General features: G+C 41.3%; 2 protein-coding genes across 4 annotated transcripts in view; both read right to left on the reverse strand.

Annotated features, from left to right (window-relative positions):
* Positions 1 to 10,439: 10,439 nt before the first annotated feature.
* Positions 10,440 to 38,263, reverse strand: TBKBP1 (TBK1 binding protein 1). 3 transcript variants are annotated; one of them, XM_031966129.1, is made up of 10 exons: positions 38,175 to 38,263; positions 34,883 to 35,145; positions 34,207 to 34,329; positions 33,589 to 33,693; positions 33,111 to 33,291; positions 32,395 to 32,582; positions 31,712 to 31,773; positions 15,362 to 15,480; positions 14,448 to 15,160; positions 10,440 to 12,425 (listed from the first exon to the last, which is right to left on the reverse strand). In XM_031966129.1, exons 2-10 carry the CDS (start codon positions 35,105 to 35,107, stop codon positions 12,297 to 12,299), a joined length of 1,845 nt encoding a protein of 614 aa, XP_031821989.1. In that variant the 5' UTR covers positions 35,108 to 35,145; positions 38,175 to 38,263; the 3' UTR covers positions 10,440 to 12,296. The 3 variants fall into 3 exon arrangements, with proteins under 3 accessions (XP_031821989.1, XP_031821988.1, XP_031821987.1); XM_031966128.1 differs by lacking the exon at positions 38,175 to 38,263 and adding an exon at positions 35,775 to 36,690; XM_031966127.1 differs by lacking the exon at positions 38,175 to 38,263 and having other exon boundaries at positions 34,883 to 36,690.
* Positions 38,264 to 47,329: 9,066 nt separating this feature from the next.
* The window catches only part of KPNB1 (karyopherin subunit beta 1), a 27,093-nt gene continuing 2,980 nt past the window's right edge, over positions 47,330 to 71,442 (reverse strand). Inside the window, exons 3-22 of the mRNA XM_031966130.1 lie at positions 71,106 to 71,288; positions 67,638 to 67,838; positions 65,005 to 65,157; positions 63,920 to 63,979; positions 63,442 to 63,531; positions 62,207 to 62,317; positions 60,779 to 60,880; positions 59,133 to 59,357; positions 57,865 to 58,056; positions 57,004 to 57,134; positions 55,716 to 55,863; positions 55,385 to 55,456; positions 54,210 to 54,354; positions 52,901 to 52,983; positions 52,325 to 52,432; positions 51,048 to 51,191; positions 50,832 to 50,937; positions 49,958 to 50,072; positions 49,430 to 49,591; positions 47,330 to 48,524 (exon numbers count right to left, since the gene is read on the reverse strand). Of these exons, the coding sequence (XP_031821990.1) occupies position 48,524; positions 49,430 to 49,591; positions 49,958 to 50,072; positions 50,832 to 50,937; positions 51,048 to 51,191; positions 52,325 to 52,432; positions 52,901 to 52,983; positions 54,210 to 54,354; positions 55,385 to 55,456; positions 55,716 to 55,863; positions 57,004 to 57,134; positions 57,865 to 58,056; positions 59,133 to 59,357; positions 60,779 to 60,880; positions 62,207 to 62,317; positions 63,442 to 63,531; positions 63,920 to 63,979; positions 65,005 to 65,157; positions 67,638 to 67,838; positions 71,106 to 71,288 (2,532 nt within the window). The 3' untranslated portion in view covers positions 47,330 to 48,523. The remainder of the gene's footprint in view (positions 48,525 to 49,429; positions 49,592 to 49,957; positions 50,073 to 50,831; positions 50,938 to 51,047; positions 51,192 to 52,324; positions 52,433 to 52,900; positions 52,984 to 54,209; positions 54,355 to 55,384; positions 55,457 to 55,715; positions 55,864 to 57,003; positions 57,135 to 57,864; positions 58,057 to 59,132; positions 59,358 to 60,778; positions 60,881 to 62,206; positions 62,318 to 63,441; positions 63,532 to 63,919; positions 63,980 to 65,004; positions 65,158 to 67,637; positions 67,839 to 71,105; positions 71,289 to 71,442) is intronic.

A 71,442-nucleotide genomic window follows, 5' to 3' on the forward strand; every position in this document is an offset into this window, starting at 1 on the left:
AAAACGAATTTCTGGAAACAGTGGTGAAATGTTGATAAACAGCCATCTCATGGGAAATTCTAAACTATTCTTCCTGACTCCATGTCTAAAAGATTATCCATTGTTCTTCATGGTTTGTTAATTTCTTTATCTGTAAAATGGGGATAATGATATTGGCACTGGCACCTGCATCAAAGGGTTTTCATGAGGATCCCCTGAAAACATGAATGTAAAGTTTTGCATACCTTAAAGTGCCACATAAATGTCACATAAAACACCACATAAAACTGGACCTATAGTGGGAAAGTATTTCTATAATTTCAGATGAGTGGTTCTAGGCTCTAGGGAATACTGAAAAGGGTTAGTATGGAACACTGTTATGTGTGTGTATGTATGCATGCACAGATGCATGTGTACATGTACATGTTCACATATGTATTTGTGTTTGTTTTATTTTCACAAAGTTCTATCTTTTCTTTCTCCTACCTTCTCCCTCTCTCCCCACCTCCCTGAAAAGCAAGAGAAAACAAAACTTCTGTTATACAGATAGATAGTCAAGCAAAATAAATTCTCATGATGGTCAGGAGATTATACTATATAATAGGTATAATTATTTTAACCTTTCATTTCTTCATCTTTCAAAAGAAGGCACTGGATGAATTAGGCACTTTATCCAGGTTTAATGAATTTATTTCTGAAAAAAATTGGGGGATAGCTAGTTGGTGCAGTAGATACAACACTGGTCCTGGAGTCAGGAGGACTTGAATTCAAATCCATCCTTGGACACTTACTAGCTGTGTGACCTTGGGCAAATCACTTAACCCCAATTTTCCCCCTTCAAAAAAAATTTTAAAATCATTTTGACAACGTATTTTAATATATATTTGGTTTCTTTTGTAATTGGTATTTTGTGCCCTTAAAAACACTATTCATCATATTATCTAAGGATCCATGACATACAAAAAGCACTAAAAGACTCTAGACAAGATCATCTTTAAGGGCCCTTCCAGCTACTGGATTCTATAATAAGAGTTTACATTTCCATAGGGGTTCATGATTTAAAAAGTGTTTTCCTCACAACCTCCTAATAAGATTAATCCTGTGAACATCATCCCCATTAAGACTCTGATAAAGTGAAGTAATTTTTGCCCATAATTCACACAGATGATAAATATCAGAGCTGGGATTTGACCACAAGTAGTATGATGCCAAGTTCAAGACTCTTTTCATCCAGCACAACTGCCTCATTCTATGATTCCATATTTGTCCCCAGAACAGTTCCCATAGTTCATGTTAAAAATAGCTTAATTCAAAGGTAAAAAGGAGCATAGGAACAAGAGTCAAAATATCTAGATCCTGGCTCTGGCACTATCTAGCTATGTGACCATAGCTAAATCACTTTACTTTTTATACTTCAGTTTCCCCACTTATAAAATGGGGATAATATGTAACTACCTCATAAGGTTGTTGTGGGGAAGGTATAAATTGTGACTACAATAACATGAGTTAGCATTTAAAAGTACCCTTTGGCATAACAGCATCTGCCCAAACATATTATGGAAATGAGTATACCCAGAGGCCTCATAAAGTGAATAGTACAGACACTTTTCATAATCAGTGATTAGTTGTTGGGGAGAATTCAGGGCTTGGAACCAGGAGCCTAGTTTTCTAGTTCTAGCACAGCTGACATTATGCTAAAATAAGCATAGCTCAAACTTATATAGGGTTTAAAGGCTTGCAAAGCACTTAACATATCCTATTTTGTTTATCATTATCTGAACCTTAGTTCAGCTCAAGCTCCAAATTCTGCTTGTGGTCTTTTCTGGTTCTCCTAATTGCTAGTGCCCTCTTCTCCCCAGTTTCCCCCACAAAAAAATTACATTGTACTTATGTTATCTTTCCTATAATAGATTATAATCTCTAAAGACAGAACTAATTAATTTTTATCTTTATATCCCCAGCACCTAGCACAATGGTTCACAATTTAATAAATACTTAATTAATGCTTATTCAATTGATTGGTCTTCACAATAGCTCTATGAAGTAAGTGCCTATTATTATTCCCATTTTACAGATGGGAAATTTTAGGCTGAAATAGATCAAGGCCACACAACTAGTTAGTTTCTGAGGTTGGGTTTGAAGTCTAGTCCTCAATCAACCAATCCAGAAGTTACCCATCATGTTGGGAAAACAAAGATAAAGTAGAACAATCCCTATTCTCCAGGGATTTATATTCTACAGAGAGATAGTATGTAAGTCTGTAGTTAGATAGAAAGTAGATACAAAGTAATGACAAAAGGAAGATTACTAGCAACTATGTGGGGAGATCAAGAAAGGCATCTTATGAAAAAGTAGTTGAGTCTTGAAGACTAACAATCCTTAGAAGTCAGAAATAAGAAACTAGTAGCTAGTATTTTTCAAATATGGGGGAAAGCCAAAAAAAGGAAACAAAAAGGCTGGTTTTATCTACCAAACTCAAGATTTGCAAAGTGGTATGTCTTATCAGCTCACCACAACAACCCAGTGCAGTGAGTATTACAGATGCAATCATGCCCATTTTGCCTAAAGGACTATGAAACTGTGCCTTTGATCCAGCAGTTCCACTACTGGGTCTATATCCTAAAAAAAGGGTGGGAGGGGGGAGGGAAATGTACAAAAATGTTTGTAGGCAGCTCTTTTTGTGGTGACAAAGAATTGAAAAATGAATGGATGTCCCATAATTGGGGAATGGCTGAATAAGCTATGGTATATGAAAGTATTGTTATAAAAAATGATGAACAGGTTAATATTAGAAAAGCCTAGAAAGATTTACATGAACCTATGTTAAGTGAAACAATCAAAACCAGGAATACAGTGTACACAGCAACAGCAAAATAATGTGATGGTAACTATGATAGACTTGATTCTTCTTGGTGATTCAGTGATCTAAGGCAGTAGTTCTCAAACTTTTGTTCTCAGTATCTTCATGTTGTTAAAAAAAAAAAAAAACAAAAAAAAAAAAAAAAAAAAAAAAAAAAAAAAACCTATTGTGGATCTGTTCAAAGAGTTTTTGTTCATGTGGGTTATATTTATAGCTATTTACTGTATTAGAAATAAAAAATAATTTTGAATTTGTAGACCCTCTGAAAGGGTTTCAGAGACCCCAACAATTCTTTGGACTACACTTTGAGGACCACTGATCTAAGGCAATCCCAATAAAGTTTGGATGGAATGGCATCTGCATCCAGAAAAAGAACTGAGATTGAAACATGCTATGTTCACTTTTTTTTTCTGTTTTTTTTTTTCCTCATGGTTTTACCCTTTTGTTCTGATTTTTCTCTCCCAACATGGTTCATAAGGAAATGTGTTTAAAAAAATTTTAAAAAAAGAATGTATTATGTATAATAAAAAAAATGTTGTTTTACATGTAACTGGGAAAAAGAAAAAAAAAAGCAATCATGCCCATTTTTTTATTATAGCTTTTTATTTACAAGTCATGTGCATGGGTAATTTTTCAGCATTGACCCTTGCAAAATCTTGTGTTCCAACTTTTCCCCTTCTTCCCACCACTACCTCCCCTAAATGGCAGGTAGACCAATACATGTTAAATATGTCAAAATATATGTTAAATGCAATATAAATCATGCCCATTTTACAGACAAGATGCTATCTTGAATTCTCTGTAGGTCAACCAGGAATATTAATGATATTTTTGTTGTTTGTAGAGGGCTGCAAATAGTGGGGGAACTCTGGGTAAGGTATAAGACCCTTAAGCCCAGAGGAAACCTGCTGACAATGTCTGGTTCGGCACCCCATATCGGTCAAGGAGGGTGTGACTATCTTCTTTTGGTGTTCTTCCCCCTTCCTGAGAAGCCAGGGAAGGCGTGACCACCTATGTTCTTCTTGAAGCAAGAGATACTTCCAGTAAAGAGGCATTTACATATCAAGAGCAGAATGCTTAGTTAACACATTTGCAGTGTGCTGTGGTGATGTAATGGTTCTACAGTTGGCACATCCTCAGTGTGCTGTAGTGATGTAATCCTACTAAGGTGTTTAAGGGCTGAGAGGATTTGAAATAAATGGACTCCATCCTTGACTATCCTCATGGTGGCTCTCTTGCCTTCATCACTCCTCCACCTAAGACCAAGGCTTGTCCAGAAATCCTCCAGAGAGCCAGTCCAGACATTACATTTGTTATTTGTCATTTGTTTTTGAAGACCAATGATATCACAGGATGATGTATTCATTATTTTGTTAATTGAAGTGAGGCAGTTGCACAAAATCAGCCTCATTTTTTCTTCCAGTCATCTAAGTGCAATGGCAAGACAAAAGTCAGAATAACTGGTGATGACCTGCAATACAGTGGGTGACCTTGGTGTCTAATGCCTGACCAAATTGTAAGCACTTCAGCCTACTTCATGGTCATTAGAACAAATTGTTCTAGGCTGATTTTAGAAAACCTTGGAAAGATTTACATGAACTGATGCTGAGTGAAGCAAGCAGAATCAAGAAAATATTGTACACAGCAAGAACAAGACTGTGTGATGGTAACTACGATGGACTTGGTTCCTCTCAGCAATTCAGTGATCCAAGGCTCCAATAAACTTTGAATGGAAAATGTCATCCACATTCAGAGAGAGACCCATGGAGACTGAAGATGGATCAACGCACATTATTTTCACCTTTTTTCTTATGATTTTTCCCTTTTGTTCTCATTTTTCTCTCCCAACCTGACTCGTGGAAATATGTTAAAAACTAATACAGATGTATAATTTTTAAAAATAAGAAAAAAAGAGAACAAATTGTTCCAATCTACCAGTTCCATTGAAGAAAGTCATCACATGATTGGGGTCTATAGCCCTCTTAACTCAATGACAGTAAGGTCTGTTAATTACCCTCAATCTGGTTTAGCCCATATATGGAGATATTTTTCCTGGGCTAATGACAATAACAATAACAGCACTGATGCAGTGTTTTAAGATTTTCAAAGCATATTACATATGTTATTTCATTTGATCCTCACAATAACCCTGGGAGGCAGATGCTGTTATTATCTTCATTTTACAGATGAAAAAACTGAGGCTGAGAGAGATCAAATGATTTATCTAAGATCACACAGCTAATAAGACTCTGAAGTTGGATCTGACTCCAGTTCCAGTGCTTTCTCTCTATTTTGTCACCATATGTAATGATAATAATGTCTAAATATTTATAAAGTACCTTATATTCATATCTTTGGAGCCCTCATCATTTCTCATCTCATTGCTTAAACTGAATTTCAGCCATACCTCCAGAAACTTATCTTCTTTCAAGAAGACCTCATATCTGAAATTCACATTCTCTCAGTATCTCCTGTCTCTAGGATCATTTCTAAACTTCTTATGGGAGAGACTGAAACGTGGACATCAGGAAGATTCTCCCAAATTTTCTATCTAAGGAGGGGATCAGAGCAGACCCCAAGACAGGTACCTTCTCTTCCTTTTCGTCTCTCTCCCCTTTCAGCTTTTTTTTAGATTTTTGTCTTCTCCCATAAGATTACGAGCTCTTTGAGGGAAGGGACTATTTTGTTTTTCTGTGTATCTTGAGCACTTAGCACAGTACCTGGCACATAATAGATACTTAATGTCTACTGAACTAACTTACTAATTGATTACTGTAATCCTTTGAAGTAGTTACTATATTATAAGCCATGTTAATTTCCACTTTATAGATGATAAAAGTTTCTGATAGATTGTTTCTTTGATCATCATTGCTTAGTGAGTAAGTATCTGAGCTGGGATTTGAAGCCAGATGTTCAGTATTTTATCCAAGATGCCTCTTGGTTTTGTGACTTTGGCTGAAGACATTGAGTCCTTGGCCTTCTATCCCTGCCCTTCCTTCTTTTCTCTTCAGAGAAATAGGAAAAACATAGATCAGAAAAGCTGGAGCATTAAGAAGCTGGAACTAGCCCAGAGAAAAGTGGCCAGAGTAGTGAGATGACTACACATAGGCAATGTGAGAACTGGTTTGAAAGAATGAGAGATGTTAATGTGGAGAAGAGATTGAATGGAGAGCACTTCAATGCAAGAGTCTTATGGAAGAGGTATTCAAGAGGCAACTTGGCATGATGGATAGAAAAACTGAATTGGTAGTGAGGACAAATGTTTTGGAATCCTGCTTTAGACATTTTCTAGTTGTGTGATCCCAATAAATCACTTTTGAGAGGTTCAGTTTCCTCATCTGTACAATGGGAGCAATAATCTTTGCTTTCCTTATCTCTCAGGAATGTAGCTGGGAAAATATTTTGCAAATTATGTCATCCTTTTTTATTCATCTTTTCATCCTCTACTATATACCTAGACCTTGTAATAAGAGATAGTCAATAAATTTTTGTTCTTGTGGTTCAACAACCCTTACAGTATAGAAGAAGAAAACAGCATCTCAACAAACCTGAAGTAATGTAGCTTACCCAAGGCTAGAGATACTATAATGGGCCACTTCTACCATGGACTCTTCCTTGACTGATTGTTACATGAATTTAGAATTGGACCCAATTAAAAGTTTACCTGGAAAAGAGTGCTTAATTTTCTTTAATATCTTGGACATAGATTGCCATAAATTAGGATTGAAGGCTTGGAGACCAATTGAATAGAAATGTATTCAATAAACACTTATTCTTGGAAGAAAAACATATTCTCATTCAACACTACCTCTTAGAAGAACATAAGTAGGTATGGCAAGTTTGTTGTTCATACCCTTTATTAAAAGCAGATTAATTTTCAGAGACTTCACAATTTTTTGCCGGTAAAGGTTAAGGGGAAAAAAGATAACAAAATTTAAGGGAGTTGTGAGGGATGATGATGGGCTCTTTATGCCCCAGGCTTATCTTAGTAGTTAGTGTTCCAAGAATGTTGGTGTCAAATCTGGCCTCTGAGCAACTTCAACAATTGTCATGGGCTCATAGAATTTAGCACTAGAGAAGATTTTAGACCTAATCTAGTCCAATATATTTATTTTATAGGAAAACAAAGGCTCAAGTAGGGGAACTTACTCAAGGTCTCACAGATAATTAAGTGATTTGATTTGAATCCAGGCTTTTCACATTTTTACATTCTAAATGTTATACTTCCTTACACTCTAAATTGAAAAGAGTTAGCATTACCTCTCCAACAAATGCAGAGCCCCAGTCTGAAAGGAGCTTCTAAAAGCTGTGCCCTATCCCATTCAGATCACTGGATGGTTCATACCTTCTAAGCAAAGGGGAACTGTGATTAAATGTCCAGTAGGTGTTAGCAAGATGTGGTCTTCGAGTGTAACCAGGTGGCTAAGTCCAAAGTTGGCTGGAATGAGGACTAAAGGAAGTTAAATGTAGCCCAGTTCCTACTAAGGGTGTGAGTAAACAAAAAAGCCAACTCTCCAGTCTGAATCAATAGAGGTATGTTGTTCCACAGATAAGTAGAAAAGGCAAAATGGTCCCCAAATAATTTTTTTTGTTCAAGGGAGGCAGTTTTGATTTACTTTTGATAATGGTTGGGTCCAATGTCCTGGAGATTCAGAATACTTTAGACCAAAGGTCTAAATGCTGGATCAACCCTAATCCGCAAAAGACAGTTAACATTTTTATTGAGCATTTATACTTGGGAAATCCCCTTTGCAGGAGAGGACCAAAGCGAAGAGAGATCTTCCTATAATATCAGATGTCAAAGAGGAAAAATTCAGAGGGAGAGGTTTTCTGGGAGAACACAGAATTCAGAGCCAATTGGGATAGCAATTAAGGATCAAGGCTCTGGATGAGAACATCTCATGGCAAACCTTGCTGAACCTGAAAGATGAGGAAGGTAAACCTTTAAATGAACTTCATTATAGAGAAGTAGATTCTCTACTACAAACAGACCTGTAACACTGAGCTTGTGACTCCCAGGGGGCACTTGTTTGAGGATCCTGTGGTCTTGGGGATCACAGAAAGCCATTTGTGGGTTTTCTTTGTTCTCCTTTCTGGGTCATTCATGTAAAAAAAGGTCCCTCCAAAACACCATTCATAGGTTCACATACTTAGAACTAGGGAGAATGTTATGGGTCACCTAGTCTCAATATCTTCATTTTTTAAATGAGAAGAGGAAGTTCAGAGAGGATGTGACTTACCTAAGAGCACATGGTCAGTGAACCTAAGTTCTCTGATGTTTTTCAAGAACTGGAGCAAAAGGAGACTCTGAACCAAAAAGACAAAGAAAAACCCCAAAGATTCTTTGTGCTATAGTAGGAGAGCTATTTGTCATAGGTCTTTGACCCCAAGGACATTGTTATAACATACAAACTTTGTCATCCTCCCAAAGCACAACAATTTGAAATGTAGTAGCTTCCCACTCTTTGGAGGTCTAAATACCCACATGTGGAGCGTGCTATAGTTAGAGTTCTTTTCAGATGTATTTTTCTAGATGGTTGATGAGGTTACTCCCTCTTCTTAAAATTCTGAGTTTCTGTGACAGGCCAATGCTCTCTGACTAGAATCTCTTTTCATTTTAAATAAACTTATCTATATTAAGATGAAATCTGGTAAGCCCCAAGGCTGCCATAATACCTCTTGAGCATAACCAGGTAGCTAAGCCCAAAGGTGGTTGAAATGGGGGCCAAAGCAGCCCTTTTTGTAGTGGCTAGAAACTGGAAACTGAATGGATGCCCATCAGCTGGAGAATAGCTGAATAAATTGTGGTATATGAATATTATGGAATATTATTGTTCTGTAAGAAATGACCAACAGGATGATTTCAGAAAGGCCTGGAGAGACTTACACGAACTGATGCTGAGTGAAATGAGCAGGACCAGGAGATCATTATATACTTCAACAACAATACTAGATGATGACCAGTTCTGATGGATCAGGCCATCCTCAGCAACGAGATCAACCAAATCATTTCTAATGGAGCAGTAATGAACTGAACTAGCTATGCCCAGAAAAAGAACTCTGGGAGATGACTAAAAACCATTACATTGAATTCCCAATCCCTATATTTATGCACACCTGCATTTTTGATTTCCTTCACAAGCTAATTGTACAATATTTCAGAGTCTGATTCTTTTTGTACAGCAAAATAACAGTTTGGTCATGTATACTTATTGTGTATCTAATTTATATTTTAATATATTTAACATCTACTGGTCATCCTGCCATCTGGGGGAAGGGGTGGGGTAAGAGGTGAAAAATTGGAACAAGAGGTTTGGCAATTGTTAATGTTGTAAAGTTACCTATGCATATAACCTGTAAATAAAAGGCTATTAAATAAAAAAAAATTAAAAAAAAAAAAAAAAGAAATAGGGGCCAAAGGAAGTTATGTGTAGCCCAGTGTCTACTGAGGATGTGGGTAAAGAAAGTCAACTCTCCAATCTAGAGGTTGCCGTCTCATATGCAGGCATGTTATCCCATAGACAAGTCTAAAATACAAAATGATCTTTTTTTGTGTGTGTGTGTGCTATTTAACATGTACGGGACTACCTGCCATCTAGAGGAGAGGGTGAGGGAAGGAGGGGAAAAGTTGGAACAGACTTTTTTGCAAGGGCCGATGTTGAAAAATTACCCATGCATATGTTTTGTCAATAAAAATCTATAAAAAAATTTTTTTTTGTTCAAGGGATGTATTTTTGATTTTTGTTGATGGTTGGGTCCAATTTCCTGGGGATTCAGGACATTTTAGATCAAGGGTATGCTGGATCATCCCATACCTACAAAAACCAGTTAACATTTTCATTAAGCATTTGTCCCTTGGAAATCCTAAATAGTTAAAAATCAGGGCTTGTTTTGTTAACTATTTAGAATTAAGAACCTGTTCAAGCAAAGTAAACTTGAAAATATGTGTGCATACACATATGCCCTCCAGAACCACACCCCTGGTTCAGACCAAAAAGAGTAGATGCTTCAAAGGGCTATGTGGTCGAAGTCCTTTCAGCTTTTCTACCACTTCAAGTTGAGTAAAAATAGTTTGACCTCTCAGACCAGAGCTCTATCCTGAGCAAAGCTGCCTACCCTCTTTCTCTTAACTTACTATTTGGCTTACCCCTTCTTTGGGGGCAGAGGAAGAGAAAAGGATTTCAATGTCATAGGTTTCCCCTTTCAGTTCTTGCTCACCCTTGAGTAATATGGAAAAGGAAAAATTAAAATAGTTACAGATAATGGGCATAATGCCAACCAAGGATTTGAATCAACTGAGCAACTGACTATACCAACAAGCTGTTAAAATATAAGTATCAAGGATTTCTGGGGTTCTTGGTATTTTTTTCTTTATGACTGTTTTAGAAAATCTGTGCTCTTCCCTTTCTATTCGTGTGTCCCCTTTAAGGTCAAGTGGATACATTTTGGAAACCACAAAATCTGGAGATAATCTCCTTGTTATCTATGACACTCTTTCCATCCACAAGAATAGTTTGCCTGCCTCTTTCAGATATTGCTTTTAGTTATGTTGGAGAGGAAGATGAAGCAAAAGAGGAGGGGGCATGGAACCACGGCAATATTTCTCCCAAAGGGGAAGGAGCAGGATTATGCACATGGGACAGGTGACTTTTATTTGGACTTTTTATTTTGTTCACAGAGCACAGGGCCCCCCTCTCCCTCCTCTCTTGTGCCTCTTCCCCTCTTCCAGGGGAACTTTCAGGTCCAGATGATACAGCCAGGTCCGTGTGTCTCTGGAGTTCTTGCAGCCCGTCTCCCTCTTGTGTCCACACCCAGCACCCCCAGAATAGAGGCAGAGGGTTAGGAAACCAGAGGTCAGGGAGGGCTGTGATGATCAGGGAGATTCTGGAAGAGTTGGATCAGAACTGTACATGCATTGAAAGCAGCACTCTTCCTCCTCTGACCACCAAGTGGTGGTTGTGGGGGGAGAGGGGAAGTTGGTTTAATCACTGGGGGTCCGGGCTCTTGCTGTGGGGAGTTCCCCTTCTTGGCCCTGGGGGTCTTCCCTCCCCCTTAGCCCGTCCCCTCATACCCATCCTTCTGGGATTTATCAACTCTGAGGTAGATTTTACAGAGGGAGTTGTGGGTGGGAGGTGGGGAGGAGGAGCAGTAAAAGGAGTTAGCTCTTTTTTGAAGCAGATCTCAGCAGCCTGCCCTTGGCCAATAATTCTCAGGGTTGGGCTGGGTCCAGGTGCCCACCCTTGCCCACTCCCACCTGGGCACTGGGGAACAGTTTGGGCTGCCTACCAACCCACCCACTTTACAGGAATCCGGTCTGACACCCAGGAAGCAATGCCAATGTCCATGCCTGACCTGGCACCAGCCCTTTCTGGGTTCCCAGGGCACTTATGGTAATGGGGTCTGGGCAAAAGGAGAAGAGGATCTGCCCCACCACTATGTGAGGTGAAAGTTGCAGGAACTCAATCAGGCAGACATTTGAGCCTCTGGATCCAGCAAGTTGAAACTAATGGTACCCATTTGGGGGGAAGGGGAAGACCCTGCCAACCTAAGCTGGAACATCCAGGGTACCTTTCTAATGCAATCCCATCACTACTCAGTCTCTCTCTGTGTCTATGTCTGTCTCTGACTGTCTCTGTCTCTCTGTCTCTCTGTCTCTCTCTCTCTCTCACACACACACGCAATATTCTGCTATTCTGCTCAGGTCTAGGAAGGCAGTTAATCATCCAGTCCCTGCTGGGGGGCAGTTGGGAATGGGGGAGAAGAGAGAGAGGGAAGACCTTTCTAGGGATAGTGTAGGGAGAGGTAGCCCTGGGATGGATGGAGGACAAACATGTATGGGAGGAGAGGGATGAGGGGTGGCTATATCTGGTATTTTCTCCCCTGGGTACCCCACTCCAGGAGACTCAGTGCATAGGGAAGAGTTGGCATCTGACATCAATGCCTAGCAGGGCTGAGGACCTGGAATGAGAGTGGGGCATAAAGGACCTAAATGGGGTGAAATGTGGCAGAGCTACGACACATCACAGACACATCTCCAGGGTGGGCTGGGGCCTTCTGGAGTTCACAAATCCCCTTACCTTCCCTCCCCCCCCCCCCCATTAGCCCAACAACACTGGAGATTTTACTGCATCCAACACAATTTGAGAACAGGAAGGACAAAGAGACTCACAGGGAGATGGACAGCCCTGACCCGTTCCATCCCAGTCCCCCACTTCCCTGAAAAGGAGCCAGAGAAGGGGTGGAAGGGGGAGGGAGTAGATCTTGGCAGCTCTGTCTGGGATGAGCCAGAGCTATATGGTGACCAGCAGCACAGTAAAGAGACAGCACACTTGGCCAGAGTAGCAGAGGTAAGGGAGGACGGACCCTGCGAGAATCATGCAGCATTCAAAGTAGGGGAAATGGTGGTCTGAAGAGGTGGGAGAGAATGAATGGTCAACAAGGGGAGGGTGGGTGTGCCCTATATCTTGCTGTTCTCCAGGTGTGAGTCAATGTGTTTGATGAGTGCATCGTCCGGGTACCCAACGGGAAATCCCAGCTGACAGAGAGGGCAACTTCGGATGTCTGAACCCACAGTCTCCATTAGCAACTGCAGGGAGAGGGAAAAAGAAGAGGGTCATTCCTGAGGACTCTCTTTGCACCACCCCCAACCATCATACTTTTCCCCCACTTTCTCCCTATTCCTTACTCCTGGGTCCCACCTCAACTCTTAACTTACATATCAATATACTAAAATATAAACTTCAGGATATATAGATAAATATACAATATTGTAAATAAAAATATTTATATAAATAATAAAGATTTTAATAAATATTAAACATTAATGAACAAAAATAAATTTATATGAAATATAAACTTATATTTTTTCTGTTTTGTATCCCCAGTGCCTAGAACACAGTAGGTATTCTAATAAATGCCTTTTGATCGACTTGCATTATAAAGAGCATGGGGATTAGTCCTCGATTCCTCCTCAAATTCCAGTCTGGCCAGTTGACTCTTTGATGTCCCCCTCTCAGTCTATCCTTCTTGTTTAACTGCCATTTTCTACACTGTTTACTCCTTCCTTCTAGCTACTCTTTCCTCCCTCGGCTTCTATTGTTTTCTTGATTGAGGCACCACATATCTCCTGTAGAATGTAAGCTCCTTGAGGGCAAGAACTATTCATTTTTGCCTTTTACCCTCTAGTCTTTGCTCTCAGTTTCCTGATTCCTGCAAGTGCTTTCCATATTCTCTTACACCTGTGCCATAAGTATAGTGTGTCTCTGACAGCCCTGACGTCAGTTTTCTCTCTTTCTACACACTCTCCATGACTTCAATCATCTCTATGCAGATGATATAAATCTATTAATCCCAATCCCAATCTCTCTCCTGATATTCAATTTTGAAATGTCCCTGGCTAGACATCTTTTCCAGGACAAGAATCTTAAACTCAGCAAGTCACATCGCAGCTAAAATCTCATTTTTCACAGGAAGCCTTTTCTGATTCCCCCACTGTTGATTACTTTCAATCTAATATACATTACACTATGCCATATATTAAATAATTATTACATAATTGCACATTATATATAAAACATAATAATTGTATAATTACATATTTTATTATGTATCTTGTTTGTATATAGATGTTTGTATGTTGTCTCTCTCCCTCCAGATTGTAAACTCCGTTAAGTGCAAGGATTGTCTTCTGCCTTTCTTTGTATTCCCAACAATTAAACACAGAGGCATATTTTAGGTACTTAATAAATGTTTAAGGACTAATTCGTTAATCTTTTCTTCCCACTCCCCTACACTCCTATTTTCACTGACAGCATCATTCAGTCTAGAATCCCAATCACGGAGGCTAGGAGCTTCTAGGCTACCTCTGGGTTTTTAAACACACACACACAGTGGCACTTAATTGAGCTGGCACAGTGGACAGTTGCTGAGTCTGGAGTCAGAAAATTCAAGCTGAATTCAAATCCTGCCCTTAACCTGTTTGCTTTCATTTTCTCAGTTATAAAAGGAGGCTGATAACAGCACCCACCTCCCAGAATTGTCATGAAGACAAAATGAGGCATTTGTAAGACTCTGAACACATAGTAGGCACTTAACAAATGCTTGTTTCCTGCCTTCTTTCAAGGCCCCACTCGGGGGCCACCTCCTCCATCGAGGCTGCCTCCATCGTCTTCAGCCGAAAGTGATCGCTCCCTCCGCCAATCCTGCCTGGGGTTTGGGCTGGAGTTTTCCTTTGCCGTTATTGTCTCCATTGTGCTACATGCTGTCCCCACCCCAGTACACTATAAAGCCCTTGGAGTTCAGGGACTGAGGCAGCTGGGTAGCTCAGGGGACAGACTATCAGCCCAGAAGTCGGGAGGACCTGAGTTCAGATCTGGTCTCTGACACTTAACACTTCCTGGCTGTGCGACCCTGGGAAAGTTACTTAACCCCGATTGCTTCAGCCAAAAAAAGAAAAGGAAGAGGAAAAAAAAAAAAAAAAAAGCCTGGCATTGGGTATTTGAGTGGCTCCCGAGAAGTTTGAGCTCCCCGAAAGGCCTCTATGACCGCCCCGCCCCCCACCCCCCTCACACCACCCAGCCCCGCCGCGGCCTCCCCCGCCCCCACTCACGTTGATGGACGGCCAGGACTGGGCGTGTTCCGCGTGGGTGTAGGCAGCGGTGGGCGTCTCGGGGATGGGGAAGCCGGCGCAGAAAGAAGCACAGCGGATAGTGCCTGACTCTGGGCTGGGGGGGCTGGGCACAGCCCACTCTTCCTCTTCTGAGGACTGCTTCTCGAAGCGAAGCCGGATGCCTTCAAAGGTGCTCCGGGGGCTGAGAGGCCGGCTGGGGCTGTAGAGCTCCCCGCCGTAGGGTCGGGGCTTGGGCAGCGTCGAGGCCTCGGCCTGCAGCCACGCTCCCGCGTAGCCCGCCCCATCCGCCACCTCCGAGTAGCTACGGCGCCCCTGGAAGCCGGCTTTCACGTGGTGACTGGGGGGCTTGGCGTAGGCCAACTCCACCAGAGTCCTCTCCCCTGGTGGGGGCCGGGGCGGGGGAGCCGGGCAGGGGGGGTGCACCGGAGAGCGGCGCTGGGGGGCAGGGGACTGGCATGGCGGGGGGGGCGGCAGAGGCACAGGGGAGCGGCGCTGGTGAGCGGGGGATGGACAGGACGGCGAGGCGGGGGAGCGGCGCTGTTGGGGGGAATGGCACGGTGGGACCGGGGAACGGCGCTGGGGGACTGGGGACTGACACTGGGGCCCGGGCGGGGGGGCCCGAGCTGGCGGGGACGGTGAAGGGCACTGTGGAGATGGGGTGTGGCGCTGGGAGAGAGGGGAGTGTCTTTGGCCTGAAAAGGAAAACAGGATGGAATGGGAGCGTGAGGGGAAAGTCGGGCCTTCCCACCTCAGGGGAACGGAAAGACTCCAGCATGCAAGGAAAGCCATGAAGTGGGGGACAAGGTTCCGAATGGCTGCCGGGACCCCGCAGAATCTAGCACAGGTTCAGGTCCTGCCCCTTCCCACCTCCTCCTCAGCCAGGGCTCGCTCACCGCTCCTCTGGGCTTGTTCCTGCAGCAACGTCCGCAGAATCCTCCCCTGAAGGGAACTGAGCTCCCGGAGCCGGCCCAGTTCCTCGGTCAGTTCTGTGTAGGCCAGAGCCAAGTTAACCCTATGGAACGTGCAGAAATGAGGCATGGGGTCCGGACAAAGCCTTGCATATATATCTTATGATCAGAGGATGACTAGGGTTTGAAGCTTTAATTAGGAAGGGGCAGACGAGGACCTGGCTCAGGCATCATCATGGGGATACCATGGTGGTCTAGAGATCTCTCTTATAACTCTTAATCTCCGATTGGCCACAGCGCCCCTGAGGGGCAACAAGAGGAAGGAAGAAAGCTGGGTCCAAAAAAGCAATCTTAATTGGACTTTCTTCTGTACCCCAAAACAATTCCCCTATTAGACTCCCCACTTACTCCTAGGGCTCCACGTGTGTCTACCCCACTTGAAAAAATTTGCAATCACACCTTGGCTAGAAGGGATCATAAGAGACCACTTAGTACAACTCCCTTCTTTGACCAATGAGAAAAGTGAAGCTCAAAGATGGGAAATGACATGTAATAAAATAATTATAATATATAATATAATAATAATAAGCATAAGAGTCACGAATGGAACTTAGAAAAATGATGGGGATCTCGAATATATAAATGATCAAAGAACAATTTTCAAAGGAATAATCCAAGCTATCTATAATCATGTAAAAAAATGGCTCTAAATCACTAATAATTAAGAGAGAAATAATAAAAGCAAATATTAAGTTCTATTTCATACCTATCAGAATAGCATAATTGACAAAAGAAGAAAATTATAAATGCTAGAGGGGCTGTAGGAAAACTGACACCAGTTTACTGCTGGTTACTTAGCCTTTCTGCAAAGCAATTTGGAACTCTGCCCAGAACACTACCAAACTTGTATATATACACTTTGAACCAGCTATACCTCAAAGAAGTCATAGAAAGAGGAAATGGATCTATATGTACAAAGATATTTATAGCTGTTTTTTTTCTTGTAGTAGCCAAAAACTGGCAACTACTGATGTGTCCTTACATGGCATGTAAATGAATGGAATGTTATTGCACCATAAAGAAGCTTCAGAGGAAACTGGAAGTATCTTTATGAACTGATGGAGAACAAAGTGAACAATTGCTCAATGAAAACAGTTTTATACCATGACAATAACACTATAGAGAAAAGCAAATTTGAAAGACTTTAGAATTCTGACCAATATAGAAGTCCAATATAGTGAAGATGAAACATGAAACTTACCTCCTACCAGTGAGGTGACAAAGTTACAAGGCAGAGACGATTTTCCAAGATAGCTAATATGCAAGTTTTTTTTCTTCCCAGATTATATAGTGATGTATTAGGGACTTTCTTTTTTTAATTTAACTTATTTAATTGAAATGGGAGAATAGATAATTTTTTTAAATTCCTAATTGAAAATAAAAATAAAAAGACATTCCCCTCTTTCCCAATGCTACATCCCATCTTCACAGATAAATTACAAAAATTATTGGGAGAGAGGCCAGCTGAGGGCAGTGAAGTCTTTTTAGAACCCGAGGGTCTGAACTTTTTTACCCAGGATATAAACACAGTTTAGCCTTTAAGGGAAGACTGGGAAAGCAGATGGAGAGGAGCAAAAGGGGGAATTGGGAGAAAGAGAAAACCAAATAACCTTGTGAGGTTTTATAAATTCTGGCATAGACCAGAGGCATTCTCAGGGTTAAAATATTCTAGAGGTCAAGAGAATAATAACTTACATTTACATTAACAAATAGCTCACGTTTCTACATCTTTTTTTTTTTTTTCAAGGTTTATCACTGTCCTCAAGTTGTGTAAATATTTCCATTTTACAGATGGAAAAACAGACTCAGATTAAAATGATTTAGGATCACATTAATATATCAAGAATCTGTCTCTTTTATAACATCAGGTGTCATTGATTACATGACATGTAGCCCATAACTATCTGAGAAAAAATTTGAATCCAAATCTCTCTCATTCTAAGTTGACTCTTCTATCTACTGCACCATATTATGTCTGAACCAGAATTAACAGATAATTAAAAAATATCTGAGCCAAGACTTGAATGCAAATTTTCAATGAATAGGGCAAATCTTGCCTCAGACACTTACTACAATGGGTAGCCTTATGCATGTCATTTAAATTCTCTGTGACTCAGTTTCTTCAACTACTAAAAGTAAGGAGTGAGACTCAAAGGCCTCTCAATCTATGATCCTATGACAAGTGTGGTTTCCACTGTAGCACATAGCCTCTGAATGGCTATAAACTCAGTCAGGCAAACCATTGCTACATAAGAATAAAGAGCTTGGGCACCATCCATCCAATGTTTGCTGAACAGAACCATCTATATTCACTTCTAATGCCTTTACTGTGGCGTCCTTTTTGTGAATTTGCTTTGCTTTGTAAATAAGTTCTAGAGAAGAAAACAAGCCAAACCTATTATCTCAAGTTGGGGAGGGGGAGGCACATAGTATAAACCACTGGACTTGACTTAAGACTTGGGTTGGCACTTGTCTACTGTGTGATACTGCATTTCCTGAATCTCAGTTTCCTCATCTGTAAAATGGATCTGATAATAAAGATATCTGTCTCACTAGACTATTATGAGAACAAAATGAAATCGAAAATCTAAAGTGATTTACAAACTCAAAGATTAGAACCTTCTGAACTTTTTTCAATAAACAATTGGGGGGGGGGGGATGCTGGGACAGTGGAGGGGAAGTGGATGAGGTTAGGGCTTCAGAGGGCAGGAAAAGCTGGGCTACCGGAGAGAAAGAATGACTGAGTGGCTCACTTATTTGAACATCAGGCTGGGTTGGTAGAGGAGCCTAAGGGTGGTTAGGGACAAAACCCCCTTGAACAGCAACATTATTTTTAACTCATTCAATTCATTTTCCTGCTAGTGAAGGGAAAACTAGGGCACTGAGCCTCCAAAGGAAACCCGCTTACCCCTAGAGAATAGTTTTGCCAGAAAGAGTCCACCCAAATGTGTCCTGGTCCAAAACAGTAAATAGAATATTTTAAAGAAGGCTGGGCTTCTTTCTGTCTCCACTACCTATTACCATTGTGACTTTAATCAAATCACTCAATTTCTCCTTTCCCCTACTGGTTAAAAAATTAAGGAGATGTATGTTTTGCCTTCACACATATAATTGATATCCTATTGCTTGCTTTTCTCAATGGGTGGGGAAAGGGGAAATGAAGGGAGAGAATTTGAAGCTCCAAATTAAAACAATAATGTTAAATATAAAAATTGAAGGGGAAAAAAATGAAGGCAATAAATTAGATGAACTCAAGAGTCTCTTCCAACTCTCATCCCTATGATCCCTTCTAGAACGGAGAGTGGGCACAGATGAAGAAATCTAGGGTAAGAGGGATAGCAGGCAGGAGAGAGTGCTCCGTCTTTGTCTCTGCACCTCCAGGCCCTGCCTCCTCCCCCAAGTAACTTCACACCATGCTCAGCATATTTAAGCATTCTGAAATCCTGAATACCTCCCAAGTCAAACTGGAATTTCCCCTAAAGTAGGGACCGTTGCTCCTCCTTGCCCCAGAATTCAGCATAGCTCTACCCCACAGGAAACACTGTCCAAGGTGTTGATTGATTAATTCATCCACCAGCCAAAGATGCAACTGAGATGTAGTTTAAAAAACTCCTGAAAATCAGAACCCTCACACCCAAATCTAACTCTTTTTGTAAGCTCAGACAAGTCACAATTTCATTGCTTGTCATTTAGTCAGTTGATAAATAATTATTAAGTACCTACTCTGTGTCAAGCACTGTACTAAGCACTGGGATACAAAGAAAGGTAACAGACCCTGTTCTCAATGAACTGATGAGCCTCAGTTTCCTCTTCTGCAAATTAAAGGGATTGGATTATATTATGTCCCTTCTATACAGTCCCTTCTACGCCCTATGGTCCTCTCCACCTCTGTCCTGTCTGCCTAGATTTCAGGTGACAGATACAGGTCGGTGCCTTCACACCCAGCTCCCACCCCAGGGTCTCGGCAATCTCCCAATGTACCTCTGTTTCTTCACCTGACAGTCTAGATTTCCAGGTTCCTGTCACCTCTCGCTTCCTCTCTGTTCTGTCCTAACACTGCTTCCGCCATCATCACCCTAGATCCTGCCAGTCACAACGCAATCTAAGAGTGGGGCTGAGAGCTGTCACCCCTTCTTGGTCAGACAAAAGGAGGGGGGAGGGAGAAAGGAAAAGATGAGGCCAGAATTCCTGGTTGGGATGAAACAGGGAGTGAAAAATGGATTGAGAAAAAGAAGCTTTAAAAAGGGAAGGTAGGGAAGAGACAGCCCTCCTCTGGAGGCTACCAGTTATTCCTGGACATGCCAGGCCAGTGGGAACTGAGACTGTTCTCTGTCTGCAGTGTTGGTTCCCATAGGCCTTCCCCAAACAGGTCCTGTTGCCTTCTTAGAAAGTTCTCCCACGAACACCCCCTATTCCTCCAAATACACACCTTTTTATGCTCAAGACTATCTCCCCAAAAGTAGAGCTTCTGGATATCCTCTATCTTCTTCCTCTCCACCCCCACCCCAGGATTGTGCCCCAGATGCCCAACAAAATCAGATTGAGATGCCAGGCCACATTGTGCCCAGTGGGAGAAACCTAGAAACAACATGACTCATTTTGGAAACACTGCAAATTCAGTGGAAAACAAAAAACAAAAAACAAAACTAAAACTCACAAACACACAGAAAGATGTATACAAAACACACACCATTTCCTGAGGTTCTGGCCTAAACTTGAGTGGAGTTTTTCTTTCCCTCTCATCAAAGTTATCGATCTCGTTAAATTTTTTTCTATGTTCTGTTTAATCCTCTTTTGTTTTCATCACATTTTCTCCAGAACCATAGCTGCATGTGGATACATATGACTCCTCCTGAAATATAAGTTCCTTGAGTACAGAGATGGCCATTTTTCATCTATGTTATCTTTAGAGCTTTATATGTATTACATACTTAATAAGTGTTTATTAAATTAAATTGGGAAAGGAACAAAAATGGAAGATCCCAGGATTGAGGATTTAGAGCTGGGAGGGACCTTAGAAGACATCTACTATAAATTGATAATGGTAAAATAGATTGTTACACAGCTAATCAGTGACAGAGTCAGGTTTAAACCCAAGGACCTCTGACTCCAAATTCACATTGCTTTCACCTGCTTTTGTTTGGCCTGATAATGAAAATGATAAATATTTTTGTGAGGTTATTTTAGTTATGTCCAACTCTAGGGTTTTCTCAGCAAAGATACTAAAATGGTTTGCCATTTTCTTCTCCAACTCATTTTACAGATGAGGAAACTGAGGCAAACAGTGTTAAGTGACTTGCCCAGGGTAACAGCTGAGGACGTATCTGAAGCCAAATTTGAAACTCAGGTCCTTCTAACTTCAGAAACAGTACTTCATGTACTTCATCACCTCACTGCTTTTAATAATAATAATAGCCAGCACTTATAGAGCATCTCAAGAATTAAAAAGCATATGATATGACAGGCAAATCATTATTCCCATTTTATAAGTGAAAGATTACACGCATACAGCTAAGTATCAGAGCTATTACTCAAACACAGATTCCCCCTTACTCTAAGACCAAGATTCTCCTAAGAAAGGGTAATATCAACAATGCCCACAAACTATCCTGGATGGATGGATGGATGGATGGAGAAGAAACCTAGGGTAGAAAGACTTAAGAGGACTTTATATTTTTAACACATGTTCTTATACATATGACAGAAAAGAAAGTGCAAAATAGATGGGTTTGTAGAGGTCCATAAAGATGGGACTATCTCGAAGTCTACTCTGGTTAGTTTGAATAGAAAAAGTATTCAAAGCCATGATTCCTACAGATTCAGTTTGTTGAGCCAAGCCTTCCTAAAGATCAGAGGCCAAAAGACAGCATTGCTAAGGAGCTCCAAATACAGGTATCCAAATAATTGAATGAATAAATGAATTCATCCATTCTTTCATTGATTCAATTAATATTTCATCAAATCATAAAATTGTGGATCTTAGCAATGGACAGGACCTCCAGAGGTGATATGGTCCAGCTCCCTGTTGGGACACAGACAAGGGAGAATACACTGAAATGGGAAGCAAGAGATCTAACCAGTGGGGTCTCTGCCATTGATAACTATGTGTAAACTACTTCCAGAAGACTGTGATCTTTAGAGCTGAAAGGGATTTCAGAGACTCCCAATAGATTCAGTTTGCTTTAAAATGAAACATTCTGCTTTCTTACATTCTCTATATAGAGGAGGAAAGTGAGGTTGAAGGAAGGGGACATGCCCGCTCAAGTTCAAACAGTTATCAAGTGGCACCGATGGACTAAAAAAGCCAGATCTCTTAACAGGTTCCAGTGCCCTTCTACCACACCAGGATGCACCACTAAACACCTAGCATCTACACAGGAGCATGTGCTATGTATTTTAGCTGTTGTTAGGATTAGAGTTGAGTCAACCCAACTCAGAATAAAGGTTAGAATTAGAACCAGGTCTAGAAGTAGGGATAATGTCAGGAGTAAGGTCAGGGTCAAGAATTTGTATCAGCTCAATTCTGATGGACGTGACTTTCTTCAACAATGAGATGATTCAGATCAGTTCCAGTGGTTTAGTGAAGAAGAGAGCCATCTACACCCAGAGAGAGGACTGTGGGAATTGAGTGTGGTTCACAACATAGCATTTTCACTCTTTTTGTTGTTGTTTGCTTACATTTTATTTTGCTTCTCATTTTGTTTCTGTTTTGTTTTGATTTTTCTTGTGCGGCAAGATAATTATACAAATATGTATGCATATTTTGGATTTAATACATATTTGTTTTTCTTTTTTTCCTGAAGCAATTGGGGTTAAGTCTAGAGTCCCACAGCCAGGAAGTATTAAGTGTCTGAGGTCAGATTTGAACTCAGGTCCTCCTGACTTCAGGGCTAGTGCTCTACCCACTGTGCCACCTAGCTAACCCAGATTTAACATCTATTTCTATCATGTTTAACATCTATTGGACTACTTGCCATAAAGGGTAGAGGGTGGGGGAACACAAGGTTTTGCAAGGGCTGATGTTGAAGAATTGTCTATGTATATGTTTTGAAAAACAAAAAGCTTTAATAAAAAAAAATAACCATTAAAAAAAGGAATTTGTATCAGCAGGGGCAGCTAGGGGGCACAGTGCCCTGGAGTCAAATCCCACCTAAAACACTAGCTGTGTAATTTTGGGCAAATTAATCCAAACTGCCAAAGTCAAAATGAGGATTAGGGTCAAGAATAGGATAAGGTTTAGAATTAGGGTCGGGGTCAAAATCCAGAATAAGGTAAGAGTTGGGTTCAAACTTAGGGTTAGGATCAAGTTCCAGAATTGAAGTGAAGTGAGTGACTTGATCCCCAGCTCTACAACTAGCCCCTCACCATAATTGTCCTTGGGTCACCCCCACTCTGGGTATAGAGAAGCAACAGACCAAACTTTCCACCGATGGTTCAGCCACACCCATCCTTGCCCTTCCTACCCCTAACCCCAGGGGAGGCGGCTGGGCCACCAAGGCTGTGGAGCGGACTTTGAGGTTATAGGGCCAGGAGGAGGAGGAGGAGGAGGAGGAGGAAGTTGAAGCACAGCAACCAAATGATCTACCACTTCCTCCAGGGTGCTTCCCCCCTACACCTTCCCCACCTCCCACGTCCTTCCCCCTCCAACTCCCGCAGATGGTTCCCAGAATCTCAGGCTAAGGAGCAGCTTTTCCCTTTCTTCCTCCTCTCCTCCAGAAAATCTTATCAGATATAGCCAAACTAGAAAACTGCATAAAGGACCTCTCAGGATCTGAGAAAACCCCAAAGACCCCCCAAAGCCCACTTCTAAGAACTCAAGTGCTATTTTTCTAGCCTGGACCTTGGACACAGGGCACCAAGGTAGAGGTTGGGAGAAAGAATCAGAAGGGACTCTAAGGAACAAGAGGTAGAAACATATTTTAGCACAGCAGGCTATTAAATCTTCATGAATCAACTGCTATTAAAAATCACTTGCTCAGTCATTTGGTGTCAAGCATGAGGGGATCCCTCAGGGAGTTTTCTATCTGGGGAGATAGCGCTGTGTGACATCTTTCCCTTCATTTAGAAGTAGGGGGAAATGACTAAAGTTCTAAAACTCCCCAATTCACTGAAACTCAAACTATAAGGCACCACCTCTAACACCCCAATATCCCCTACTCTCAATATGTGATGGCACTGGAAGGAGGAATGATGGAAAGGACTTTGGGTTCCAAACAGGAGTTGTCCGAGAGTTAGGGAGTAGGACACAGAGGGAATAGAGGGTGTCTGAGCTCAGTCCTTATTTGATGCTACACTGTCCCTTGGCCATTATCTGAGACAGAGTTTCCATCTTCTCTTATGGACTTCACACCTCTCCTCTGAGAAACAACCGCAGTGAATGCAGAGACTTGTGGGTAAAGAGGGAGGGGGTGAAGCTATAAGACAAGGAGTGGGCAAAAACGGGGACAGAAATCAAAACCCTGAGCTCCAGCTACAGGGAGAGGACAAGGGTAGTCACTTCACATCAGCCTCCATCCCCAAGCCTGAGGCCTGTCCCACCTCATCCCCGGAGATGTCTAAACTTGTTCTTCAGGGAGAAAAGGAAACATCAAAGGAAATCTTCACTCCCGTTTAATCCCCTTTTCTTGGTCTATAACTTTGGACTTTGCTTTATGGTTCTGTCTCCTGAAGTATCAAATTGGAAGACATTTGGGGCTTCTAATCTCAAATGTGCTGGGTAACACTGAAAGATCTATTCAGCCTCCCAGGGTCTTCTTGCTCTCAAAGACTAATATCTCCTAAACTTAAAAAAAAAATCACGTGAGAGATAATCTATAGACTAAGTAATCCACCAGTTTTATAATCCAGATCCTGTTATGTAAAAAAAAGATAAATTCCTCCATAGGCTTCATTAGTAGAAGCAGAGAGTTCTGAGACAGGACTTTCTATTGCCCACTACCCTGGTCAGAGGGAGAAAGTAAGGAAACGAGCATCAATTAATCTTCCATGGTATACCAGGCACTGTACAAATATCTCATTTGATGAAGACCCATCAGGTGGGCTCTGTTCAATTATGAGCCTCACATTTAGAAGGGATATTGATAACAGATGAAGCTGGTCAGGATGGGAGAGTAGGAACAAGCATTTATTAAATACCTATTATGTGCCAAACACTAAACAAATATCTTATTTTATTCTTATAACAACCTTGGAAAGTAAGTCCTATCATTCCCACTTTACAGATGAGGAAACTGAAACAGAGATTAAATGATTTGTCCAAGGTCATACAGCTAGGAAACACTATGATTGGATTTGAACTTAGTCTAGCTCCAGCAGAACTTGTAATGTCTAACTTAGAAATGAGAGAATCTAAGGGGTTCAATAGCTTGTTTTCTAGGTTTAAAAGGCTGTTGTGTGAAATAAACTTTTTTTGAGTAGCAAAGAACTGGAAACAAAGTAGATGCTCATTCATTAGGGAAATGCTAAACAAATATTGCATCATAAAAACAAGGAATATGAAGAACTCAGAAGAGTATAAAACAGTATAGAAAACAACGTGGGATGATGCAAGTAGAACCAGAATAATAATATATTCAGTGATTACAATGACATAAATGGAACAAATCAAAAACCCAACAGAATTCTGTGCAATTCTAATGACTGAGTTAGTTGCAGGAGAAGAGCTAATAAAATGTACTCTTTTTACCTCTTAGTAGAGGAAGAGGATCATGGCTGTAGGACAGTATCCCTGCCTTTATTTTTTCTTTGTTCTAAGGGACCCCTCGATGGGGAGGGGAGGGACTTATTTGGAAATGAAGGTGACATAAGAAGAAAAGATGTCAATACAAATTCCTCTAGGCATATTTGAGCGAGGCTGGTAGAGAATGTAGAAGATATTCCTGCATCTACTGGAAAGCTACATTTGATGGCCTAGAAGTACCTTCCATCTCTAAGATTATGTTCTAGACTGGTATGTTAAATGTGCTTGAAGAAGGGAGGTAAAAGGTGAGGAGGAAGAGAAAGGACTCTGGATCAGACCTGGGCCTGAGTCATAAGCCCCTAAGTGATGAGAAGGGATAAGGTAATAAGGAGAGAAAAGGACACAGGGAAGAGGTAAGTTGCCCAAAGGAGCTGAGTTTAGAAAAGCTGAGTTTATTAATTTAATTTTTTTTTTTTTTTTTGGTGAGGCAATTGTTGTTAAGTGACTTGCCCAAGGTCCCACAGCTAAGAAGTGTTTGAGATCAGGGCAGGGACTCTATCCACTGCACCAGGAGTTGGGTTTATAAGAAAACTACTGGGGGAGTGAACTGTCAATAAGGTTAAATAACTTTTGTCACCCTTAACACAACTTTTGCCCACACCTTTCAGGGCCCAGAGAGCTGAGAGGTCAAATACACACCTGTGTAGGGTTAGCTCAAGCATAATGCTATCTCCACTGTGGCAAAGTGGGGAGAAGGAGGTGCAGAGAGGGAGTGGAAAGTAGAAAACTGGCTTGTGAGGGATGGACAGAAGTTGGTTAGAGTTCAGGAGGAAGAAAGAGGCTTGAACAACAAATGGTCTTCATGATTCAGGAGTTTGTCGCCACTGAGCCCAACAAAGCAGAATGGTAGTTAGATATAAAAAAGTCAATGACAGCAATAGGATACCAGGCCAGAGGAGAATGCAGTCCTCTTGGAGAGGAGATAAGGAGTTGAGCCTTCCTCTATCATAATTCTCCTCTTCTTCCACATGAGGCAACTGAGGTTCAGAGAGGAAGTAATTTGTCCAAGATAACCCTGGAAGTTAACCACAAAACCAACCACTCTTTTTTTCCCTTTTTTTTTTTTTTTTTTTTGAGGCAATGGGTTAAGTGACTTGTCCAGGCTCACACAGCTAGTAAATGTCTGAGGCCAGATTTGAAATCAAGTTCTCTTGATTTCAGGGCCAGTGCTCTATCCACTATCCCAGCTGGCTGCCCTGCCACAAGGCCACTGGACTTTTGGCCTTGTGGTTATACTTATATCATTCACAATGCATGATGCTTTTCCTTAGGGGCCATCCAGGCCAGGGGTTGGCAACCAGAATCTCAAGTCCTTAGTTCCATATACTGGATTCTTTTAGCTAAAATAAGCCCCCCAATGGACCCACCAGAGCTACTGGCTCATTAATGTGTAAACTCTAATGACAACGACTGGAGAACAAAGCTGGTATCTAAAGCTTAAATGGCCCAGGGCCCAACTACAGTCCCAGTCATTACTATAGTCAGCAAAATGGAAAGGAAAAGGAAATGGGCATAAGTTTGTAAGATATCGGAAGGACTGCAAGTAAGCATCTTCTTTCCCCTCCCCTCTCCCTACCTAATACTTTGCTTAATTCATTTCATAGAATTTTGAGCTGGAAGAGAATTTAGAAATAATTTCATCCAACTTCCAAGGCCCAGAGAGGAAAAATAACTTGTAAGATTACATTGATAGTAAGTAAAAGGGCTAGGATTCAAACTCAGGTTTTCTAACGTTGATTAAGGTGTTCTTTCCTCTTTACCACACTCAGCCTGCCCACAAAAACAATCCAATCTTATCAGTTGTCCTTCCCAGAAACCAACTTTGGCAATACAAGATCAGCCATCCCAGTGTTGGCAATCCTAGTGTTCATCCTTACTCAGCAGCATCCCTGCCGTTGGCATAGACAGTTCAATAACCATACTTATAGCCTCTTTCTCCTCTTTTCCTCTTTCTCCTTTCTTCCTTCTCCTCTTCTTCCTCCTCATCTCCCTCTTCCCCCTTTTCCATTTCTCCTTCTCCTCTTCTTCCTTCTCTTCTTTTCCTCCTCCACCCTCCTCTTCTTCTCCCTTCTCTTCTTCCTTATCCTTGTCTTTTTTCTTTCTCCATTCCCTCTTTCCTTTTCTCCCCTTCCTCTTCTTTTCTCCCTCCTTCCCTTGCTCTTCTTCTTCTCTCCGCTCTCCCTCCTCCCTCTCCTTCTCTTCCTCCTTTTCCTCCTCTTCTTTCTCCTTTTCTGACAGTTCCTTCAGGTTCCACACAACCTCAAGCTCCTCCTCTCTTCCTAGAAGAACAATTAGCTAATCAGATAAACTTCTTTGTTTGTCATAGAAAAAGACAGCTAAGCTCCTCAGGGCCCTCACTCTGGTTCCTAGGTAAACCACATACACATTTGTAAGTGCTTTCCAGAAACAAATCATAATTATTGTTTTAACTTCTTAGCATATTATACTAACTTAGAGGATTATAAGATATCAAAAATCTTGTATCAAAAATTATGGGAGTCTTTGTAGTGGCCAGAAACTGGAAACTAAGTGGATGCCCATCAATTGGAGAATGGCCGAATACATTGTGGCATATGAATATTATGGAATATTATTGTTCTCTAAGAAATGACCAGCAGGATGATTTCAGAAAGGCCTGGAGAGACTTACATGAACTGATGCTGAGTGAAATGAGCAGGACCAGGAGATCATTATATACTTCAACAAGACTATATGATGATCAATTCTGATGGACGTGGCCATCTTCAACAATGAGATGAATCAAATAAGTTCCAATAGAGCAGTAATGAATTGAACCAGCTTCACCCAGCGAAAGACTTGTGGGAGATGACTATGAACAACTACATAGAATTCCCAATCCCTATATTTTTGTCCGCATTTTTGATTTCCTTCACAGGCTAATTATACACTATTTCAAAGTCCGATTCTTTTTCTACAGCAAAATAACTGTTTGGACATGTATACATATATTGTATTTAACTTATATTTTAACATATTAACATGTATTGGTCAACCTGCCATCTTGGGGAGGGAGTGGGGGGGAGGAGGGGGAAAATTGGAACAAAAGGTTTTGCAATTGTCAATACTGAAAAATTACCCATGCATATATCTAGTAAATAAAAAGCTATTAATAAAAAAAATTATGGGAGGGAGTTGGGACCACATAATGTCACAGTTAAAAGGACCTTAGAATATAGACTATAGCATGACATAGAATGTCAGAACTGAAAAAAATCTTTAAAAATAAAACACCAAGCCACATTTCTTGGATAGAAACTGGAAGTCATGGTGGAGTGCAGTGTGAAGGGTGGATATCTTCTAAAACTGTTTCTGAGTACTGATCCCTTTACCCCTCTATCTGAGAATGGTTTCATCATCCTGCCCAATAGATATGTAAGGGACCTTAGAATATAGAAGTAGAGGGCCAAAGCAGGAGAGGGCTCAGAGGCCATCTAGTCTAACCCTTCCATTCTACAGATGAGGAAATTGAGGCCCTAAAAGAGGAAATGGTCCAAGGTCACATAATAATTAGTGTGATTAGTTAAGTTAATTGTTAGCTAAATTGGTTAGACCAAGAAATCAGGTCTTCTAATTATCAGTATCTTCACCCATGAACATATACAAACACATTTAGAGTGAGAAATGCCAAATTAACCTTGCTTCATATACTTACAATATTAAAAGTATACACACATATATATGTATGTCTATATATATATATAGAATATATAAAAGCATATATTACAGCTCTTTAAAAAATTATTTTCCAAAATATTTTTGAAAAGGATTTCTTCTTTAAAAATCTTCCTGGATCTGACCTCTGCCTATACAATTAAAGAGTGAATTTTCATCTCTCACAGATACTTTCATATAGTAGCTGTTAGAAATTTGACACCCTTCTCTCTAACTGGGCTGCTCTAAGGGCTTACATCTTTATATACTTATTGATTTCTGGTCTCATTCCTCAAGGTGGGCTCGAAGAAGATGAGTAAATAGACCAGCATTCATCCAGCAACTCAGTGACAGAGCCAAGACTGGCTCCCGAGATCCTTAGATTCTCCTAGTGCCCTCAGCGCTAGACAAAGAGAGGAATTCCCACTCTGCTAGAGGTGACTTCAGAAAGCAGAAGGATGGAGGAGAAGGAAGGGGCTCTTCACAGCTAGAGCATCTCATGCTCACTCTACCTAGAACCATCTTTCTCCTTTATCCCCAAGGAAGCTACATAGACTCCAATAGACAGAGCAGACAAGGGTTCTTCAAGCAAAACATTGAGCTGGACAACCTAGTCTAATGAAGGAAGTTTGTGGCAAAAAATCCAGGTGTTAGGATTCCCACCCAGCAGCCTTTCTGGACAAAGGCCACATTGCTTGGATAGAAACTGTAAGTCATGGTGGAGTGCCGTGTATGTGGAGGAGGGGTATTTTCTAAAACTGTTTCTGAGTACTGAGCCTTCTACCCCTCTATCTGAGAAGGGTTTCATCGTCCTGCCCAACAGGTATGTGTGTATGAGGAATCCCAGACCAGTCCAGGACCCAATTTGTTTAGACAAAGAGGCCGCCCTGACAATCCAGGAAGGCGTCTGCTGATAGGCAGAGCTCTGGTGCCCAAGCCCTTGGCACGTTGTGTAATGTGAGCCAAGTTCCTGATTCTCTCTGGGCCTCCAATTCTCTTACCCAAAAGAAGGAAGTCTTTGCTGCGACCTCATATAAGAGTACAGGATTTGAAGCAAGTTTGAACATGAATAACTCTGAGCTTTTCAAAAGGCAAGACTGGAAAAAATACATGGTTGTTGTTCACAGCCCATAGGGAAGCCAGTCCTCATACTATAAACACATGTCCTCCCCAACGGACTTTGATACTATTATAATATCAAACCCCTCCTGCTCCTATCTTAGCTTCAGTCTTGGTCTGATTCTTAATGTGCCCTTCAGAGATTGGAATCCTACCCCTACAATACTGTGCGACTCAAGGGGAGCTTCTGCCTTTTTCTGTGCCTCTCCTTTTTACATACCCCATCCCTATCCCTATCCAGAAGCAGAGAAAAGAGAATGCTACAAATGATGGCTCCTGCCTGACCTCATCCCCTCTCTGTTTAGCAGGGAAGGAAGAAGGGCTTAGGCTAACTCATCCTGGTATGTATGAGAAATGAAGAGCCAGAAGACTTACCCAGCGGCACACAGCTCATTGGCAGCAGCAAAGCAACCGAATCCCACCAAGGAAACACAGTCTAATCCTACTCTCAGAAGAGCAGGGGGTTGAGCATAAAAAGAAAATTAAGGGAATTTCCCCAAGCCCCAACTCCACCCCCAGCTCTCACCTCCTTCCCACCCCACCATAGAAAAACCACAGGAGGAGAAAAAGCCACTTCAGGAAACCCAAACAGCTCCCCCTTAACTGCTGGGCACTGAGACAAAAGTTCCATGAGAGCAGGAGAAGAGTTAAACCCTGCATGGAAAGGCAGAGTGGGCACTGAAAAAAAGCATGGGACTTAAGGACTCAAGAGAAACCTGAGTATGAATTCCACTTCTGACTCAGTGCTACCTCTGTGGCACTAAATAAGTCATTCCACTTTTCGGACCTCAGCTTCCTCAGTTGTAAAATAGAGATAATAGTACCAACATCTAATATGTAGTTGTTGGAATTAATGGGACTATGTGAATTTGTTTGAATATATTAAAATGCGATATAGTCGGTGGTGGCACATGGATAGAGTACTATTCCTGGAGTTGGAAGGATCTGAATTTTAATCTGACTTGAGAAACTTAACTAGCTGTGTGACGCTAAGCACTTAAACATTGTCTGCCTCAGTTTCCTCATCTGTAAAATGAGCTGGAGAAAGAAATGGCAAACTGCTCTAGCATCTTCATCAAGAAAACCCCAAATGGGGTCATGAAGAACAACAAACAACTTTAAGACTTAAGACTCCTCTGATCAATGCAATGACTAAATACAATTCCAGAGAACTCGTAGTGAAACATGCTGCCCACCTCCTGAGAGAGTAGTGGGTTCAATGTGCATATTGAGACATACTTTGGGGGGGGGGGGACATGGTCATGAAGAATCAGACATGATTGAATAACAACAAAAAACATAGTTGATGATGATGAAGGTGGAAGAAGGAGGGAGAAGGAAGAGGAAGAGGAGGAGGAAGAGATGGAAGAAGGAGGAAGGAGAAGGAAGAAGAGGAGGAGAAGGAAAAGGAGGAGGAAGAAGAAGAAGTGGAGGAGAAAGAGAAGAAGAAAAGAAGAAGTTGTTGCATAGATTGACTTCAGAGTCAGGATGATCTGCCCCTAATACATATTAGCTGTGTCACTCTGGACAATTACTTAATCCTGGACCTCCTTTCCCCAAGCAATTCTCTGAGACACTGAAAAGCAATTGTCCTCACCCTTGGTAATGAAGATTCTTCCTGGAAATTCTCTACACAATAAAATCACAGGGCCAATCCCTGCCCCATCCCCATCATCATCATTATCATGAAATCAAAGCTGAGGGTTCTGGAAAGGATAGGAAGGCTAGGGAAGCATAGCACTTACTGGTCATCTCCAACTCTCTTCACCCAAGCCATATCTCTCTCCGACTGGTTGGAGGCCAAATCCTAAGAGAGAGAAGAGGTTAAAAAGCACTGAGTGGGAGAAAAGTTTACATTGCAAAAGCAAACTCGGAAAGACTGAAGATCCTCTGATGGAAGCAATGACTAAGTACAGTTCCAGAGGACTCCTGGTGACCCATGCTGCGCATCTCCTGAGGGAGAGGCCGAGTGTGCATATCAGACATTCTGTGGCGGGACATGGCCAATGTGGACGTTGGTTTTGCCTGAGTATGCATAATTATGTTGTTTTTCTTTCTTTTTCAATGGGATGAGATGGAATAGGGAAGGGGGGGAAAGAGAAGATGGATTTTTTTACTAATTGGACTATAAATTAAATTTTTAAAAAGTGAGACTTCAAGACCGAACTCCACATCGGAGCTCATCTCTGGGACCCCCCACACACCCCACTGCCTACCAGCCTTCCTCTGCAAATGGGCATGACTACTGTGGGTGAGGGGCAGCTCTCCCTGGATGCCTCCAGGTGGCTTCCAAAGGGCCTTCCCAGTCTTCCCCTCCCCCGACCTCCCTTGTAGCCTCATCTTCGCACTGCCTCCCCCAAACCTGGATCCCAGGGAGCTGGAAAAGAGGAGACAGGTGCAGGGTCAGATGAGGTGCCGGGAGGCATACCTGAGCCCTGCTCTCCTGGAGCTGCTTCAGCTCTCCCTGCAGCCGCTCACACTCAGCCTGGAGCTGCTCTTCCCGGAGCTGGGCCCCCCTCGCCTCCCCTCTGGCCGCTTCCAAAGCCTCTTCCAGCCTCCTCCTCTCTAGCTCCCCAACACTGGGTGGGCTGGGCCAGCCCAGAGAAGGCTCTAGCACTTCGGGAGGCAGGCAGGAGTCCAGAAAGAGAGCAGACAGAGGAGGGGGGCGGCAGGTTCAAGGTCGGTGCTGGCCAAGCCCGGGCCGCGCAGCCCCTCCTCCCCCTTCACCAGCCTCTAGGGTCTGGCAGCCCGAGCCCTCGGAGAGTCTCCCCCCGGCTGCAGCTACAGCCCGAGGCAGCCCCGTGGCCCCGAGGGCAGAGGGAGGGTCGCTGGGGAGGGGGAGGGCGGGGCGGCCCGGCCGCCTCTGTCCAGTTGCCCAGTGCCCTCTCCAAGGTCTTCCTCTATCCCAGAGTATTCTAGCTCTCCCCCAAGCCTCACCTTCTGCTCCCCGGCCCAGCACTGAGCCTAGGGGGCAGTGCCCTCTGCCGGCCGTCCTAGACACGACACCTTGGGGCCCTTGGAAGGAGCTGGGGAAGACGCGGGGGGGGGGGCGGGAGGGGGGGGTCTATGTGGTGATGAAGGGCACGGTTCCCGCAGGGTCAGGAAGAGGGAGAAGCGGGGGTCGAGCCCTCAGGGGGATCTCACCATGGCCAAGGCCAGGCCCTCCTCGAAGTGCCAGGTAGTGGAGGTCAAGATCAGGGTCAGTGTGGAGAGGAGCGGCTGGGGGGCTCAGGCTGGGGAAGGTGCTCTCCCCCCCTCCCTGATGCTGCCGAAGCTGCTGCTGCAGGCCACAGATCTGCCTCAGGTGTGTCTCCACCAAAGCCCGCTGGAGGGAGACAGGACACCGGGGAGTGGGGGGCGTTCAGGTCTGCACCGGAGCCCCCTCCCCTCCCCCGGGGCCTCCCTAGCAGGGGTCGGGGGCTCCCTCCCAACCTCCCAGTCCTGAAGCGGCTCTCTGAGCAGCCAAGCGCCAGAATCCCCGGCACACACTCCACTCTTCCTTCCCACACCCACTGAGGCACAGCCTGAGCATCCCTGTGCCCGCTACACTCCCAGCTGGCATCCCAGCCCAGGAACGCCCACCCAGCCCCAGGGGCCCGGGCTGTCCCGCCCCCAGCCTCACCATCTCCCCCAGTTCGTTCTCCAGGTCACTCTTCTCTACGCACAGCTTCTCATAGGCCTGGATCATCTCCCCCAGTTGTTCTTCCTGCTCCTTGCTCTTCTGGAGCTGTTCCGGAACCGGGAAGGGGAGGGAGGGTGGGAGGGGGAACAGAAGGGTCAGAAGCCGACAGAAACATCATTTGCATTGTTTTCAATTTCTTAAGATTTATAACATTTTTTTCCTCAGGAAATATTATTATCTCTCTTTGTCCAGATGAGGAAACTGAGGCTCAGGGATTGCACTGCTTTCACACAGTTAGTTAGAGTCTATTCCAAACATTGCTATACCTATGGATAGTTTCACCTTTAGTAAAAACATTGGAATTTAGGATGGGGACGGCCTATTTGCTCAGTCCTAGTTAAAGCCAAGGGCCCTAATTCGGAGACCACAGCACTGGTTAGGGTTTCTGGGGTCCTGTTTTGTCATCCCTCCTCAGCAAGAAAGGGGTGGGGGCCAACGCAGCCGACTCAAGGCGTTGGGGAGGAATAAGTACAATCACGTCTGAAACCCACCTGGGGCAGAGAGCAGAGGGGTGGGAGAGACCCCAAGGAGGGCAGTCCTCTGGGGACAGGGGCTCACCTCATGCTGGAACTGATTGAGTCGCTGCTGTAGACTGGACTTTTCCACCTCCAGCAGGGAGCCCTCCTTAATTTCATACAAAGAGAAGTTGTGCTCATCTCCAAAGTCACCAATCACTGGGTACTGCAGGAGGCAGAAAAGAGGGTTCTCAAAGGGGGCCCATCCAGACCTTTGACCCACCGGTGCCATCCCTGAGGGTCACCTCTCCTTCCGCCAGAATGTCCCAGCAGACCCCTTCTCCAGATTCCTAATTAACCTGCTCCCAAGCCCCTCTCATGCCTCTGGCATGCACCCTTCACTGAACACCATTCTCAGATGTCTCTCAGGACGGTCCTGGCTTGATCTTCCTACCAGATTTCCCAACTCTATCACTAGCAGAGCCCACCGAGAGGTATCCCCAGCGAGGGGATCTGTGAACCAGATCTTTGTATTCTCTAGCCAAAACCTCCCACTGAGTGTCCCTAAGAGACAGATCCTTCCCTTGATGACCTTTCTGGAGGATCAGGTGATCTGCTGATCTCTCCACACTCTCCCAGGAATAAAACACAATAGCAGAGCCCTCCTGGGAGACCCCTGAAAACCAATGGGACCAATAACCTGATTCCTCCACCAGGGCCCTTAATAAGATCCCTCCCTGAAAGAGTGGGGATGGAGGGAGGCCTGGATGGCCCCTGACCTTGATCTCATACACCTTGAGTCGGCGCCGTAGGGTGGCATTCTCCCGCTCCAGCCCCCCCAGCCGCTCCTTGATGTCCCCGTAGGCTGTGATGAGTGCGAAGTGGGAGGCAGAACACATGTCACTGCCCAGCACAGGGCCCCCCGGCCCATCCAGCCACACCTCGCCAGACCCCAGCGCCTCCTGGGTCAAGATGCTGATGTCGTCCTCAAACATGGATTCCATGGCACTCAGGTGAGGGGCAGGGGCCCTGGTGGAGCCACCTGAGGGGGGTGGGGGGGAAGGGGGAGCCAAGGTCTGCCAAGGGCGCCCAATACCAACCCCCCCCAGCCCAACTGGGAATGTGGGTGGGTGTGTCTCTACCACATGGCTCATCCACATTCCTTGTATCTCCGAGGTTTAAATCCTTTTGGGACATGAGGACAGGGGACTCCCCAGTTCCATAATGCGAGGGACCCCAGACCAGAGGGGAAGTAAATTCTAGATAAAGTCCAGCTAGGCTGTGGATAGCCTCAGGTCTAAGAACCCAAATCCTAAAGACCTCATTCCTTCTTTTCCAGTAGCCCCTGGTGGGTGGTAGTGGGGGGTGGTAGTCATTCTGTCCAAACCCATAACTCTATGGAAGCTAAAAACAATCCTATTTATTACATATAACACTCCTAGCCCTACCCCCAGGGCTACTAAAACCATTTTCCATAGTCACCAGGGATCTCAGACCTGTCTCCCTTCCCTTTAAGGGATCAGGAAACTGAAGCTACAGCAGGAAGGGGTTGCAGAACACCAGCCCTCAGAATCCTACCAGAAATCAATTATGCCAACACTCAGGATCCTGGTGTCCCCATCTCACCTGACCCAATTCCCCTCTCACAGTTCCCCCACAAGTTTCAAATACCTGGCAGCCATGCTCCCGATCCCAAGTTCGTCCTGTCCCTAAGCCTTTTCCCCAAAGGATCAACAAAGGCTTCCAAGAATATCAGTTCTCTTAAACTCCCAGCATCATATCCTCTCCAGCCTGTCCCTCCACCCTATTTCCTCCCAAAGGATTCCAGAATTCAGGAAAAGGAAATGCCCTCCCTTTCCCCCCGCTACTCTTTCCAAGCCCTCACTGGAAGTGTAGAGAGTCAGTACTCATGTTCTGCCCATATTTGGGGCCCAGAGAGGAAGGAGGAGAGATGAGATCTGGGCTCAGGGATTCAGCGACAGGCATGGTGAAGGCTCAGTGTCACCAACGGAGGATTTGGTGTTAAGGATAGAGGGCTCAGTGTCTGGAAGGAGAGGCCCTGTGTTAACGATGAGTGGGTTCAGTATCGGAGACAGAGGAGGCTCACTTGTCAGGGACGAGGGCGCCCAGTTTCAGTGAGGGGGGATTCAAGGCTGAGTATCAGGGAAGGGGGGGCTAAAATTCAAGGATGAGAATATATGTTAGGGATGGGGGAGGGCAGGAGCTTCAGTGCAGGATGAAGGAAATCCACTGTAAGGATCAGGGGGTGGGAGACATTCATTGTCAGGCAGGTATGGGATTGGCCCTTCAGTATGAAGGGTGAGAGGCTGATCCTCAGGGTTTAGGAAGGATTTCAGGGTCAGAAGGGAAAATTCAGTATTAGTGACGATGACCTGGCTTAGATGTGATGGAGCACTAATTGCTGATTTACTTCTCCACAAAAGAAAACAGATGACATGGGGACATGAGGGCTGGGTTGTGATACTCTTTAAAGAGTAGGTTGTAGTATGTGTTCATGCGCATGGGGGAGGGGAGAGAGACAGAGACAGAGAAGGGAGAAAAAGAGAGAGACAAAAACAGAGACAGAGAGAGACAAAGAAGAAAGAAGGGGGAGAGAGAGAGAGAGACAGAGAGAGAGAGACAGAGAAGGGAAAAAGAGAGAGACAGAGACAGAGAGAGAGAGAAGGGAGAAAGAGAGACAGAGACAGAGACAGAGAGAGACAAAGAAAGAGAGAAGGGAGAAAGAGAGAGAGAGACAGAGAAGGGAAAGAGAGAGAGCGAGCAGGGAGAAAGACAGAGAGAGACCGAGAGCGACAGACAGAGAGAGGGGGAGGAAGAGTTTTCTGGGGACTGTTTATGAATGTGGCTATCTGTGTGACTTTGCGTGTGTGTAGGGGGAAGCATTGTGTGTCTCTGAATGAGTGTGGGTGTCATAGAGCTGGTACCTCAATGAGAGAGCTTGGCTTGGGGTGCTGATGGAAAGGGACTGAGATGAGAGTGATAGAATGTGTGTGTATTGTTCTGTGAGGGCTGGGTGGGTTTGTGGCACGTAAAGCACGTACGGGAATGTCAGAGGGGTGTGTGAGTGTGTGTGATTGTGTGTGCGTGTCCCTGAGCCAAAGCCTGTGTGTGTTGGCAGTATGAGGATTGTGGGAAGGAAGGAAGGGGTGTTTGCTTCCAAAGCTAGGCAGCAAAGGTTAGCACCCCAAGACCCCAATCCCTACCCGCTAGGAGACCCGGCTTAAGTGTCAGGGAAACGTGCGTGATAGTGTGTATGTATGTCTAAGGGGTGGGTGTGTTTGTGTCTAGCCCCACCTTTAACCCTTTCCTCCCCCAGTGCTGCTCCTCACACTCCCGGCCCACCCCACGACACTGACCCCCGGGGAGGGGAAGAGGCCAAGGCCCATGTGCGCAGCCCCAGCCTCTCCAAGCCGGTTTCCTCGGCCGGCCTTGGCTCGCCCCGCGACGGGGGTCCCTGCTAACTGCTAGACTGGCAGGCCTACCCGCCCGACTGCTGGCGGCCAAAGGTTCGCTCCCGCATCCTTCCCTGGGGCCTAGCCGGAGGAGGGGCGGGGCGGGGTGGGAGGTGAAGGAGGGAGAGGTAGTCGGGGTATGGAAAAGGGAAAGGGTCTGTGGCTTAGCTGGCCCTAGCCCCTCCCGCGGCCCCTTTAAGAGCCGCCCTTTAAACCCCTTTAGCTCGGCGGAAAGGAATTGTCGCCCCTCCCCTCTCGGGGGCTGAGACCACGCAACCCCCTCATCCCCAGCCTGGCCGATCCCCTGCCCCAACACCTCTCACGCCCCTAGAGCTCGTGGGGTTAGAGGAGGGGCGCCGGAGGCTGCGGGGCCTGAGAAGCAGGGGGGATGGGGATGGAGGGCCGATGCAGCGGCCCGGGCACTGGGACCCTTGCCCTCCCGCCGTCCCTAACGAAGTGCCTGCCAACCCCCCCCCCCGGCCCGTCCCCCGCGACCCCCCGCCAGGGCTTCCGGCATAGGACCCCAGGCGCCGCTGCCATCAGTACCGCCCCCTTCCCCATCCCACCCCACCAACCCCGGCCCCAGCCTGGGACTCACATCAGCTGCCGGCTCCGGTTTGCATCGCAGCTCCCCCCTCCGCCAGCTCCCTCCCCAGACTGGCACCGTTGCCCCCACCCCCGGCACCGCGCTCCGCTCCTCGCCCTGTCGCTGCCGCCGGGTCTCTCCCCACCCCCCACCCCTCCCCTGCCCCCTCCCTCTCGCCCCGCTCCTCCTCCTCCTCCTCCACCACCACCACCACCGACACCACCGCCGCCGCCGCCACCAGCTCCGATGCCGCCTCCTCCCCGGCTGCTCTCTGTTCCCTGAGCTGGAAAGGCGCCCCGGACCCCGCCGCTGCCACCACGTGGCATGGGGCCGCCAGCCCCCGCGGTTGCCCAGACTTGGCACAGTGCCCTGTGGTCTCCCCTCCCCTCCTCCTCCAGTTACCTGGACCACACTCTGCTTCCCACCCAAGCTTGGGAAGCCAGCCCGAGGATGCTTTGAAACCCTCAATATTTTCCAGATTTCCCAGTATTTGCAATTGAGGACAAGAGGAGGTGAAGTGAGGTACAGGGGCTGGGGAGTCAGGAAACCTAGGTTTTGTTTGTCTTTGAGAGGGGAAGTAGACTAGGACTGGGGAGATATAAAATCCAAATTTCCTTGTTCCTGGAATAAGGGTCCCTCTGTACTTCTCACTGACCGGTAGACTGCAGTAGAAGGGGTCACAGAGAGAACTTCCTTAAAAGTTAAGATGCCTAAAGAGTAGGAATGGAGGCCTCGGGAAGTTGATTGGGCCAGCAGTGGGTTGTCCGGAAGGATCTTTCTTTACTAAGAATATAGTATTAGAATCCAGCCAAATTCCTCACATGTGTGAAGATCATTCTACCCGAAGATAAAGGGATAGACAAGTTAAATTCTAGCATACCTTTCTGTGTCAGGTAGCTAGTAATCTATAAAGAAATCTCTGAGGGAACAAAAGATACCTAAATGTGGAATAGGAATGTGTTCTTGGCCTTGGGGGAGGTAGGAGGAAGGAATTGAGGAGGGTAACTGCTAATGGATGGGTGGTAGGAATTCTGGCTCTCAATTCAGGGTTCCCTCCTCACAAGCTGTCACATACACACATAGGGCACGAGTCTATACAGTTCTCCCCTATAAAATAAAGGCATGATTTAGACAATTGTCCCTTCTAGCTCTAGCATCCGAGGATGCTTTGAGAACTGGGGCAAGGGGTGAAAGAGGATTCAACATTCATTCTTGGCTTTTACTGAGAATTCCTACAACTTTCAGGAAGTAAAGCTGAGGGTCAAAAGGACTGCTGCCCTTAATTTGTCCCCTGAGAAAATAGGACCCAGGATTGAATTTCTTCTCTCAGGAAAATCAGCAGGTGGCTTCCACTGACTGCCCCTTCTGGCTCCTATTCTTAAAATGAAGGTGATCTCCATTGTAGCAGGTCATCTCCATTCTTGCTGACAGGGGCAGATCCTTCCTCCCTCGTTGTGATAATTTTTAAAAGGGAGGCCCTGGTGCCAATGGCGTTCTTTGGCCTCCCCTGTGCTAGCATACCTATTTATCTTTTGAGAAACAATTTTGGAATTTTATTGGGGGAAGAGGAAGTTTTCCCAATCTTTTATGCTGTCATAGCCCCGTTTAGGTTGGGAAACAAGCCCTAAGTTGGAACAACTTCCACTAAGTTTGAAGGGAAAGCCACCACACACTTTTGGACCTAGCCACACCATTCCAGGCCCCTCCTCCTCCAAATGTCAAAGTCATGGGTTACCTCCAGGGCACATGACAACCTCGTGGTCATTATCAGCCCTTGTTTCTTGGTGACTGGCCTAAGTAAAGCAGTCTTACTCTAAAGAAAGCTGCTTTCAAAAGCTGTGAAGATGAAGATCAAAAAGGAGAATGGCCAAGAATGCATTTGAGGGAGGAAAAGAAAAATGCCCAACAAGAGCTGGAACAAGAGAAAAGGAATTCAGGGGGGAAAAAAAGTAAAGAAAAAGCAAACAGCTCCGGAAAACAAACTGCAACTAAGAATTTTAACAGTCTGAGGAAGTTCCTCCCTCAAAAACTGCCCAGAATTTGTTTTTCACGAGTCTGCATATTTGTTACAAGGTTTTATTTTGTTGGTTTTTTTTTTTTTTTTTAATTTTCCCATGTTGGGGGGAGGAGGAGAGAAAATAAATTTTTAAGTGAGAAAAATCAGATTGAATTAAAAAAAAAAAAATGCCCAGGAAGAGATTTTCTCCTACTGACTCTTGCTCTGGAAACAGGCTTATCCTTTCCTGCCCTGCTCCTGCCTGAAAGCAGTAGGAGTAGGTGACATCAGCAGCTGGTAGAGAGATTGAATCAAAATAAAATCCAGATGACTTAAATAGAAACAGCCAAGCAGGAAAACTCATTAGACACATGTGGCAGTGTGGGGAGCAGGGTGCTACCTTAGCACTGCCTTCTGAGACCTTGAAGAGGTTTTGTAGCTGAACCATTTTGAGAATTCATGTGGAGCTGCAGGTCAGCCTTCTGTGAAATCTAAGGCAGAAATGTTTCTTTCAACCAAATTCCTCAAGGGCTAACTCTTTCTAAAGGAGGGCATTATAGTTTCTGGTAAAGTTTTTAACTCCTAAGGTGATTTCTTCAATTCTTAATTGGATGTGGATTGATGGAAAATATGAAATCAACCAGTCTTGGTTCTTTCCTTCTGAATCCCTTTCTTCACAAAACCCTTCTCTAGCCCTGCTCTCTCTGCCCAGGAGGGTAGGTAGATGAATGATGGGAAAAACGCCTGGGAAGACAGTGCTTAGCCAATGGCAAAGCATTACTCATTGCTATGGAGAAGTTGGTCATGGAGACCTAATTCTCCTCCCTTCCCCCTACACCATGGGACAATGAGGATCTAAGATTAAGAGGAATATGGGCCCTGAAGGCAGACTCTGAATCTGAGTACATAATTGGTAAGACAGAAATCAATTCAATCCAGAAAACATTTGTTACAGTAGCATGAATTGAGGTCTACAATAATCCTGAAGTAAAGACAGACCAACCTGGAACTCACAGGGAATGGAAAGTTGGGTAACGTGACAGCCTTCTTGGACACTCAGCAAATGGCACTGCTGATGAAGGCAGCTACATCTGGGCAGGAGTTCATTTAGAAGTGATCACTGCAGCTCTGTTTCCTCCAGGGGTGTGAGACACATTGTTAACTTGGAGCTTAGCAGAACCTCTGTCACTCTGCCAGAAAGAGGCGGCAGTAAAAAGCTCATATAAGGTGTCCAAAATAAACATGTCCAGAAATGACATTGTCAAAATTGTCAGAAATGACAGGTGCACTCTCTCCCTGAATTGATTCGGGGTGTTGGTTCCAGAAATGGAGGGCACACGACTGGGGGTATTCTTCAAATACAAATATCACATTGTAGGAAGCAAACCTAATTCTGCTACCAAAGAGCTCAGTCTTGGGTCCATCAGAGATACTTTCTCTACAGTTTTTCATACTTCTGTGTAGCAATGCAGTTAACTTTTCCGTCCACTCTTGCTACTTCCCCCAAAAATGCTTTCTCTTTCTCGGTATCAATTTAAGGGAATTAGTCTAAATACTAGGGGAAGTGAATGTTGGATGGGAGGGGGGCAGCTGATTTCCAAGAGGCTTTGGAATTGTTTTCATGGATTTTCATCTTCCTCCAACCTCTCTGCTGAGTTGAAATCTAGAGCTTGGATATGGCACCTTATCTTATAATAGCACAAGGAATGTGTGTGAATAGTGAGAATCTTCTGTGTGTGTGTGTGTGTGAAAAATTTCACCCAGCAACTCCCATGTATTAGATTCTAAGTTCCTTAAAGGCATATTTTTAATAGTGTGTGTGTGTGTGTGTGTGTGTGTGTAAAAATATTTCACCCAGTATGCTCCCATGTATCATCAATTCCTTAAAGGCGAGGACATGCCCACTCTTCAACATTTTCACTGCTCTTCTTGCAAGCAGATAGGCCTAGCTGGTCATAAAGTCATTTTTTTGTTTAATAGATATTATTTCCAAAGCCACTGGGAGGTTCTGTAACTAGTCAGAGTTACTTTATCAACTAGATCTTTTACTAGTCAGTGGTCCAGACACAAAGGCAGACCTCAAAATTTAAGTCTCCTAAATCCCCCTTCTAGAGTCTCTAACACTTTGCTATTTGTAAGCTGCCAAGTGCTAAAAGAGAAGCTTGAAGAGGGACCTGGTCAAACCAAATCCTGGTTTGCACAAATTGTGGACAGCCCCTAGGGGAACAGGACAGACATTAATTAGATTTAGAGGCCCAAGGATGAAATTTCAGAACTACCACCTATGTGACCTTGTGAACCTGGGTAAATCACTTAACCTACCTGGGCCAGTGTCTTCAACTGTAAAAATACTGGAGCTAGCTAGATGACTTCTTATGGTACCTTCTAGAAAACGAAGATCCAACAAAGCATTAAAGTGGTAGGTACATTTAGAAGGAAGTATTACTTATATACAGGACAGCCAATTTATGCAATTTATTACCCCCAAACTAATATAATCTGAGGATAGAAACAGCTTCCAATATTTCAAATAAATGTGTGGGATAAAACATCTGTGGGAGAGTGTAGGATAGCAGAGGAAGAGACAGAGAATCAGAAGGTCTACCACTAACTGCAACCATTGACAAGATTCATCATTTCCCACTCAAGTACCTTCCATCATCATGCTGTGACAATGAAGATGCTGTCTGTGGGGAAATATATAAAATGATGAAAAGTTAAGTAAAATGAGGAAAGAATAGACATAACTACAACATAAATGAAAAGAACAAAATAACTGAAAACGAATACCAAGAAATTTTAATAACCAACCCCAAGGAGCTTGGTATGAGACGGTATCTCCCTCCATCCCTTACAGAGGTGAGACACTATAGGATTGGAATTGTATAGCAATCTAAAACTTTTTCTGTGTTTCTTTGGCTCAACTGTGAAGTCCTCTAGGAGAGAAAGAAAAGGAGAAGGACATTTGGGAAATATGATAAATGGACTTTTTAAAAGAACCTACTATGTGCAAGACATCATGCTGGGTACTGGGGATGAAAGGGAAGGAAAAAGTCTTCAATCTAAAGGGGTTCACAACACAAATTGTATCTGGAATTATCTCCAATTTTTAGCCTGTTTGGACTTAGCTGCCTATTATCCATTATCTGTCATTAAACAGAAGGGACTTTTTTGTGTGTTTTGTTGCGTTTTTTGGGGAGGTGAGGCAGGGGGAATGTTGCCTTTTTTAAATCTCCACAACTCAGAACAGTACCTGGCACATAGTATCTCCTTTTATGAAAATACTTGTTGACTTCACAAGTAAATACAAAGTATACAGTAATTCCAAAAGGGAGAATGCTAAAAAGCGGCAGTAGGAAAATCATTAAAGTCTGTGATGTGGGAAATGTGTTATAGCAAAGGCTGGGAGGGAAACCTACAGTTAGGTGGGAGTCCAGTTCAAACATGAGGGCTCACTTACACAAGAGACCAAATGCTGAGGAAGGTAGAATTGACAAACCTTAGCTAGACAGAGAATTCCAGAAAGGAAATATGAATCAAGACTGAAGAGGTATAAGGAAGTCAGGCTGTAGAAGACTTAAATGGCACAGCTGAGTTTATATATTTTAAATTAAAAGCAATAGGGAGGTACTGAGAATTTTTTAATAAGGGGTTATACACATTGTCAGATCCGTTTTAAGGTGACAAACTGGTAGTTGTATTCTAATGGCAATGGCAGAGTCGATCAGCACATATAAACAGAGCCATCTCTATAAGCCCTGCATGTCTCTGTATCTGGGACTTATCCTGTCAATGTTACCTTTAGCAGTATTTGTCTCAGCAGGGTGTTTTTTGCAATGTGTAATTCCATCTGCATCCATTAAAAGAAAGTTCTAAATGTTAGCAAATTCAGGGTACAGACTAATATGACCCTGGAGATTTTTTTATTTAAAAGGCTAGAAATAATATAGTGTTTACTTTGAACCAGGTATTGTGCTAAGCCCTTTACCATCATCTCATTCAATACTCACTGCTGTGATAGAAGGTAGGTGCTATTTTTATCGCCATTTTACAGATGAGGAAACTGAGGCAAATGGAGGCTAAATGACTTGTCCAGTCACATAGCTAGAAGTGCCTAAGGCAGGGCGGGGGGATTGAGTTAAGAGGGGGAAAATCAGAAGACTAAAGGCTCAGTAAGTCTGTTCTCTGTTCATTATATAAGAACATTACAGAATTCAGGTCACCATTTCATCCCCAAATAAGGAAAAGGTAATGGTATTATAGGAAGTTAGAACAGGAAGGAGAAATTCAAGCCCACAGTGTGTAAAGTTGACTTGCTCAATGTCCAACACCATCAGGGTTGGGATCAGAATCCAGGTCTCTTAAAAAGTCAGTCTAGGCTTCTGCACTACACTAGAGTTGCTCACTAAACTTAAATATTACTGAAATAGACTGAGCTAGTCAAAAGCCACCGATACTGACCAAGTTCTCCTTTAGCTTCTTCTGAAACAAATTCCCAGCACTGGGTAATCACTTCTGCATTTATGCAGGAAAGCATCAGCAGCACTCCTCAAAACAGAAAGGATTCTTGCCAAGGTCAAAGTAGAGGCTGGCTCCCAATACCTCAACTGACCACAATTAAGTGTAAAAGGCTCGGGTGAGGTCTGCCACTTACCAAACACACAAGCCACATGACACCTACCCATTTTAGTAGTTAACAAGCAATGTTGACTAGTTAGACTTAAGGAAATTAGCTTATTCTTTCTTATGCTATTCAGAAAGTTATTACTTAAAAATCACACAATTCCTACTTCTCACAGTTTAGACTTTTTCTAGAGCAGAGGTTTTAGTTTTACCCTTTTTATTTTTTTTTTTTGGGGGGGGTCAGAGGCCTACCAATCTCTCCCAATTTTTAAATCCACAAAATATATTACTATATTACAAAGGAACCCAATCATACTGAAAGTTTTCAAAATATTCATGAACCCAAGGTGAAAGAAACATGCTTTTCTATCCCATTTTATCCCCAAGGAAATAATGTCAATATCTGGAATAACGAGACAAAAATGAAGCAGCAAAGTATTGAAAATAAAAATAAAGCGGACTTTATTTTGAAGATAAAGATGATGGTACCAGTTTTGGTTAGTAAAGTAGGGCTCAATTATAACACGTCACTAATGCCATCATAGGAAATGGCACACCAAGGGTAGGCACCCCCAGTGAGATTACAGAAGCTGGATCCAAAGTCAAGATGCAATCAGAAGCTCAGAATGCCTGGACTTTGGGTTCCTCTTTATGCTGGACTAACACTCATTTGACAGAGTGACAAAAGTTAAGACAGTTGCTTGGTTTGAAGTTAAAATGCTAAGAGCTGCATAAAATGGACACTTCCAAAGAGTACACTGACACAGGTCCCCTCCCCCCAACCCCCCTATCCCCACACACACAAAAAATTTGGTTCCTAGGGCAACATAATTGCCTTTGACAGCCATCACAATGGTCAATTACTTGGGATAATAGATGAAAAGCCAAGTGACAGAAATAACTGATACAGGGTATGATGCAGCTTGCCCCACATAGGTAACCAAAGACCAGTCCCATAACTGCTTTCTTAGATCTTATGCAATACTGTCTTTCCAAACAGGCAGTAACTACACTCTCACGCCAAGATTTGGCCATGGGGAGGCCCAGGCAGCAAGTGGACAGGATGCTCTACTAAAAATGTACTTTGCATCCTATTCCCAAGATAGCATAATTTAAAAGAAAATTCCAATGTATAATGTGGAAAATCCACCAACCAAGGATAGATAGCAGGATTCAACACATAAACCTATAAGTGCCAAGACTAAAACCAAAATCCAGTCAATTTTTGATTTCCCAACCAAGTCTCCCATCCACCCCTGCCCTCCTCTCTCCATAACTAAATGGGTCTGGGAGAGCTTTTAAGAGCAGCGTTCAGAACTGCTTCCCTGGAACAAAACATGACAAACACACGGAAGGTTTTGTTTTCACTATGGTTCTCAGTGTACTTTATTCTCCTGCTGTCTACAGCTGAGCAGCCCACACAGGGGACAGAAATGGGTAGCACTGAGGAATGATCAGATTTCTCTCCCCATTCCCCCTGCTCCCCCACATCTTAAGCTCTATTCCCACCCTCCCCTAATTTTCAGGAATGGTTTGTAATTAACATCACCCCCTCTAATTTAAAAAAAAAAAAAAAAAAAAAAAGGCATTAAGAGCCAGGCCTCTTTCTAATCAGGGTTCAGGAGATTGTAAACTCTTAACATATGGAGCTTCTCTCCTTCAAACACCTGGATTTGTTTTGTTTTGCACACTGGTTCATAGATCGGCACTTTTTGACTCTGAACCTGGCACCAAAAAGGCACAATATCTGATACCCTGTACAAGAGCTATTAGAAATGCTGCAGTGCAGATGGGCAAATTTTAGCCAATCCCTCTCATGGACAAAAAAAAATTAGGCTGCTAGAAAAAGGGATGTCAAAGGAAAAGGATAGAAATTAAGACCCCCTTTCTTGTAAGCTGTAGGGATGAAGCTATAGAAGGGAAGAGGAATCCTGTTTTCACTTGCCAAACCCAAAGACCATTTTTCATTATTTCAAAGCAGCACATTAAAGATGCTGGTTTTAAAAAAAACTGCCTAACAAAGGGAATCTAGTTCCCTATATGCCTTCTTATTGCTGATGCCAAAATGGAAAATCAGGGTTGCTCCTTTCCCAACTAAAAAATGTCTTTGATTTATGAAGATGGTATGATGCATCACACCTATAAAGAAAATTCCAAATGACTAATTAGGGAAGTAGCAACATCCCTGATTGGTCAGATTAACTGTCCATTGGGCTTCTGAATCTTTTTTTGTTGTTGATTTACATTTTTAAATTAAAAAGATCAGTGAGTGGGATCTCTTTCAATTGGAAAGACCAAATATACAAAAAGTAAATTTTAGGGAATGTTTTGACACTTTTATTAATCTTCAACTGCAGTGGAAAAATATAACCTTTTACAAGTGCCATTTTCATCATGAGAGCTTGTCAGTATGTCTATATAATATATATATATTTATATAAATTCTGTTTTTCCGTTTTTGTTTTGTCGGTTGGTTTCTGAAGTGCAGCAAGAGACCATTACCACATTGGAGTCAATCAAATAAAGAACAGAAGGCCAAGCAGTTTCCAAATGGTTATTTTATCAGATTTTGTTTGAACATTAAATTTATCCTCATTTTGCAATCCAAAATAGTTACCTGAAGTTTGTTATGGGTTTTTTTTCTTATGTTTATATTTTTATTTTTTTTTATTCTTTGGCACAATTTTTTGGGGCGTTCAGACTGTCACAGTACAAGTCAGGAGAGAGCTTTCCCTTTGTGCTGCCAATTCTGAGCATTTAAATTTTGGTTTGGGTTATGGGTTGTCTTTAAAGTCTGTTTTTGACAATCTCATTTTTTCCTATATCCTCTAAACCAGAGTTGTCTTTCCCCTCCCCTCCCCCCACTCCCCCCCTTCTACATTCACAGTTGAACCATATTAGGAAAGGCGCCTTGATGAAAAAAGATCATGAAAAGCGTCACTTGGGATGGGAACTGAACATGTCAGTGCTTTTCCCTAAAAATTAAAAATAAAAAAAGACCCTAAAGAGCGACTTTCCTCTTTTTTTTTTTTTTTTTTTTTTTTTTTTTCCTTTTTACATCTCTTGTGCTGCATCAGTAGACAGAACTTCGGTTAGTTTTATGAAATGTAACGTCTAACCCCTTTTTTTTTTTCTGGGAAAAAGATAAACTGCAATGACTTGAAGTTGAGAATGTGGATACCGCCTCATTCACACACACTCACTCTTAGACTGAAAAAATCCCTCACCCTCCTTTTAGCCCGCACGCGTACAGTACCGTGTGGCAAAGGTACACCGAAGGTGGGCTCGAGACCCAGGCTCCATCTCTCTCATCAGTAGCAAAGGCCAGGCCTTTAACAACAAAGCACCACAGCTGAACCCAGTCCCTTTTCTCCCACACTAGTCATTCCGCTCAGCACTGGCCGAAAGACAGAAAAGCTAGTTCTAGCCTCTCTTGGGAAGAGATAGCTCTTTCTTGCTCTCTCTTTTTAAAGCACATAAATCCCGTCACTTTTCTCTTTTCCAAGACGGCCGATGTTATGGTTTTCTACGGAAGTCAGTGCTTAGCTCACTAACAGCGCTGCTGTTGGCTGCTGCTGCTGCTGCCGTGGCAGGATTTTCAATGTGGTGTGTTTTCAAGCCTCACTCACTCATCCTCTCATTCCCAAACATTCAGCATCCGTGCACACTCCTCACTTCCGGGTTTTTCAAAAGATTGGAGATTTCCAGTGGGGGTCTCGGGTGTCATCCCAATGGTAACAGATCTGAAAAGAGAGGAAAATATCACACACAGCCTTTTTAACTGAATATAGTACACTCATGATGTGCAATTAGCAAAATTTCAGTTCTCTCCAATTCTACAAAATTCTCAACTCAATTTGGCAACAAGTTCTCTCCACTTCTTCCTATTGTACCCTCTTGCCATCTAGACTAAAGGGTAGGGGGGAAATTAAAAAGATAACTCTCACACCAAACTAGCCAATTCTGTCAAGAGTGAAAATTACTGAATAATTCTTAGAGTGGTTGGGAAGAGATTTAAATTACTATTCAAAATAGGTAAGGGTAGCCAATTTCCCCAGTTCCAACTTTCATTATCAAAGCTAACAATGAAGGCCCAGAGGAATCAAAAAAGTATGGTCAGAGAGGAAATAGGATCTATATATATGCAAACAATATTGTCAACCCATTCAGCTATTATATCACACAGTTTTAAATTTTTTATTGTTGTCCTGCGGATCCCAATACTAAGGAGGGAGTGAAAGAGATGGAGATCCCTGGGAAATACCTGTGGTGTAAAAGACAAAACTCTTTTAAGAAAACATCTTCTTAATGTGAAAAGGATTAGTTCAGGGATACTGAACTATTCTGGAACAGCAGAAGGCCAAAAACAATGGCTTCAAAGAGCCCCAAGGGAGCAGCATCAAGAATAGCCCCTATCTGACCCTGAATGAAGTTTGAAATTTGGGTAATTTTTCATTTATTTAAAATGTATCCTATTGTTTATCACTAAAGATTATCAAGCTTGTTTTACAGTCCTTCAAGGATGAGAAGCACAAGTAGAGAAATGCCAACACTACCAGGAAAACAATTATTTGGTAACAGAGCTCTTGCTATCAAAGTCAAGAAACACCTACTTAGGAGAGAGGTATAGAGTAAATAGAGATCTCACCAAGCTTGATTCTTCAATTTCCTCAGTTCTTTTGTTGCCCAGGTAGCAAGGGTTTTTGTTTTGTTCGTCTTGGATCTTCGTCCTTCAGTTAACAGTTCATGGATCAGGGGTCTGGCCTCTACTAATTTCAGTACATCCTTCCCAAAAGCTGTACATAAGTCTCTAAGCAGAACAGAGAAATCAAGAGAAATCAAAACACGAAGTTGCACTGTTTCTTTTGAGACCAAATAAAATGGCTGTCTTTATAGGAGGAGGAAAACTAGGACCTAGCAACAGACCAATGAACCTGGTCTTTCTTTGAAAATTTAACTTAACGAAATTCATTGGTAAATGGAGAAATATGGTAAACATTTTTGTACATTCATAAAATCAGTACCCTTGAATTAATACTGATAAGTTATACAGAAATAGCCCATAACTTTACTCCATCCTAGCTTCTGCACATACTCACTTTCTGGCCCACAAGTCAGCTTCTATGAAAAGCTCTATAGAAATGACTTAATTATTAAAGCCAAAGGTAAAACTTACCCTATCAGTCCAGCAGCACAAGCTACTACTACATCTGTGTGATCCTCATCCCCAGCAATGTGATCAATGAAGGAAAGAATAAATTCTACTCGGGGCTGCACCAGCATCACATCCGCTATTTTAAAAAATAAAATAAAAAATTTTGCTGGATTTTTTCTCTATTAGGATAAAGTCCAGTGTTTCTCTCCACATTTCCACTTTATTATAATCCTCCAAACAAGGAAGTGAATGAAAAGGGGCTAGTTGTCCATCAGTGTATAATATGAACATTGAGATGTTTTAATATGCATTTCCTAAGAAGATTTCTGCACCTCAGATATTCCTCTTCTAATTGGAGAAAGCCAAAAAAAGCAGCACAGATACCTTACAGCTCAAAGTCAGGGCTGCTTTTCAAATGATGTTCAATAAAAAAGCAGCTCATAAGTAACTCTTTCCTGTTAGGTCAGGGATGGTTGGGGATGTGTGTGTGTGTGTGTGTGTGTGTGTGTGTGTGTGTGTGTCCCATATACAAGAAACAAGAGTATATCTCAGCAGATATGATTTCCCCTCTTCACAGCTAATTATGTTGGGGCTAAATTGCTCTCTTTCTTTACATGAGTGAAGCAAAAGTTGATTCTTCCTCAGGATCCCAGCATTTCCTACAGTTTTTCTACAGTTGTCTTGGAGCAGGTTCTTTTTTACACCAAGGATATGTGGCAAGGAGAGGAATGAAAAAACAAAGTTCCCATTCCCTACTTTCCCTAAAGCTTTCCTTTTCAGTAGCAATGGATATCACAGAAGGAAAGCTCCAAAAATGAAAATTCTAAGTAAATACTTTTTATCCCAATTGTAGACATTGACCAGTGGACCAAGTAAATTATAATGTATACTCAACGGTGCACATTCTCCTGGTCTCCCTTTAATCCCTGGATGATTCCGGTGTAGGCTTCCAAGCACCCTTCCCTTAGCTCATTCAGATAATCCACCATGTCGTAGTCCGACTATAGGAGACAAACAACAGACATCCCCAGGAAGGTCACCTCTTCTGACACATTCAAAAATACCTTCTCCCCACCCCTGGCTTAGAGACAACTACTATATGACTTATTACCTTATCCACCTGGGCTTGGGAGGCCTGCTGGAGAGTATTCAATACCACCTCAAGGTACTTCTTAAACTCTCCCCCAATGGCAAGGGCAATATCCCCAAATACTGACAGAATCTGTGGCTTGACAGACCTGTGGACATTTTCATTCTGATGAAGAAAGAAATAGTTAATAAAAGTCAGAATTTATAAACCTAATCTACATTTTTATCTGCTTTTTCAAGAACTTTTCCTAAGAACTGCAGCTCATAATTTATACCAATTTTCAATACCAAATTTCAATAACTTCTATCAATTTTCACACGAAGATTAATGGGTCCTTTTATGAAATTTGAAACTTGGTGCATCTTTACATGTCCTTACCAGTCAGTTTTTGGAGACTTGTTGCTTTTGAAACAATTTTTGCCATAAAACTGATTTAACTTACCTGCATCCCTGTTTCCTCATACCAGTTGGCTAGCTGTGCCCTAGCCTCTTCCACCCTTGAGCATCAACTACCTACTGGACATTTCAAATTGCAAATTCTATAGGGGTCTCAATTTCACTTTGTTCACAATAGTTCGTTTTTATCTTTCCCCACCAACTTACCCTTCTTCCAAACTTCCCCATTTCTGGCAAGGCACCACCATCCTTCTAGTCACTCAGTTCAAAACCTCAGTCATCCTCAATTCCTCACTTTCCCTCATTCCAACTATCTAATCAGTTGTCAAATTGCCAATTCTACCCCCACGACATCATTCTCTTCTCTCCAATGCATCCTCCAAAGTGACTATGTCATTCCCTTCCAGTAGTTCCATATTACTTCTGGAATCAAATACAAATTCCTTCATTTAGCATTTAAAGCCTTTCACAGTCTACTTCCCAATTTATCATTCCAAATTTACATACACATTGCTCTTATTCATTTTTCTGTAATCCAACCATACTGGCTATTTTATTCTTCCCAGATAATGTTCTGTCTCCTGGTAATAGTCCTGTTCATCCACTGTCTACACTATGTCCAACCTACCCCCACTCCCAATCTAAGAATGGATGTCCTGCCTCTCTTCTGCCTCACAGAATTGCTAGTTTCCTCAAAAGGTCAGTTTAAACACTATGTTCTAAATAAGAATTTTTTTTTTTAAATTGCCCTTTCCCCAAATTAGTTCACATATATTTTGCATACACTTTTGTACCTAGCAAGCTCCTTGGGGTAAGGACTACTTCACTTATGTCTTTATAACCTCAGTGCCTAACACACAACAAACTCATTCTATGGGTGTATCAATGGATTGTGAACTTACTCCCAAGTTCTCCAAGAGCAGCTGCATCACCTCATCACAGAAAGGTAAAATGTTGGACTGCAGGGCTCGGCACAAGTCTCCCACCAGGCCCACAGCTGCCAAACAAACCTACAGAGGAAGACAGGAAAATGACTGGAATTGCACAGAAGACTAACTACAGACTGAAACACGCCTGCTCCTTTATTATAAAAAGCTCAGAGAACTAAAGTCAAGAAATTCTTCTCCTTAGGAGGATATATGTATGATTCTTTAAATTAAGGTGGAAGGAAGAAATACAAATAGAGACTATGGGAAACGGAGGATGGGAGATGTCAGCAAATGGTTTGGGGAAGATGACAAAGCTAACACCTCTAGGATGCCATTGTATAAGGACATGGAAGTACTAATCTTGGCTTAATGGAAGAACAGTAACACTTACAGATATAGGAAATAACCTGAAAAGTTAGTCAATTATTTTTGCTACTGTGGGTTGGGAGTAGGGAGAAGGAAGTGATAATTTGTACCTAGTGCATTCCAACCTCCATCAGGCACACAAAAGTTCAATGTATTATGTTGATATCAAGAGGTATGTCCCACCTGGTACTCAGCATAATTCTTCAAACCAATGCCCAAGAAGGGTTTAAAGGCATCCATGTATTTCAGGAATTCACCACCCAACACTGTACAGAGACAAAATCTATTAGCTTACAGTACCATCGGGAAGGCTTTAGGCATAGAGAGGTGAATATTCGGATTCCTCTGAAGTCAAATTTTTAAAAATGTACTACAGTACAGTATACAGATTGTTGCAAATTAATTGAGCTAATAGAACTTATACACAAAGACATTTACAAGCTGTTTTAAAAGAACAAGCCAAATTCCTGCAACTGCTAGAGGGGAATTTTGAGATTCTGTTCAAATACCCTGAAGATGCCAACTCTTCATAGTATAGCATCTTACTTTGGACAGAACAAGAAAAGCACATGGCCTTCAGAAATATCGTGGTTAATTTTTGGACAGGCTGAGCCAGCAATTCTGCCTCTTGTCTACCTCCTCATCTGGAGGCAAGCTTCTGATCCTCAGGCAATCCCAAGGTTCTGAAACAAACTATATCCAGGAGAGCAATACTGGCCCTTCAACTTCCAATAAGCTACTCTTAGGATCCAAGATGAAACTCTCATTCAGGACTACCACATGTTTCCAGAGTATTTCAGTATATCCTTTTTTTATGCCAGAAATAAATCCAGCCCTCCAGAGGTTAGTCCCTTAGGGTGATAATGGCCTCAGAAATTGGAAGATTCTCCAGTGAGGCTCACTAAAAGATATCCCCAAAATCATTCCTTGTTTCTTAAATCTTCTTTAATGAAGTTCTTAATGAACTTTCAGTGTATGAATTCAGGCAGGAAATGATCAGAAAAGTAACTAATTTCTACAACTCTAAGATTCTATCACATGGCAACCACTATGTGCTACCTCAATTCTACAATACAACCTCAATTACAATAACAAGGAGAACAACATTTCCTTCTTTCTCCCTAGATGCTTTTCCTGCACCTCCCCAGTTAGTCCATTGCCTCCAGCACATTTTTGGATGATGGGAGCCAAACCCTTATGAAGATTTTGAGGAAAAAAGTACCTAGTTATTAAGATGCTATGCTGACTTGATGAAAACTGCTAATGCTAACTTATACTTTACTCTCAAATTAGTTCCCTGATGACTTCCTGAAGTACAGCTTTAAAGTTACATGGACACTTAAAATTTACACTTAAGCAAAATTTTCAGGCTTGACTTTAGATCTACCAGTAAAAACAAGTTAAGAGAATAAGTCAAAATTCTTTAAAAAAAAAATTTTTTTTCAAATTTATCCCAAGTCATACATATTCACTGATCAGTTTGCTCACTGACCTTCTACCAATGTGCTCACGGCCATCAGGGCATCTTCTTGAACCCCACCAGACCCAGCTGTGCTCTGGAACATCCTCAGCAAGGATGCCATGACCACATCAGAAATCTGCAAAGCATCCTGGTGTTGGACTTTCCGGAGAACATTCTATAAAATGAGTAAGACATTAGTGCTTCCGGCTCCAAGCTTAATAACAGAAAAGGCTTTCCGTTATTTTTTTTATTAGACATTAATCTCTCCAAAGTGCTGTGTTTAAATGTTTAGTCAATGCAGACCATCTTCACTAAAACACCCTTTATTTTAATCTTCATCTTATTCCTGTGTTGCAAAATAAACAGGGTTTATATCTATCTTAGTAAAGTAAACTATTCTCTTGAATTTCATTTATGCCTGAAATTAAAGTTAATTAGAGCCAATCCTTATTGCTAAACTCTCAAGTGACAATGATTTTTTTTCCCCACGATTTTGGTGAGATGATACCACAGTTCAGTTCCTACCCAAGACAATGATCTACTGTAATCTACTATCACTGCTCATCTATTACTTAATGGAAGCAGAACTTGACTTCTTTATCCACTTTCCCCAGCCCCAATCTTTCCTATGTTCCTCAAAAGACAGATGTCAGTGAATGTCCAAGTCTTTCTGACCTATCTGTTTGATGTCAGACAGCATATCCCAATACCTTGAAAAGTATTTTGTTTTCTACTTATTCCTTCTAGTAAGTGATCTGAACTCTGGAGAATAAGTGGCCGAGAAAAAGAAACTTCATGATTGTACTGGACTCTGGTGTTTCAATCATTGTCAAGGTTTATAAAAGAATGGCAAAACCAGGATTATTTCAAAAGATAATACTAGCTTGAATTTTTAGAAAAAGGAAAAGGTACCTAGGAAACATCTGTGGTTGGGCTTGGTTTGCCCACAAAGAGACAATGCACCAAAAAAAGCATGGGTATGATCTAGTTGTGGTGAATTCTAGCCTCCTATTCAGTCACAGGGCAGAAAGGGGACTGCCTGACTCCAATGAATGTCTTCAGATCTGCTTCATCAACAACTTTGCTCTATGTAGTGCATGTACTTGTCATCCCAAGACAATATATTCCCTTTTCTTTTCCTTCTTGCCTTTCTCCCCCCACCCTATGCACAAACATGTTTGAAGTAAGAAAGACCAAATCCATACCTGAAGAGTAGCACAGAGCAAAGATTGAAGGTCATTGAATTGGATTCTGTCTGATGTGCTCTGGATGTGAGACTGGATAAAGAGAGAAAGGAAATTCACAATGGGCGACTCAAGACCCTCATTATAGCTTGTTTTGGTGCCTTCTACCAACTTCCCAGGAACTCCCAAAACTCTAGTTCTCAAAGTATGTGACTCTGCTTTGAAGACCCCCTTGGGGAATTGATAAGTAAGGATGAAATAAAAGAAGATAATAAAAGCATGGTATTTTTCCCTCCTCCTGCTGTCTTGCCTCAATCATACTCACTACTACTATTGGTTCCCTAAGCCTCACCTCCATCTGCAGTACTTGCTGCAGCCGCTCCATGATGACCAAAGTTGTTTTCTGGACTGCAGGATAACAGTCTTTGGCACTGTTTTTCACTATTTCCATCAGGGCTTCATATGCAGCACTCCTCAGGTTGTTCTGATGTCCATCAGGTCTGGTCAAAAACAAAATGGATTAGTCTTCTGATTCTCAACAAAGTTCAAAGGCTCTCCTTCCATTCCTTTGAATAAGGAATGGTAAAGTCTGATTAGGTGAGATAGCAGTTTTTATGAGCCATTTTTCTACTAAAAAAAAATTCCAGAAAAAAAGAGAAAACAGACCTGATGTGGATTTGACCAAAAGCAAGCCAAGCGTCAAATCCTCTAAGGTTCATTAAGCTTATTGAATAAGGAATAAGGACCTGAGGAAAAGACAGTGACCTGGGAGTAGAGTTCTAGGTTTAGTGCTGGGACTCCCTCTATTTAGCTGTGGGACCTGTATGTCCTTATCTCTGGGGTGCTGTCAGACTAGATTAATTTATTCAAATTAAAGTTCCTATGATGCAAGACTTCAGTCCCTAACATTCAAGAATTCTACAATTTATCTTCCTGAAGAGTTCAGAAGATAATAAACCCCCCTCTGCTCATAAAGGCATCAAAAACAAACAAATCTAAAGAGGGTGAATCATTTATCTGATCAGTAAGATCTCCATCAGTCTTCAGTTACCTTATACCCATCCACCATTTTTGGTTATAACCATTTTGTAACACCATCATAACACTGTTTCTGTAATAAAATGTATTTTCACAATTCCAATGTCAGACATCTACCTCCCCCCTTCTGAGAAGTGGAAGTAGCATAGTAACAGGTTCAAGATGACTATTTAGATCCATATAGACAGGCATCACATAATTACACTTCCCAGGTATTTTAAAAACCAGTTACAAAGAGTTCAAAACAAAAGAAAAGCAGTAAGCAATTGGTTCTTGGATCAATTAAATCGGCAACTTCATGTATGCCTCATGCCTACTCCCTAGATTTTACATAAATAAATGGAGTTTTAAAAACCTCAAATTTGGTCCTAGTTCATTTTAAGAGAATGAAATTTGTGAATATTTGATTCACATTCTTTAAAAATGTAGTTAATTGAATGAATAAAATTATATTTGTGAAATTTAATGAAAGTTATCACCGTTTTGCAGTACAAGGAAATATTTCTATGTCTCTCTCTTTTGAGATCAATATGTTCACATCTATCACAGAAAGCCCTAGGAGCTAAAATACGAAAATACTATCCCTAGAGAATGACAATTACCTGTCTGTGGTCTCTAGGAGCTTCTGGACTATGAGTTCAAATGAAGTAGATAAACAGTAGGTAGCTGGTTCTTCCTGATCATCAGCAACATCTGCAGCTTCATAGGCAGCTTCAGCCAGACTAGAAAAAGCCTAAAACCCAAGAATATCTCATACTTTAGTTTTAGAACACTAGTACTAGACTCAGGCATATCATATTTTCAAAATATCTCAACCTAGGAGCACTTTTCAACTGATAGAAGAATTCTCTGAATTTCTACCCCAAATGCCACTGACAACTTGCCACTTTTTCAAATTTCTGTTGTTGTTCTGCTATGGCTGACAATCCATGGTACCAATTCTAGGACCAAGGCTATGGCTGTCACAACTTTTCTTTCTATTCAGAAAAAACTCTGAGCCTTATTACTTCCAAAGTGCTATGCCTTCTTGTATACATTACATTCTAGAATTATCCCCAGGAAACAAAAAGCTAACTATATTCCATGTTCATACCTACCTTCCTTCTTGCTCCCTCTTATCCTTAGAAGCTCTGTAACTAAACAACTCATACCCCTCAGCCATTATTTTGAGTTCCTAAGACACTCAAAATAAATGCCTGGCTCCAAATAGTTCTCAAGCTGAGATAGCATGACTGTTCTTAATGGTTCACCATGAGTCAACAGTTCCCATCGGCTGAGGCAGTTCTCCCACATGTTAATTGAAGAAATGAAAACGTAGGTGTTCATAAAAAAGCATTCTTGTAAAAACTCAACTTTCTCCCCCAAATCCTGCACTCTTGCCAATGAGCCAGCCAATCTAATGGCACCATTCCCCACTTTAGTCATTCCCTCTGCTTCCCTCCCCCGTAAATCCAACCTCTCACCCAGCACACGTTGGAAGCCACTCTGGGTTCAGCACTTAAGCCTTCAATCAGACACTGCAGTAGAGGAGCAAGGTAGACATCATTGATGGCAGCCTCAGGGAGCAGCTCACAGATTCTGCCCACAGTCCAGGCAGTTGTATCTCGAACTACCACACTGGGATCTTTCATTAATTCTATGAGAGTGGGCATTGCCTAAAATACAACACAAGGAAGAGAGTATTATAAACATGTTTATCCATTCCAAAAAAGAAATTATTGTTAAAAATGCAATTTTAAATCAGAACATGGCAAATGCCATTACAGAAGACATGAAATTAATAAGCCAAAAGACATGACTAGTTGTTGATAAAGCTATCCCTCTATTGGCTACATGCCCTGTGAAGCCTCCCTCTTCCCCCCCAAGGGGAAAAAAAACCCACGCAACAATATAGCAACATTTTTGTGGTAATGGAAACACTGGAAACAAAATGGGTACCCAATAATCTAGGACATGACTAATAATCTTCATCCTAAAGAATAGGTGCCAAAATACACCTTCCTCTCAGGACAGGTGGTGGGGCTAGATACAATGACTGTGCACATATTCCTAAGCATGGATGCTATGTTGGGTAACTGCTAACATATTTTCTATAGCCTCAAAGGAGGCCCTCCTGATTCTGAGGAATTTAACTGGTGAAAGTAACCAGAAAGTAACAGATATAAAAACAAAAAATAGCAATAAAAACCTTTTAAAAAAAAGAGTAAGACTTTTCTTAAACAACATCAACAGAAATTACTGCATCTGTATCTAACGTTGTGATAGTCTGCTATATTCTCTTAAATCACTCCTACATTATTAAAGTACAATTCTGGGCTCTCTCTTTTTAGAAGGAATATCAACAAATTGTGGAAGTGTGGAAGAACAGTTAAAAAATAGTTATTGTTTGGTCTGGAGAAGACTTGCAAGTAAATGGTAAAGACACAATAACTGTCTTCAAGACCTTAAGTGGCATAGTATTCCAAAACTAGGACTAAAAGGCAGAAATTAAGCTCTATTAAACTAGGTAGGGTTCAGACCTTCTGAAGTTTCTTACAACTCTTTATAATTCTATCATCTTCCCATATCCAGGGTTCATCAATGCACCAAAACTAACTTCCTTTGGTAAGAACCAATACTTGATCATTTCATGAAGAGTTTGTATGAATTAGTTGTTGATTCAAAATAAGTCTTTTCTAAGTCCCTTGCAAGTTAAAAGAGGAACAATACTTAACATTTATCTTGGTCTTACCTGAATCACTAGTGGTTTGAGCTGATTGGGTTCTGGGCCTTCCAAGATGCATCCAAAAGCCATGACAGCTGCGTCTCTATACCGCCAATCAGGGTTCTTAATGTGTTCTTTTATGAAGGGTAATACATGAGGGACAATGTCATCTTCACAGCAAGTAGCCAGGAGCATGAGGCAAACCCCTGCTGCTTTACAGGGATTCCAGTCATCATCATCATCATTTTCATCCTAGCAAAATATTGTACTAGTCAAAACACCACTTTAAAATATTTAATGTTTAAATTTAATATTAAATTATTTTAAATATTCACTATCATCCTTGATAATGTATATGTGTGTGTACATACATGTGTATCTCCAACCTCAAAAGTCTGAGGTTTGCCTTTAGGAGCAAATAAACTTTAAAGGAATTAATTTATATTTCATTCTATAATGCAAGGTCTGTTAAACCTGGTTTAAACAAAACCTTTCCATTCCAACTTTCCAGTGCCACCAACTGGAATTCAGTCTACATATTCCATAGCTAGCAAGACCACAAAATCTGTATACTGCCATATAAAATCAATTCCCTATGCAGTTTCAGATGGGTCTCCCTAAGGAGTTTAATGACATTTAATAGAAAAGCCAGCACAACTAGACATAATAGAGAACAAAAGAAAAATGAGCTAGCAAAATTAATAACTTACCTACCTAACAGTTAAGCTTTTAAAAATTACGAAGTGGAGGATATTGCTATTCGTCTTGAGAATTTTAACATTAAAAGAGCAATTTTGGTACAAATGAAAAAGTTCTGGCTCTGGAATCACAGTTCTTAATTTCAAATCCTATCCCTGATAATTACTGTGATACTTTTGAGTCATCTAATCTCAGGCCTCACTTTCCTCATTTATTAAGAGGAAAGAGGCTAAATTAGATCACCTCCTAGCTCTCTCTATATGTATCATTCTGTGTAAATTTTCTTACACAGAATTCTATAGTAGCACCTGAATCTTCAGCTATCAGGGTTTTCTTTGGCAATAGTAATGTTTTTGGTAGAATAAAAATGTATGAGGCTAAACAATTTTTCCTTGTTACAAGGCCCTCTAAGATGAAATGCCACAGAACAAAAGGAAAAAAAAATTTTTTTTTTTAAAATTTAATAGCCTTTTATTTACAGGATATATACATGGGTAACTTTATAGCATTAACAATTGCCAAACCTCTTGAGGAAAAAAAAATTTAACCAACAGAAGCCTCTTTCAGAAAAAAACTTAAAAAAGACTTCTCTTATCACTAAATCACTCTAGTGAGAACTAAAGTGAATCCCTATGTTCCTGTACTTTGCTGCCTAAGCTCCTAAAACCCAATGAGATAAGGCACCTAGGACAATTCAGTAATTAATGTATATCATTTCATCTCTAGTGACCTAACCCCATCCCCACTTGAACCGTTCAGACCCAATTTGCCTTCAAAAACAACTTTGAAAGCCTAAGGGATCTTTTAGAGCCAGCTCAGCTGTTCCTGAGTCATCTGTAAGAACATCAAGCTTTTGAAAAGATGCCAATTTCTTGCATTAAAACCATATCATACTTCAGAGAGTGGGACTTGCAGCAAGCTAAACACTGTTTATATGGTTTCATGTCATAGTTTGAATTTTAGAACAAACTCACCTGTTTTGTTAGAGTTTGTGTGAGGATCGGGACCAGATACTGTAGTGCTCCCTTGGCATAAAACTTGCTGGTATGCTCCGGGGGTCGTCCCTGTTCTGCTGCCTGAGGGGAAGATGCATCAAAAAATCCCAGTTAGAGATCTTTAGGAATCAGTTTGTAACAAGGGGTATATATACATAGGGAACTGTAGTTCAGATCTAGAGATAAATAGGGGAAAACAGGCATGCTGGCATTTCACATACTTTTACCATCTTGCTATTAAAACAGGCCTTTTAGTAGCCTGAATCATATTGTTGGTAGTTAATTAAATCATTTTTAGAGGTTCCAAAATGCTTGCAAGCTTCAAAGCACCTGTAGCAGTACTTTAAGGGGTCACTCCTCAAAGAACTCATATTATCAACAACTGAATCTATATAGCAGATGCAGCCTAGTGAGAGGATTATATATAGTGGAAGTATATAGACAGTAAAAAATTCTAGACAAGAGAATAAGATATGGATCCAAAGTCAGTTTTCATATAAAAAAATCTTCAGCTACAAAACAGAGAATACAACTTCCACTTAAGCTTCTAAGGAAAAGTGTTATATAATCATCTTAGAGCACTACTAAAATTTGAATCATATTGTGCTGTCTATATATGTACAAGGCAAACAATTGATGAGGGAAGTCCGGAATTTCTCCCCTTAACAAGAATGCTTAATCTGAGGTCTATAAACTTAAAAAAAAATAATAATTATTATTCAAAAAAAATTCTTTTAAGTCTACATATATTTTAATGCATTTATTTAAAAGCAATATTCTGAAAAGAGATCCATAGGCTTCACCAAATTTCAAGAGGGGTCCATGACCTAAAAACTGTTAAGGATCTGTTGTTTTAGAGTTTCTCATTTTAAATCTTTTCAATGAAACTATAATCAAAGAAAATTTCTTTTCTCATTGGTTGAATTCACAGTAGTTATTTTTTGTTGTCACTGTCACTCAGTGATATTGGAATCTTCTTTCTCCAGTTCATTTTACAGATGGAAAAAGAGAAAAAAAAAAGCCAACAAACAAAAACAAATCTGTTACAGATTTGAACTCAGGTTCTCCTGAGTGTTGTATCGTACTACACTACTTAGCTGGCCTTTATAGGTAGTCTTGAGTTGATAGGCTCTCTGTTTACATAAGGAATACCCAAAGTGCTTGGAGAAGCTCATCTTAGAAATTAACTAAATCAAATAGATTAGAGCACTCCCCTTTCTCTTTTAAAACTTCACTACTAGCGAAACACAACAGATCCCAAATTTGCAAAAGTGCTGACCTACTGCCCCCTGGTGTTTAATTCAAGATTTCTATTCTTCATCCAAGAAGTTTGGTCTGTACTAATCTAATCAAACTCCTTGATTCTCCCAGTCAAAACCCCATTTCTCCCCCTACACCCTGGCTCACCTCTGATGCTTCAATAGCCAAATCCATTTCCTCATCACACACGTTGGACCAGAATTCTATTCCCTGAAGGGCTACTTCATCGATGTCACTTTTCATTGCTTCAATTGTGATCTTCAAGAAAGAAATACCCCCAGCCCAATTAATTCTTCATTTAGTAATTCTCTCCCTCCTTTCCATGAAAACCTATTTCAGCAATTAAGTTGTTCAAAGTATTACTTCAAACTTGCACCATAATAACTACAGCTAAACTTAAAAAAAACTCTGGCTCAAGGAATCTCCTTGACTTCAAGATCCTTTAATCCATTAAACCAACATTAAGTACCTACCATGTGTAAAAGAAAAGTTCAAATTCAGATAAAACAAAGTTGGAAGAAGGGAGTGATATACAACTGCCACAATAAGATTGTAGCTTTAAGAGGTGTAAAGACCATCCTCCAACTCTCATCTGCTGGGTGAGGAAACAGGCCCAGAAATAAAATCACTTGTCAAGGGTCACACAGCTATTTAATGTGATAGCACATCTAGGTCTTCCTGACTCCACACTGCACTCTAATTCATCTCTCTATGCTATTTCAAATATGTATTTAAAAAAAAAAAATCACATTCTGACTAAAAGGATCAAATAAAGTTTCTTGGGAAAGGTAGTGTTTCAGTTGGGTTTCAAAAACGGGACCAAATAAACAAAGGAGGTCCAAAATTGACCAAAAAAACCCAAAGCAAAAAACTGAAAAATGTCAGATTTTCATAAACACAAAGACCAATCTTGAAATATGCTCGTTTTCTCTTGGCAAAAAGGTGATAAACTACAAATATAGAATAAGACAAATGTTGTCAGATAGTCAATGGTGTTAATTTGCTTTATTTCTCTGTGCTTCATTATAGGAGGTTCTGAAAATCAAAGTCTCTGGAAACTGACAGCAATATTTTTTAAAAATTAATTTTTATTTATTTACAAGTTTTTTTTTTTTTTTTTTTTTTTAAGAGAATAAACCTTTATAAAGCACCTACTATGTTCCAGGTCCTATCTTAGGCACTTTTATAAATATTATCTCGTAAGATAGTCTCAACAGCTCTTGTCAATAGGTCCTACTGTTAAACCTATTTTACAGCTGACTACTTAGGCAGGCAGAAGTGACTTGCACACAGTCAAAACACCAAATTAAGTGTATGAGGCCTGATGTGATCTTAGGTCTTCTTGACTTTAGGTCACTGTTATCATCTAGTTGTCTACTTACAGCAAAGAGAGCTGGACCCATGTATGTTTCCATGTACTGATAATAGAGGGACATGATCTTCACCAAATTCTGTAACGCAGCTACTCGAACCTACAGAGGAAACAGAAAGTTATTAACCTCAAAGCCAAGTAATAAAAGGTATATATAACTTTAGATTCTCCACCATTTGTAGCTCTTCCTTTTTTTTCCTCTCTTCTTCTCTTATCTGAGGTCCCATACTGAAACTCATCTTAACTAACAATCATAGCAGAGCAATAATCCAGACAGAAGGTAATTCTCTAAAAATCTTTCAAAGACCAACCACCACATTTTAGTAATCTTGCAGATTTCAAACAAAAAAATTCTTATCAACATTTAAAGTACCAGCCCTATCCCCCTGTATTCACTCAATACAATACCAGAATCTTAAACCAGAGTAAGAAGATCCTGGGAATGCTACAAAGATAATTTTAGATGTTCCATTCAATCTAACACTTACCCTTGTATCTGGACACTGGGTTGCCTCGCAGACTACCTGCATAATAAAGTGCCTTTCAGACTGCAAGGAAGAAAACAAAGAAAATGAAGGAAAACATGAAACAAACATAGGAAGATCCTCTCTACAATAAGCACCTCATGTCCTATGGTGATATGGCAACACAAAAGCCAATTCACTATTCTGGGAGTAATTATCCTATAAATACCTATCAGGAATTTAAGCTTTGTACCTGCTACATAACATAAGGTTGCTAATCTAATCTTGAAAATGGACCATCACTAAAAATACCTAAGGCAGCCAGGATCTGATGGATAGAACAAAGTAGGTAATCTTAGTTTGGGGAAAAAAACACTTTGTTTTAAAAGACGGTGGGAAAAACTACATGACTTTAGCACAACTCTGAATTTCCCCTACAACTATGTTTAAAAATGTAATTATCAAAATTGAAATATGTTATCAAAAATCTGCTGTGCTTCAGAGGCACAGGAGATAACTAAAAGGGAGAAACAAGACCAACAATGGCAGACAAATTAGATGTAGTAGCAGAACATAATGACACTTTTACTTGACATCTTCTAAGATCCAAAGAAGAATCTTCCTGCCTTCCTAACCAATTAGAAACATAGTTTTAAGTCTTCCTCACAAACCAGATAAAAAATTTTAAAACCTCACTTTCAACCAAGAAATTATTGTGGATTTGATTGCCATATTTTCTGAAGTAGCTTTAGTAAACATGTTTCTTGAGGTAGTTCAATTCTAATCCAATTACATTAAAAGGGTGAGAAAATACAGGAGGCTGGTATAAGAAAAACTTCCATGCTAGACCAAGGCATCTCCTTCTGTGTGCAGCCTCAACTGGATAGAACTGATGCAGGAGACAGAGACAGAGATGTGGCAAATACTACATTCAACTATTCCATGATTTTGGATTTACGTTAAGACAAATTTAAATATCCTCCCAGCAAAGCAAACAATGCACAAAGAAACTGACATGATGTATTTTCTTTGATGATTGACCAGTGAGGAATCATGTAGCCCTTTGATTCCTTGTACCCAGTCTATATCCTATGTCAAAACAACCTTACCTCTTTGTCAAAGTTTGCTTTGGTGAACTCCAATGAGTTCAGGAGTGCATTGGTAGCTGCCAGCTTCACATTATTACTAGGTTCCTCTTTCCTCATTCCCTGGATTATGGCTGTCAGGATCTCATTGGATTTATCCTGCAGCTGTTCTGGGTCCTGAAATGAGAAGAAAAGTCCCAAGGAGTTATGCTAGTAACAAATCCAATAGTAGTGTAGTTATGGAATTCAAGTCATTGTGAAGTGCATTAGAAAACAGCTTTCCTTGGTTTTTGGCCATCTCCCTAAGGCTCCCTTTCCTTCTATTTTCCTCTTAATCCCTCACTTATATTAAAGTACAAAAATCCCATCTTTTAAACACAAATATTTGCTCAGAGATATGACATAGTTACAAATCTTGAAATAATGTACTATTAATTTCGCTTCTTCCTCCCTCATGTCAAATTAATGTTGTGGGTATTTCTGAAAAGTGATTACATGAAAGGTTGAAGGAAACTTCAGCATATATGTATATGATGATTGAGATGCAAGATGGAACATAAAAAGAAATTGCTGCAGCAGGATGATTTCAAAAAGGCCTGGAGAGACTTACATGAACTGATGCTAAGTGAAATGAGGACCAGGAGATCATTATATACTTCAACAACAATATTATATGATGATCAATTTTGATGGACATGGTCATCTCCAGCAATGAGAGGAACCAAATCAGTTCCAATAGAGCATCAATGAATTGAACCAAATACACCCAGCGAAGAACTCTGGGAGATGACTATGAACCATTACATAGAATTCTCAATCCTTCTATTTTTGTCCACCTGCATTTTTTATTTCCTTCACAGGCTAATTGTATAATATTTCAGAGTCCGATTCTTTTTGCACAGCAAAATAATGATTTGGTCATATATACTTCTTGTTTATCTAATTTATACTTTAATATATTAAACATCTACTGGTTATCCTGCCATCTAGGGAAGGGGGTAGAGGGAAGGAGGGGAAAAATTGGAACAAAGGGTTTGGCAATTGTCAGTGCTGTAAAATTACCCATACATATAACCTGGAAATAAAAAGCTATAATTTAAAAAATAATAATAAAAATATTAAAAAAAATATTGCTGAACAAACATAATCAGATATATAACTGACCACGTGGCAAAAAATTATAGTGATAAAAAAATTTTTCTTGAGGAAGGCCCATTATTAAGTGAAAATAACAGTGGATTGCAATCTGCATTAATAAATTAAACTTTTCAATTCAGTATATACATCTATTATAAAAATTTGGGACAAAGGAATACTCCTCCAAGATACTATGGTTTTCAGCAAAAACCATGGAAGTAAAGATCATCTTAAGCCCCTATTGGTACAATCACACGAATTTTCTAGTGTAAATGGGGTCAGCAGTTCAGTGTTCTATCCAGGCCATCTGTAACAAATGAAATACCAGACAGCTGAAAATCACCACCTGGCTCTATCGTCCAGAGTGTAAGGGACAGTTAACTCCTACTGATTCGTTCATTTTATCAGGTCAGGATATCAAAACAAAGGGGCTATCAGATTAATAACAACATCCTGCACCTCAGTTTGCTTATCTATAAAATGAAGAGTTAGACTCAGAAAGCCTCTGATGTCCAAGTTCCTCCCAGGTCTAAATGTCCCTTAATAGCATTACTTAAGAAATGACTGTAAATCCACTAATTAAATCAGACATAAGACAGCTAGAAAAGATGCCAGTCAATAACCTCAGAAAAATTAAGAATTAAAATTAAATTTAAAATTAAAATTAAAAATGCGGAAAAATTAAGTCATTATTAAGGATGCTGAGTAAAGGAAACATCAAAACCAATAGTTTTAAGAATCGCCAACTATGAAAAATCATAGTAAAGAGCAAAATTTTAAGATAGTTCTTAACCCTTCTTTTGTATCGGGGACCTCTTTGGCAGTATGGTGAAGTCTATAAACCCTTTCTCAGAATTTTTAATGGATATTTTTTAACTTAAACAATTTAAAAATAACATTTAAAAAAAAATTTTAAGTACCACTGTTCTAAGAATAAACAAACATTACTCTTGGTATCTAAAAATGCTTCAACACCTGGGAGATGAACAAGGTAGAAAATATTTTTAAAATGAGTACAAGACAGGGCAGCTAGGTGGCCCAATGGATAGAGCACCAGCCCTGAAGTCAGAAGGACCCAAGTTCAAATCTGGTCTCAGACACTTAAAACTTCCTAGCTGTGAGACCCTGGGAAAAGTCTTACTTAACCCCAATTGCCTCGGGGGGAGAATAAAAGACTATTAAGAGATGGAATTTCAAATTTCCCATCCTTAAACTTCTTTTTTAGTTCAGTGCTTAGATAAAATAATGACAGTATAATTACAAATGCTTAGACTCTATCATTAAAGACACTTTTATTTTTAGACACTTAGTTCTCTCATGCAATAAAGGACAACTCTTCTCCCTAAAGCAGCTTTAAAGAAATAAGTGGTATCCATAATGGATATTATATTACCCCCCATTATACTTAATCATTAAGATTTTTTTTCCCATTACCTTTTCAAGCAGCATTTAATATCATCCAACCTCTGAAATAAAAAGGAAATGAGGTATGGGTTGCGTCTACTTGAATAGATACTTACAATGTCTTGACAGATATAACCAATTGCTTCCAATGTTGACTCTTTCATGTGCTCTGTGCTGTTAGGGTTTGTGACGTTAGCTACCAGCTGAGGAATGAGTTCAGGCCATTGGTTTACTGGAATCTCTGCACAGGCAATACCAGCTACGCACTGTGAAGCAGAGCTTGGCCGATAGGTTTCCGTACCCAAAGTCTGCAAAACCTTCAGGACAGAAAGAACAAGAACTTTTGAGATTCCTTCTAAGATGCTTAAGAAAAACAATTATTAAACCTATCTTATGACCATCTCCCTCACAAAAGAAAGTAATGCCTTTGACTATTCAACTATAAAAGTGGCATCAAACATAAATGGCTAGTATAAGTCAAGATTCATCTTGTTTTCTTCTTTAAGTGGAAAGAGCATCAAGGAAATCTGCTTTAGTCAGTCCCATACCAATGACCCTTAACCTCAACTGAAAATGTTGATGCTAATTTTTTACAATCTTCTAAGGGCCCACATTGAACAAGGATAGGATGGTATTAGAAAACAAATCTCAAGGAAAATATCTGAAAGTAGCAGTAATGGCAGGTCTGATTAACAGGTTTCAGTATAAGATTGATCTTACCAATCAATGCCCAGAACCTCAAAATCTGGCAAAAGGAAAATAGCAGGAGATTGGGAAGAAAATCAACTAGTAAGTATTTAGATAGGAAGGGAATCAAACCACTAGTGAAAAGACAAACAGAAGGGGCAGCACTAGGGAGGGAGAGAGGGAGGAAAAAAGGGAGAGGGGTGAGGGAGGAAGTAAAGATTTAAAATACAGGTCCCAAGTCAAAGGACCCGAGTTCAAATCCAGCTTCAGGCACTTAATACTAGTTGAGTGATCTTGGGTAAGTTATTTAACCCCAATTGTCAGAAAGACAGAAAGAGAGTGAGAGTGAAAGAGAGAGAGAGAGAGAGAAGAAAAACATGTCACTTGTGGAGAAGAGGAAAATTATTTTTTCTTTTGTTTGTTCACTAATAACCCTAGGAAGCAATGTGATAAAGAGCACTGGATTTAGTTAGCAGAACCAAGTTCATTTCTTGATTGTCATTTATTATCTGAGATTATAGAAATTGCTCTCTGAATCTGTCTCATCTATGAAATGATTAGATCTCTAAGACCTATCCTAGCTTTAAATCTATCAGACTATCTTAAACAAATTGCCAAAAGAACCTAAAACTCAAAAAAATTTAACTACCAATCCCTTAATTTGTTCGCAAGGACTTATTCGTTTGCCCAACAAGTTTAAAATAAAAATTTTCTCCCACTGTGAAATAGGATTTCTTTAAATGTATTTTACATCAGTTTATTAAAAGGAGAAAGCATAAGAGCTATGAAAACACAGTGATAAGGTAGAAAGTTATAACACCAATGGGTCTAAGAGTTAATCATTACCATTAGAGCTAATTCTGTCTAATTTTATCAATGAACTCACCAAGCCACCCAAAAGATAAACAGTTAGCTGTTCCTAGTGCTGAATGGAATAAAAGTGGAAAGCTGTCAGACTTTTCAGGATAACTACTGACTAGGGTAGGTTATCTGGTAACTTGCTTTGTGGTTAATAATGTGTACTCAAACTTCCCTTTTTCTCCCATCACCCTCGACTCTATATGACTTAAAAAAAAATACTACCAATGACCTATCAATAGCAAAGTATCTTCTAATTCATAGAAGATATCCCTCGAATCATAGGATTTTTTTTTAATCTGGAAGAGATCTTAGTGATCTCACAATCCAAACCATTTTACAAATGAGGAAACTAAAGCAGAGAGATTAAATGACTTCCTCAAAGTCAATTCTGGAACTCAAGTCTCTTGACTCAATTTAGTTATCGAAGTATTCAGTATCATGCTACCCATAATATATATTTATAAATATATATATATTAGTTCAAAGAAGCAATCCTCCAAGAGAAAATACTAATGCTACCTAATGTGATTTCAGGGGCTATAGATGCACAAATGCATTAATATCCTACATCATTCAACAAAGCCCTCTGTCAACTACAAACAGGTTTGTGCCTAACAAAATAGCAAAGTTATTAAGCATAAGCTAAAGACTTGTATATTAAGAACCTCTATCACTAATACTACTTCACAGTATAGCAATTAGGCAAAAGGCAAACCCTAATCAATTTTGTTCTTATTTACAAAAAGGGGGATTTCAAACAATGTCTACCAGGGTCCTCATCTGAATTCTGAATATTAAAAAGCATCCACAAATCTTACCTCACATTTAAAAATCTTACTCTTACCTATTATTTACTTTGTAATTGTTTGGGAATGAGAATGGAAAAAACAGCATTATATGCTTTAGGATTTCCAATAATAAAAGAAAACTTGTTAAATTGCTAAGAGTTTTAAAAGAATTCATGGTGAAAGATGACAAACTTGTTTTTATATTCCAAAGACTTATTATAGAAGACTTAAGAGCATTGAATCTCCCCCCTCAGAGCACTGAAATCTTTTATCCCTAAATATAATAAATTTTATTAAAGTAATATACCAGGAGTGATGCTGACTTACCTACGGATGGGATCCAAAGTCAAAAAATAACAGGTGAGAACTTTAAGGAAGTGATTTGAATAATATACTCCTTGGGTCCCTCTCAAATGTGCATCACCTGGACTGTTCTATGGCTTCAACTTAATAGAGAACACTGAGCACAAGGTAAAATACCCCTTATATCAATATCAAATTCACCCTTCCCAAAATGTATTAATGTTATCACTAATTTATCCAGTGGAAAGCAAGAGCACCATGCCTTCAAATTAGCGTCCAGAAAGGGAGAAAAATGAAAAAGTAATCTGATGTCCATGGAATCTATCTTCATACTTCAGTTACTGAGGTGCATGTTTCAAGACCAAATGAGAAATTCCAAACAAGCTCTAGCAAGTGAAATTCTATTTTCTTAAGATTTTTCTTAAGGGTATTGGAATACCCTCCAAGTCCTTTGGGGAATATGAGAAAACCATTTCTAAAAAAATCATTCAGATCATCCTGGGTCAATACATCCACTAAAAATACTTGACATTCCTAGTTCACAAAATTGGATTCGAAGATTTTGAGTTATCCATCCCACCCCCTACCCCCCCCCCCAAAAAAGGAGCACATCAAAATCACTTGGAATGTTAAGTCACTGGAAAAGACTGGCCTCCAACTTGTCACTAACTTTAAGACCTAATAACCTTTAACAATAAGTCTGCAAAATTACTATATTTTGGTATCCAACAGTTATTGGAAAGGAAAAAATAAAAAGTGGGACTCAACCAAAAAACAAAGACCTAAACTATGATCTGAAAGTTGTGCTTTTAAGTTATATTTCACCTTGTTTGTTAACTCCACTACCAGCAAATGACCAAAGGCTAAAATGAGAATTTATGAAAGATACTTGCTACTCCTTTTCCCAAGAGAGCCAAAGAAACACTTTGCATGTCAATTACTTACATAGTTCTTGACCTCTCTTCGAGCATTGGCATCAATAGCAAGCCATCTCTGTTGATACTGTGCCTTGATATCTGGATCTTTAGATGTCAAAGAGTTCTTGATTTGTAGCCCAGCTGCAACTCTGGCAACCTGGCTATTTCCTGGATTTGCCAGCACTCTGGACAGTTCCACAAGGAAAGTGGGCTGGTTAGAAGAAGAGAAATATTTGTAAATGCAAACAACCTCTGGGAATTTTCTAGATTAAAGCCAGCTTGGTTAACAGTTCATGAGAGAATAAGCAAAAGGTCCTTGTAAATTTTAAAATATCAATTACCATACTTTTTGTTCATACATTAAT

Source organism: Sarcophilus harrisii, chromosome 4 (genome assembly GCF_902635505.1).
Source record: "Sarcophilus harrisii chromosome 4, mSarHar1.11, whole genome shotgun sequence".
NCBI classification, from domain to species: Eukaryota; Metazoa; Chordata; class Mammalia; order Dasyuromorphia; family Dasyuridae; genus Sarcophilus; species Sarcophilus harrisii.

What these genes read in the sequence shown, in the direction of transcription:
- TBKBP1 (XM_031966127.1), bottom strand. Translation starts at nt 35,263, where the DNA reads ATGTGGATGAGCCATGTGGTAGAGACACACCCACCCACATTCCCAGTT. An exon ending in TCAAGGTGTATGAGATCAAG is followed by an intron (nt 34,330 to 34,882) that starts GTCAGGGGCCAT and finishes TGCCTCCTGCAG; the next exon opens with TACCCAGTGATTGGTGACTT. An exon ending in GGAACAAGCCCAGAGGAGCG is followed by an intron (nt 15,161 to 15,361) that starts GTGAGCGAGCCC and finishes TTTCCTTTTCAG; the next exon opens with GCCAAAGACACTCCCCTCTC.